This window comes from Apium graveolens, chromosome 10, assembly GCF_009905375.1.
Source record: "Apium graveolens cultivar Ventura chromosome 10, ASM990537v1, whole genome shotgun sequence".
Taxonomy (NCBI): Eukaryota; Viridiplantae; Streptophyta; class Magnoliopsida; order Apiales; family Apiaceae; genus Apium; species Apium graveolens.
The window spans coordinates 13,197,926-13,270,014 of NC_133656.1; the positions used below are offsets into that span (position 1 = coordinate 13,197,926).

Consider the following 72,089-nt stretch of genomic DNA (forward strand, 5'->3'; position numbering starts at 1 on the left):
GGTCATATCACCTGTCATATGTCTTGAGCATCCACTATCTATGATCCATATGACTTTCTTCTTTTTTTCCCTGCACACATTGAGTTTAAGTGTGTTTAGCAACCCAAGCAGTGTTGGGTACTTTCTTCTTGTTAACAGATTTGATAGAGGTGGAGTTTGATGATTCAAAAAGAATAGAGTTCATAGAATGATGTGCATTGTCCTTTTTAGCTGAAGACTCAAAATTGATTTCCTTAAAATCAACTCTTAGCTTGTGGCAACTTGTCATTACTTTCATGTTGCAAGGTATGCAATCAAACTTGTCACATAATGAGTAGGGATCTTCAGTTTTTGCTTCATTGTACTTGCATGCTCCTACTCCTGGCTTACTAACAACCTTTTTGCAAAGGTGAGTCAAATGATTTACAGAGCCACATTTTTGACATTGTTTTCTTGGAGCATCTGCAACATAAGAAAAATTGTTGCTCTTGTTTATCCCAATCTTTCCATTTCTATTCTTCTTCTTCTTTCTTGCATCTTCAGTTTTCTTTTCCTTGATAAGTGTCATGGAATTTTGGTTGACCATAAGCTTCTTTTCAACTTTGGAAATTGGAGTTGTTACTGCATTTTTCTTCTCATTGTCTTCATCATCAATTTCTTGCTTTATGATCAACTCTTCTTCACTGAAATCTACTTCACATGCTTTGAACATAGGTGATCCAACCTTTCTCAGCATAACCGGGACATCTTCATTTTCTGTTGCTTTTTCTTTATCATCTACAGCTTTCTTGTTTCTGTTCAAAGCATCATAATCAAGACCAATGGCTATGTTAGCACATGACTTGTTCTTCTCATGGTACTAACTAACCAACTCAGATGCATTCCTGAATGATTTCAGTTTCACCTCATTCTTCTCAATCTTTTCTCTTAAAATAGTTTTAATCTCATTTTCACACATTATCTTATTTTTTAAATATTTATTTTCTTGCTTGACTGACTCAAGCTCCATAAGAAGTAGATTCATCTTTTGTTTCTCACTCTCAAGCTTCTCATTAGCTTTTGTTAGCCTACTGACTTCCTCAGTAGCTGCCACTAAGCTAGTGTGCATATGAAACATCTCCACGCTCATCTTTTCCACAGTCTCCTTATATTGACTAGCATTTAAATCAATAGTGGTTAGAGTTGGTACCTTTGATTTTGAAGTGGATGCTTCTCCATGCTCAAAAGCCACGAGTGCATAGTTTTTAACCTCTTCATCCTCATCATCAACATCAGTATCATCCCAACTATTTCCTTCTATAATATAAGTCTTTCCAGACTGCTTCTTCAAGAGAGCTTCATACTTTGCTTCCAGTTCAAGATATACCTTATCTTTCTTCACCTTTTTAGGCTTTCTGCATTCAGTAGCAAAGTGACCCAACTCATCACAGTTGAAGCACCTTATCTTTGATCTGTCCATAGATCTTATTTTGTAGCCACCTTTGCTAATTGAATTGTACCGAGTTTTTGGTTTTCAATTGTTGCTGTTGGAAGATTGTCCCTTGCCTTTGAAAAACCTTGGCTTCTTGACCCTTATGTTGGAGAATTTCCTAGCCAAGTAAGCCATGGATTTATCCATTTCATCTAGCTCATCCAAGGTATAATATTCATCTTCCTCTAGCTCCAATACAACTTGTTTCTGTGGTCCTTTGTTCTTTTGTTCCATAGCTTGAATAACTGAAACGTGATCATCTTACTCATCTTCACTTTCTTCTCTGTCATTCACAATCAAAGCACTTGAATTATCAACAACATGATAATGGTGTACTTTCAATGACTTTCTCTGTAGCATTTCAAGTTCATAAGTTTTCAAGATTCCATATAGAACTTCCAAAGTTATTCTGCTTAAATCTCTTCCTTCTCTAATGGCTGATATTTTCTATTCAAGATGATCAGGAAGAGCTAACGGAAACTTTAGGTTAACCTCCTCAGCTTCATAATACTTATCATGTAGCTGCAAGTCATTTATCAATTTATTAAACCTTTCAAACACTTCAGTGATTCCTTCTTTTGGTTTAGCCATAAACCCTTCATACTGAGAAACCATAATCCTCCTTTCTTTTGACCTATACCCCCTCTGTTCATTCACATAAGATCTCTATCTTCTCCCAGATCTATTTGGATGTGTCACAGTTAACAATGTTATTGTACATTACATTATCAAGTGACTCTATTAAGATCAACTGCAAGCCACTATCCAGATAGACTTTCTCTTTTTCAGTTTCATTATATTCTGAAGGATCTTTAGGAGCATAATATTCTGGAATGACCATGTCTTCATCTGTAGATTCCTCAACTCTTACCATGGGGGTGAAAGGCCCATTCTTGAGGATATAAATGTATAAAAAATGTGCCATCTTGATGAACAACAACCTTTTTCCATAGTGTATAGTTAGATTTGTCAAAGGTAGGGATTTTGATACTGCTCAACTTCTATGTATTCATTCTTTCAAGATCATTAATCTGTTTACTTTCAGATTTTTCTTTGATACTACTTGTTAGGTAATGAATAGAACACGGGGGGTGAATGTGTTTTAAACAATTTTAATGGCTTTTTGAACTGTTATGAATGATAAACAAAGTAATTTGTCTTGTAGAGATATTATGCTTTAACAGGATTAATAAAACATGCACATGAACACACTATCTTTCAAAACTCACTTAATTTTATATAAAAATCAAGCTAGTGTTTTTCTACAAATTTCTGGGTTCTTGATATGTTAAGAACTCAGCTTCTCTCTTGAGAGTTACTAGAATTTTTGATCTATTTATTACAACTGAAATAAAGCATCCAATGTTTACTTTATAGAACAATAACCACTGGTTTTACACAGCATGCAATAGCATGTACTAAACCCTATTCTAAGTTAACTAAAACTTTATATTTCTAGCTTAGTGTATCTTTGCTAATCGTGCATGTTTGTGACTTTACTTTGTTAGTTAATCTTGGCCTATGATCTTGTACTCTTCAAGCTGCTTTTGTAGACTTTTCAAATCAGTGATTGATTTGTTTGTTTATTGATAATCTTGGATATTTAACTGGTCTGCACTTTGTACTTTGAGTTGTACCTCGATATCTCCAGTTTGTTATATAGAGAACTCAACATCCCGATAAGTATAATGGCTTATCGAGATCTCTTAGTACTCTATAATTGATTTTGACTTATCGAAGTCTTTGAGTTCTCTATAAGAGAATTTGGCTTATCGAGGTCTCTAAATTTCTGCATATAGAATTGACTTGTCGATATCTCCAATCTTCATGTCTTCATTTTGACTTGTCGATATCTTTAAGTTCTCTAGTACAAAAATGACTTTTAGATATCTCAGAGATCTCTAGTGATACTTTGTCTTATCGATATCTCTGAGATCTCTAGTGATAATTTGACTTATCGATATCTTTGAGATCTCTAGTGATAATTTGACTTGTCGATAAGTCATTCTGGAGTTCTTGAATGACTTCTCTATAACACTCAATCTGTGACTTGTAGATTTCTTGACTTAGAATGTTTTTCCCAAAACAGGATTATTCAACTCTAAGCTTCTTCACACTTTCTCTGAGGCATGATCTTCATGATCTTCTTCTAGAGTTTATTCTTACACTTAAGACTGTTTACAGAAAAATACTCCAGTCTAATCTATTTAATTTTTACAGACTTAAGTGATATAATATAAAATGCAAACTTAGACTATCATACAACTTACTTAGGGCTTCCAATTTGACTTAGTCTTTTTATAGTACAGGCATGTCTTGCACAACAACAAGGAGACAAAATAATAAGTTGGATCGAATAAAAGATGTGAATGACGAGTGGCGAGAAACAAAAGCAGGTGTCCAAAATGTAATTAAGGAGTACTTTACGAATTTATTCAGGGCCTCAAATACGGATGGAGACTTATCAGATGGTGAATCAGTTGATCAAGTTTCGGGGACTGCAAATGACGAACTAATGGCTGACGTTACATATGAAGAAGTTAAGAACGCAGTTTTCTCGTTGCACCAAGACAAGGCCTCAGGCCCAGATGGGTTTAACCCTGCGTTTTATCAAGCGTTCTGGAATATTATTAAAAGAGAAGTAGTTGATTTTTGTCGCTCTTTTATGAATACTGGGACAATACCAGAAGGAGTTAATGATGCGCTGGCCTGTTTAATTTTCAAGGTTAAGAAGCCTAAGGTGATAAGAGATTTGAGACCAATCTCATTGTGTAATGTGTTGGCTTGAATTTTGTCCAAAGTATTATCAAATAGATTGAAGAAGTTTTTGGGATCGATAATTTTTGAAAATCAAAGTGCTTTTATTGAAGGGTGTTTGTTGACGGACAATGCACTTATAGCTTTTGAAATAAATCACTATATGAAGAGAAAAACTCAGGGTAAGGTTGGAGTTGCAGGGCTGAAAATTGACATATCTAAAGCCTATGATAGAGTGGAATGGTCCTTTGTTCGAAATATGATGCAACGATTTGGGTTTATCCAAACATGGATCGATAGGCTGATGCACTACATTAATTCAGTTAATTACAGTTTTATTCATAATCATGTGGTGTTTGGCAATGTTACGCCTGAATGGGGACTAAGACAGGGTGATCCCTTTTCTTCGTATGTGTATATAATGTGTGCAAAAGGATTAAGTTCTATTTTACAAAGAAATGAGGAGGTTGGGTTAATTCATTGGTGTCGAATTGCTAGGGGTTCCCCAACAATTTCACATTTGTTATTCGCGGACGACTGCTACTTATTTTTCAGAGCTAAAAAGACGGAATCTCGGACTATGAAAGGTATATTGAAAAGGTATGCTATTATCTCTGGGCAAATGATTAATTATAGTAAGTCTGCAGTCACGTTTTTAACCAATACAACAGATGAAGCTTGCTCTGAAGTGTGTACTGAATTGGAGGTGCAGCCGAAATCAGACCCGGGTAAATATTTGGGTATGTAAATGAGGATTAGAGCTAATAAAATGGATATGTTTGGGTTCTTGGTGGATAAAGTGGAGCAGAAGCTACAAACGTGGAAGATGCATAAATATCTCGATGGCTGGTAAAGTAACGTTGCTACAAACTGCAGCTCAGTCCATCCCTAATTTTTGGATAAGCTTATTACTGGTACTAGTGGAAATCTGTAACAAGATTGAAACAAAAATGAATGGGTATTGGTGGGGTGGTGCGGGTGAGCATAAAGGAATTAGATGAATAAAGTGGAGTACATTGTGTGATGTCAAGGAGGTAGGGGGTTCGGGTTTTCGTAAGCTGCAAGAGTTTAATGTGGCCCTTTTAGTAAAATAAGCCCGACGTTTGATTAATAATGTTAATCCACTGGTGTCAAATTTCATGAAAGCTCGTTATTATGCGAATACTGATTTTCTTGAGGCTAAATTGGGTGCTAACCCAAACTTTATGTGGCGAAGTATTATGGCATCACAAGATATCGTTAAGCAATATTGTCGAAGGAAGATTGTTGATGGTAAAAGTACTATAGTGTGGCATATTCCCTGGTTACCATGTAGGGAGAATGGCTATCCTACAACTACTCCTCATTACGAATTAAAAGATATTGTGATGCATAATCTGATGAGGGACGACCATAAATCATTGGATGTGAATATTCTAAATGATTTATTCAATGAGCGTGATAGATTATTGATTGAGCAGATTTCTATTCCAAGTCGAAGTAGGCCTGACTCGTGGTACTGGGCATTGGATGACAAAAGTGCTTTTTCTGTCAAGAGCTGCTGTAGAAGCATTAGAGGAGAAAATACGAATACTGAAGGTGGGTTTTGGAAGCAAGTATGGGGACTTAAACTTCCTGGTAAGGTCGTAAACTTACTGTGGATGGCATGTAAAAATGCCTTTCCTACTGCGTCAGAGTTGATTAAAAAGCATGTAAACATATACCTTCTGTGCCCATGGTGCCATTTGTAGCCTGAAACCCCGGTTCATACATTGTTCACGTGTACTTTTGCTAAGGAAATGTGGGAAGAGGTGAGATTGCAAGCTATCATTCCTGTCGATGAGAGTGAAACTGTATTACAAGTGTTGGTTCGGGCATTCAGTAGGTATAATCGGGAGAAACAAGTTATCATTGGTTTATTTTTATGGAGCATCTGGTTCAGACGCAATATGTGGGTGTGGAACAAGCAGACTGTGTCAATTTTTGGAGTGCATTCTATGACCTTGCAACTGTTATAAGAATGGAGAAGAAGTCAAGAACATCAGGATGGTAAAGAGCAAATGAAGCAACATACTAGTATTAGACAATGGCGTAGACCTCAAGAAGGATGGGTCAAAGTGAATGTAGACGCTGCTTGTCGCGATCATTCAGAGTTCATAGGAATCAGATGTGTCGTTAGAGATGACAGTGGTGGTTTTGTGCGTGCTCGGAGTGAGAGGGCCAGATGAGGGATGCCACCGAGAGAGGCTGAGGCATGAAGTTTCAGAGCAGCTCTGTTATGGATGAAGGAATGGAGGACTAGAAATGTATTTTTGAGTTGGATGCAAAGATAGTAGTAGATGCAGTGCATAAAACTAGATGCAATTCAAATTTTCACACTATTATTAAAGAGTGAGGATATTTTAAAACACTTTCAAGAAATGTTAGCTGTGTTCGAGAATAGATCTGCGAATCGAGTGACCCATGTATTAGCACAGGCTGCTTATTTCATGACAGATCCATGTATTAACACATGCTGTTTATTCCATGACAGATCCAGTGGAGTGGGTTGATACTGCTCCTGATTTCCTTCTATGAAAATTTCTCTGATGAATGTTAACGCAAGTTCAATTTTTCAAAAAAAATTAAAATAAAAATAAAAGGGGCTAAATGCTACACAATGTGTAATATTTTGTCCCATTTTCTAAGTCATACACGATAATTTCGTCTTGAAATCACATTTTGGGTCATATTTTTAAAAGCGATATTTTAAACATTTTTATTTTATTGAGACGGTGACATATTGGTACATTTCCCTGCGACAGGTCAGGCACTAGCTAACTAACAACTTGCACTATTTACCTCCGTATTTCTTCTGTGTTTTCCCGTCACAAATTACTGACCGGAATTTTGTCTTCGGGGCGAAGAATATTCTGATATCCGATCACATTCACCAGTAATTACACAACACAGTTATCATGGCCACATATGATAATAGACTAATTAAATGTCATACAATAATAATCTCGTAAAAACAAGAAGCCCTAATTAAGAATTACATAAAAGTTTGAAGGAATTATATATATATATATTTGTTTTGGTAGATCGAAGAATTTGATGGTATTAATATCAGATACATTGGTAATTGGAGTTAGAATCAGCGTTTTGGATCCGATCACAACGCCAGCCAGTCATTATATAATTTATTTATTATGGCGCTGTTTAGACGTTTGTTTTATCGGAAACCTCCTGATAGGCTTCTCGAAATCTCCGACAAGGTCTACGGTACATTTACACTCTCCTCTATTTTTTAGGAGTACTCTACTTCGTTTCTATTTTAATTAATTTAGGTTCACTCACTTGTTTCGTAATTAATGTGATTAGTGTTTGAGCCCATCAAACCAAGCAATTATTTGGTTATTAGGTGAAAATGTATGTGTATCATTTGGTCATTTGCTATTTTAAATTTCCCTGTTAGATTCTCTTTTTCTTCACAAATATTATGCAACTGTTTTCACTTCATACTTTATTCTAGGGTTTAAGATCATGTATTTTGATTAATCTAAGGATTGGTGATGTTAATTCAAGTAACTGATGGAACTAATTATTAGGTGAAATAGGGCACAAAATGTAGGCCTTTAAATACTTTGATCCCATGTTTGTTTTGCTCATAATGAGTAAAAGGAGTCAACATACCAATTCTACTCCGTGGAGCATATAATCCCTAGTAACCTTTTGCAAAACAGACTAATGATTCATATATCCGAAAGGAATATAGGCAATCCCAACTCTAATACCTCGTAACAAACATATATGTGGGTGTGTATATGTGTGTATAGGTTAGTAATTGTATCGGAACTCACTGCTCCTCAGGCACCACAACTTTAAATTGTACTTGTTAATATAATAATTGCTATCAGATTTAGGTTTACTCTTTCGTATATTAATCATATGATTATTTACATAGTTCTTCTGTTATGTGCTTGTAGTGTTTGACTGTTGTTTCTCGAGCAACGTTATGGAAGAAGATGAGTATAAGCTTTACTTGAGCAGCATTGTAGCTGAGCTACAAGACTACTATGAAGATGCTTCTTACATGGTTTTTAATTTTAAACAAGGTGAGAAGAGAAGCCTTGTTTCAGATTTTCTGTCTCAGTATGGTATGACTATCATGGAGTATCCTCAAGAATTTGAGGGAAGTCCGTTGTTACCCTTGGAGAGTATCCATAAAATTTTGCATTTTAGTGAAAGCTGGTTGTCATTGAGGGGTCAACATGTGTTACTGATGCACTGTGAAATGGGTAGTTGGCCTGTGCTTGCTTTTATGCTTGCAGGACTTCTTTTATATCGTAAACAGCACGATAGTGAGCAGAAGACTCTTGAAATGGTTTATAAGCAAGCTCCAATTGAACTTCTTTATCTTTTATCTCCTTTAAATCCACAGCCATCTCAGCTCAGGTATCTTGAGTATATATCGCGTAGAAGATTGGGTCTGGATTGGTCGCCTGTGGATGCACCTCTTGCCCTGGATTGTATCATATTTAGAGTCCTCCCTTTGTTTGATGGTGGAAAAGGTTGCAGACCAGTCGTCCGTGTTTATGGGCAGGTCCCTTTTTCAGCACCATCCAATAAGTCATATAAGCTTTTATTTTCCACTCTGAAGACCGAGGAAGATGCTCGCCTATACAGACAGGAAGAGTGCCAGTTAGTGAAAGTAGATTTTCATATCAGGGTTCAAGGGGATGTTATTCTTGAGTGTGTTCACTTAGGAGAAGATTTAAAACGGGAAGAAATGATGTTCAGAGCCATGTTCCACACTGCATTCATTCGGTTAAATGTACTGATGCTGGAGCGAGATGAAATTGACGTTCTGTGGGATGTCAAGGTCCAGTTCTCAAAAGACTTTTTTGCCAAGGTACAATCTTGTTTTACTTCAATGAAATGTCCCTGTTTTTATAGCTGTATGAGTTAATTGCATACTCATATCTGTATCAGGTACTCTTTTCGGATGCCGATGCTCCTCCATCTAGTATAAACACAGAAGTGCCAGTTACCAGCGGGACTGAGTCAGAGACTTCTTCACCTGATGAGTTCTTTGAGGTAGAAGAGATTTTTAGTAATATAATTGATGCACAAGATATAAAGGGAGACTTGGTAGATAATCATAAATTTGAAGACAGTACAGCAGATGAAGTGGTCTGGAAGGAGGATTTAGAGTCTTATGCATTTCAAGACTGTGCATCAGAAGATGAAAATCACAAGCAGGATGATATAGATGATTCTGATTATTTCCATGAACTGATACCTTTATTTCTAGGAAAACGAGCTGGAGAGATGTGCATTACTGCACATGATAGTGGTATACCCTGTACTACAGACACAGAGACTGAGATTGTTGATGTGTCTGGCATGTCAGAGACAGAAAAAGAACAAGAAAGGAAATCAGATCACATGGAGAGATTAGAAAGGCAAAATTCACAGAAGAGGTTGAATGCTAATGTATATAAACAAATTCAGAAGTCTGTTTTACTCACTACTAACCGACGAGAAACGTTTCAATCAGATGAAGTGGTCTGGAAGGAGGATTTAGAGCCTTGTGCGTTTCAAGAGTGTGCATCAGAAGATGAAAATCATGAGCAGGATGATATAGACGATTCTGATTATTTCCATGAACTGATACCTTTATTTTTGGGCAAAAGAGCTGGAGAGCTGTGCGTTACTGCACATGATAGTGGTATACCCTGTACTACAGACACAGAGACTGAGATTGTTGACGTGTCTGTCATGTCTGAGACAGAAAAAGAACAAGAAAGGAAATTAGATCACATGGAGAGATTAGAAAGGCAAAATTCACAGAAGAGGTTAGATGCTAATGTATATAAACAAATTCAGAAGTCTGTTTCACTCACTACTAACCGACAAGAAACGTTTCGATCCAAATCAGTAACAGATTCATCTAATTCCACTAAAACAAATAGAAAACAAGATTCTCAAGGTGGTTCTTTACAACAGGAAAAAGCTGACAAGTTATCATCAAGGATTCCTTCCAACATAGGTGATTATGCTAATTCATTGCATGTTCCAAATCTCCGATCAAGATATAACAGTGCACCTCCTGTGCTAGGCCATGCAATGGATACTCACTTTAAAGGTGACTCACAAACTCTGTTTTGCACAATTTCCAAACTGACGTGTAAAAACAATATACATAGAAAAAATACATCTTGCCCGCCATTATTAGATTTTTCGCATAATGTGGCTCCACCCCCATCTCCGTCATCAAGAGCCCCCCCTCGACCTCTTCCACCTGCGGATCCTGTGGCTCCACCACCACTTCCCACATATGCTTCTTCCAGTCCATTGACCCGGGATGCATTAAGACCCTCGATTTCACATCCTAGTTCTGCAGCTCATTCTCCCACTCACTCGGTTCCGGTTCCGCCACCACCACCACCACCACCACCACCACCACCACCACCACCTCATCTATCAACCTTCATCTTGCCTTCACAACCTCCAAAACCAACTTCTCCTAGATTTAAGGAGCCCAGATTTCCACCACAGCCTCTTAATCCTGTAGTCAATGTTCCCAAAACCCCTTCACCTCCTGAGCCTGAAAAGCCTGCACCTTCTCCTGGTGTCACCCCTCCTCCACCTGGTGCTGGCCTTGGACCTCCACCTCCTGGACCTGCCCCTCAGCCATCTCCTGGCCCTGCCCCTCCACCACCTCCTAGTGTTGCCCTGAGACCTCCTCCACCTTCAGGATCTCGCTTTCGACGCCTGCATGGAAGAAGACAGTCAGGATACCGAAAGAATAATCTAAAACCATTTCGCTCTCCTACTCGTTCTCCCACTCCTTCTCCCACTCCATCAGTTCCATCCGCGCCACCACCTCCACCTAATCAGTCACAACCTCCACAGCCACATAGTCCTAGTTGTGGTAAGACAAAATCTCCACCACCTCCACTAGCACCACCTGCACCTTCTGGAGTTGTTGGTAATGCGCCTCCTCCAAATAAGACTTCCCCTCCTCAACCTCCACCTCCACCTCCTGCCCCTCCACCTCCTAGTGCCCCTCCTCCACCTCCTGCCCCTGCCCGTCCTCCACCTCCTGCCCCTCCTCCACCTCCTGGCGCTGGCCCTACACCCCCTCCACCTCCTAGCGCTGGCCCTGCACCCCCTCCACCTCCTGGCGCTGGCCCTGCCCCTCCTCCACCTTCTGGCCCTGGCCCTGGACCTGGACCACCAAATAATAATCCAGCCCTTAATAGAGGCCTACAGAGGTGGAAACATTTGGGACCTCGAAAGAGTAACTTAAAGCCGCTTCATTGGAGCAAGGTAACTAGAGCATTGCATGGGAGCTTATGGGAAGAAATACAAAAGCACGAAGACCCTCAAAAGTAATTTCTATTTATCCAGTGTTTATTATCTTCATTTAACTCACATATAGTAAGTGTTTTCATTCTCATTTAATCAGTGTTTAGGTACGTTTAAATTTAAAATTTACGACTCATCTATTTTTATATGATCCAGGGCATTTACTTTAATTAATATACTTCTTGCCCGTGACTTGTATTTTAAGAGAATTTGCGCTAAAATTAATAGTTACCCAATTAGCACAAGTAAAGGTTCGGGCTCAAGATACTACCAACCATAACAGATACTCTACATTTGTATACACTTATTAAGTTGGCAGGTTACTTATTTCAAAGATGTGTGACCTAATAAAGTAGACTACGCTTTCCTACAAATGTTGTTAGAATGCGCAGAGTGCCTAATTGTGGTATTTTGGGCCCTAAAGCATTAGTTTGTGGAATTTAGGTTATCGCCTTTCCTCTAATACTTCAATTACTGATGTATTTTATGGCTTATTCTAGTGAACGAGAATTTGATGTTTCCGAAATTGAGACCCTTTTCTCAGCTGCAGTCCCTAAGCCAAACAAAGATATAAAATCTGATGGACAGAAGTCTGCTCCAAAAGCTGAAACAATTCAGCTGGTAATGGTTGTGTACTTGCTTTGTTTTAATGTGTATGTCAAAACTATGATTTCTTTATCGATATTAAACTGTTATGTTTGATGCTTATACTCTGATAACTTGATGTTTCCTGCTGAATTACATGTGCTCATTCATTAGCATGAGTATTTTTTTTGCTTCTATTTTCTGTGTAACCTTCGTAGGAATCCTTGCATTTATGGTAGAAGTATCATGACTCTCCTTAGTGAAAATTATAAAGGGGAACTAGAAAAATACAATTGAAACCGCTACTAAATACTGTTCTTGCATTAAAAACATTTCTTCAAGTAAATAAGAACGTCAAGGCACAAAATATAAGGGAACACGAACAGCAGGGAACTACCTGGACCAAGAAAACTCCTAGGGATGGTTTTTCATGATAGAAGAGCTAATGTCGCGTGAATATCATTTAAGACCAAGAAATACTCTTTTGGCCTATTAATTTTAAAAATGGTCATACGGATATTGTTACGAAGCAGTTAGTCATTCCCCGCCAAGATTTTTCTTGAAATTCCAAGGTCGTGATGTAACATGAAACGGTAATTATTCTGTAACCAGATGATGTTTGATGTAGCAGCTTGGTCTCTTCACCTTCAGAGTAATGACCTACACTCACTTTTGAGTACATGTATTGTGTTTTTTTGGCATACTCGTCTATGTATAGCCACTCGAAGGTGAAATAACAAACTATTATTTCGTTGTGAACTTTTGATACATACTAATGGTTGTTTAGTCTTAAATATTCAATTTTTGATATTACTAAGCTGCAAATATAATTGTGAAAAATCTTGCAGCTTTTAGTGTCTAGACAAAAACTAGTATTCCGAAATGAGTCAGCAAATTCATATTAGCATGTAGGTTTTATATATGGTTGTGGCTATGGTAGTCAAAGGACCAAAAACTTACATTCAAATTGAGCAATCTTGTATTATTTTAAGATTATATTTGTATGTACTTGCATTACATCCAAAATTATTGTTAAAAAGACTGACATACAAGAAAAGGTAGATTTTTTTTTAATTCTATGGTGTTCTGCTTTCCTAATCCAAGTTCTTGTGTTACACTATAGATTGAGCATAGGAGGGCTTATAACACTGAAATCATGCTCACAAAGATTAAAATGGCACTTCCAGACATGACGGTGAGTTACTCTATGTATACATACTTATGCTTTGCCCAATACCATATGAGCTGTCAACTATTTGCTAGTGATTGTAGGTTGCTGATTTTTTTTGGATGAGAGTAGTAAAAGAAAATCATGGAAAAACAGGGTTAATATGGATATTAAATATGCATTTTTTTATATTATATATAATGCAGGAAACAAGCATATTTATATGAATACACACACACTATGTTCTAAAAGCCAAAAAGTTAAAAGTTTGGTAGTTGGTCGGTACTTGGGCTTTGTTTCTCAACTTTTAGTACTAGGCCCTATAAAAGTAGCAACAACACTTTATATTACACATATTTATAAGAATCTGAACTTCTAGTTCATGCATATCGATATTTACGGCCATCCTATATCCAGGTACTGTGTAGGATTGATAAATATCTTCATTAATATATTTGATAAATATGAAATCTACTCTTTTCTGAATCTATTTTCTTGAATTCCTTCTGCGTAATAAGGTGCCACTTCTTTTGCGATTTGATGAAATATTGAAATGAAACCAAATTTTGACTGTTAAATGCATGCATATCTATTGTGTTGGTTTCTCCTTTCAAGTGAAATTAACTGGTATCAAATATGCCCCACTTTTACAGGATGCAATTCTAGCAATGGATGAAACCATTTTGGATGCTGATCAAGTTGAAATTCTTATAAAATTCTGTCCAACAAAAGAAGAGATTGAACTTCTAAACGTGAAGTCCTTACTTAATTTACCACTTGTGTTTTTTTATTGAACATATATATTTTGTGTAATGTACTTTTTTCAGAAAAAAGTGCTATTGCAAATGAAGGATACAGAATGTTGTGTGATCATCTATTTTTTTCATTGTATTTATTGTTTTTTTGTCACACTGCAGAGTTACAATGGCGACAAGGAAAAGTTGGGAAGGTGTGAACAGGTCGAGTGTAAAGAAAAATATACTTTTACGTTTTTTTACCATGTTCATATATATATATATATCCGGTTATTTTCTGATTGCAACATTAGATGTTGTTTCCTTTATTGGATAAAGGACCCTTACCTATCAGAGACATTAGTTTTTTTTTTTTTGACTAATTTGGCTTATATGCCTTACAATTGAGTATCTGTTCTAACAAATCTCGGGGGTGAGCGAGAATTGAACCTAGAACCTGAAACGACAAGAGATAAGGCCTTAACCACTTGAGCTATCTCATCGCGCTCAGAGACATTAGCTCTTAGTTGATGCAGTAATTAATAATTATGTTGTTATTGAAGATCTGTGAGGCAGTAAAGAACTAATTTAGGTAATCCTTTCCTGTTAGGAAATTGATTACGGTCCGTATGTAATCACTTCCAGATTTAGTACTTATTTGATGCCTAGTTTATCAACTTTTGGGATAGTTGTCTGTCCAGAATATTTCTGAGACCACTTGTACATTATAATCAAGAATATTAAAAATTCAGACGGAGTATCAAGCTATTTTTTTATGCAATTATTTTTCACATGGTATGTTGGAGAGTTCTCGAGGTACTTCCACTCCTATTATTTCTCATAATTTAATTTGGACACTAGGGGAAAATTCCCCCAAAAGAATGGCACCTAATGATCCACTCTACAACTGAAAATTGAGCTTTTAAGTGAGGAAGAATGTTAAGATATAATGAAAGATACTATAATATCCTCCTCCCAACACATGGAGGTTTTATGAAAACCGGTAACTTAACACTTAGTTTGATGAAAACTGGTCTTTATCATTTCTAGTGAAGCAATACTTACAATAATTTGTAATGTTTTTTAGGTACAATTAGTTAAACTTTATTATCTCATTCTTGCAAGTGTTTACCTTGTAATGTTTCTTGCATTTTCCAGTTTTTTATGGAGTTGATGAGGGTCCCGCGGGTGGAGTCTAAATTAAAGGTTTTTCTTTTCGAGATTCAGTTTAATTCCCAGGTATGGTGATACTGATGTCAACTTTGGAAATTCTTTACTTTATTTCTAATTGTGAATAATTGGTCTGATAAATGTTTGTTTTTATTTTCAGATTTCAGATTTCAAGTACAGTTTGAATGTTGTTATTGTTGTATGTGAAGAGGTTAGAATCTGGAAATCAATTAAGCATCTTATTAATGCATATGGGAGCTTAAAATCTATGAGTGATATTAGAGTTTGTCTTTGTAAATTAAGTATTAGTTATGGCTTAGTAATTTTGCTTGATCTTTATATCCACCTGATCAGTTTATATGCACCTGATCAAACTTTTAATATCTGCAGGTTCGGAACTCCCGCAAGCTGAGGGAAATTATGAGTAAAATATTATTTGTAGGAAATACCCTGAACCAAGGAACGGCAAGGGGTAAGAAATCAGTTGTACAATTTCTCTACAGGTCCTAGTTTTCAGCTGTTTTAATCTAAGCTGTTTCATTTCCTATCTCTTATTAAATGTTTTAGTTACCTATTTATTAATTGTTTTTACTGTAACAGACACATGTTATAATTAATCATCCTCTATAAAGTGATTTGCGGTCTAAAGACTTGTCAACAAAATTCAAGTTTGTGAAAGATATAATAATACAATTTCATCTTAAACTTTGATACTACTATACAAAGAACAACTCATACTTGCAACAAATCATAAAAAGAAATGCAGTAATATACACCTTATTTTATTGCTCACAAAATTAACCTTCAATGTTTCTCTCCTTGGTGTGCAAATTGTGTGGATTTATTGGAAATTAAAATGGTATTTACTTAGAACTGGGATGCAGCATTGTTTTCTAGAGTTCTGTTAAATTAGAACACTTTCAGGAGAGTAAATGCACCATGAAGATGACATTAGAGCAAGCTGCATCATAGAGAGCCAAATGGAACTTTTGACAAAAGCTTGATATGTAGCTATACTTGTTTCGTACCATTCAATTTTTGCAGATTATCAATTATCATATTTTGTTTATATCTGAAACTAACAGATGGAGAATTTGGCCAATGCAAATGGTATATTAATAAGATGAGCAGTTCACAATTCACATGTACCTATCCCTTTAATTTTAAAAATATTTCAAACTGCTATTAATGCAATTTGAAACTCTTTTTGGAGGGTTGCTTGGACTTCTAGATTGATTTTAATGCAAGATAATCACATGACTTGAATATTTGAATCAGGTACAAAAATAAATTTAAAAATAAAACTAGGATGCTCGAAACCTTTGATAAATCGCAACCCATGGGGTAAGTGAATAAGCAATCACAATCAATCTGGACAACAATAATAAATCTAAAAGTTTTAAATACGCCAAGTAGAAACATCACATAGGAGTTGCATTCAGTTGAGATAATATTTTTGAAATGTCTTGAAAGATATATTGATCTTTGTTACCAGTGGATGTATGAAGGGTCTTTGGCATATTACTTGGACTAAGGTTTCATGAAATCTCGAATTGCGCAGGTTCTGCAGTTGGATTCAAGTTGGACAGTCTTCTAAAACTCACTGACACACGTTCTACTAACAACAAGATGACATTGATGCATTATCTTTGCAAGGTTCGGAAAGCCTGTATACATTTTCTTGCAATTCAACCAGTATTTATGTTTCAGTGTAACTTGAATCTACTCCACAATTGTTTAGTTGTCACTATTTTATATATATGTATATACATTCTCAAGGGAGACCAACCATTCTGATTAATCCAAATGACAATTTTTTGCTGCAATGCAAGTTCCTTACACCTTGTCTCCGCATAATCGATTACATATTTGTAGGGAGACTATACACCAAACTTCCTTTTAACCTCTTGATAGGGAATAAAATAAGGCCTGAGTATGTAATTAATGTTGCATCAGAATTGGGCTGAAAGTAGGCCCATTTGAGAGGGCTCAAAACCCTGAATATTAATTAATTTCGTAATTAATTAATAATGGATAAGTCAGTTGACAAGATGAGTCCTAGTGGGGAAATAAATCATTGTGGATTGACCTCCAAGGAACCTCGTGGGATAAGGAATCAGCTTCCCACTTCCTAGGACTCCAAAGTCTATTCTAATTCTGAGACTTGCCCACCAAGTCTCCTAACCTAAGTCCAGTTCAAGGACTCCCAACATCTATATAAGGGGTCTTACCCCACATATCAGAATTACGTTTTTGACTTGATCCTTGGCAATCAACAAGTTACGTAGGCATCTTGTTAAGGCAGATTGAGTCACGAAACACAAGAGCAGTCAAATCGAGCCTCGAAACTCCCGTGGGAAGGCACAACAACCACTGTGGCGAGAACACGGAGAGGAAGCAGCGCCCTTGAAGGAGGATCACCAGCGGGGACAACTCAAACGATTTCGTCAACCGTGGAGGTACCTCCGCATTCAACCTATGCCGCCACCCAAGGAGGAGCCCAGGTAGGGACAACTGAACCTGAACCTCAACCTCAACCTCAACCTCAAGGGACGATTCCCTCGGCTCCTCAAGGGACGAATCCCCAACTTCAACAGCTACATACACTTGTGAATTCTCGACCCGTTGGGTATGAGTATTCAACTATTGTGACCACTAACCCCCCTTATGGGATGCCCCTTTACCCCGAGGTTGGAGGAAGTGGACATGCTGGACGAAGTGAAGCACGGGGGCGAACACCCCCCTACATACAAGGTTTGGCTCCTGTCCCGGAGGATCAGGAATTTTCTGGTCCTTACACTGAGAGAGACTCCGAATCTTCAGATGATGAAGTGGCCCCAAGAAGGAGACGTGTTGGCAAAAAGCCGATGGCTGATGGTAACCAACGTCCTAGGAGCACCCGAGGGGTGAATCCCCAAGAAGTGCAGGAGAGAATCAAGGCTCACGAGGCTAAGATTCAAAGGCTGAAGCGCGACTTGGAGGCGCACCAGGCTCCCAGACTCCCACTACCACCTAGGAGGAGAAATCCTCCTCCAATCATAGACCTGGATTTTCCCTCTCAAAGAAGGGCTATAGCCCCAAAAGCTTATCCAAATAATCTTCTTCCCCTTGGAGATCCTGATGATCCTACTCCACCATTCACTGAAGAGATAATGAATGCCCATATCTTAAGGAAGTTCATGATGCCCACTATCAAAGCTTATGATGGCACGGGAGATCCCGCTAATCATGTCAGAACATTTTCTAATGCACTGTTGTTGCAGCCCGTGAATGACGCTATTAAGTGTCGGGCCTTTTCTCAAACCCTATCGGCTATGGCTCAAAGATGGTATAGTCGTTTGCCCCCGAACTCTATTGGGTCCTTCAGAGAATGAAGTTAGGTTTTTATTAAGCAGTTCATTAGCGGGAGAGTGCATGAGAAAAGTTCAGCATCCCTTATGAGCATTGTGCAGAGAGCGAAGGAATCCTTGAGAGACTACCTGAATCGTTTCACAAAGGAAGCTTTAAAAGTCCCGGACCTTGATGACAAGGTAGCCATGATAGCGCTGCAACAGGGAACTAGGGATGAATTCTTCAAGATGTCCTTGGCCAAGCACCCCCTTGAAAGCATGTTACAGTTCCAAGATAGGGCCGGGAAGTACATCAAAGTGGAGGAGAGCATGAGGAAGACAGTAGTAAGTAATGAGCCCATTGGAGGCAAGAAGCGAAAAACTGATCTGGAATATATTGCTAAGGACAAGTATCCCAGAACCGAGCGAAATCCTGATTCAACCCCAAAGAAGGGAGGACCTGGGCAAAAGTTCACTGAATACGCTAAGCTGAATGCTCCTAGAAGCCAGATCTTGATGGAAATCGAGAAAGATCAAGATATTCGTTGGCTTAAACCCTTGAAGGTTGATCCTGCCAAGTTAGACAAGAGCAAATATTGTAGATTTCACAAAGATGTTGGTCATGACACCGATGAGTGTAGGCAACTGAAAGATGAAATAGAATTCCTCATTCGGAAAGGAAGATTGAACAAGTACACTGGGGAAGGAAGATATAGGAATAACAATAGGAGAAAGAACTTTGAAGATCGTAGGAGGGACAAAGACGATTAGGGGCGGAATCCCCAACCTAGGGGACCGGTTATAAATACAATCTTTGGAGGACCGCGACCCCGAGGGCCTGTGAAACACAATATTTGGAGGACCAACTGCTGCCGGGTTATCCAGGAACTCCAGGAAAGCGTATACCAGAGAGGTTATACATATTGTTGGGGAAGCCCCAAAGTGGAGCAGGACAGGAGTAACAATGGCATTTGATGATTCTGACTTAGAGGGAGTGAAATTTCCTCATGACGACCTGCTGGTCATAACACCAATAATAAGGAACAACCCGGTGAAGAGGGTCCTTGTAGATAATGGTGCTTCCGTGGATATCTTGCTCCATGACACATATTTAAGGATGGGTTATAATGATTCCCAATTGACCCCAACCGACATGTCGATATATGGATTTGCGGGAGTAGAGTGCCCCGTGGAAGGGATAATCAAGTTACTAACAATTATAGGTCAGGAACCAAGGCAAGCAACACAGATGTTGGACTTTGTGGTGGTGAAGGCTAGTTCAACTTACAACGCTATCATGAGAAGAACGGGGATACATGCCTTCAAGGCAGTCCCTTCTTCCTACCATTCAGTCATGAAGTTTCCCACCCGAAATGAGATTGGAGAAGAAAAAGGAGATCAAAAAATGGCTAGAAGTTGTTATGTGGCCTCACTGAGGGCAGATGGAGTTGGGGGGCATGTTCTGCCTATTGAAGATCTGGATATCCGAGAGAATGATGAGAAAAGAGGGAAGCCAGCAGAAGACTTGGTTTCGGTTCCTTTAGCCCCCGAGGATCCTGAGAAGGTGACTTTCATTGGAGCCACACTAGAGGAGCCCCTTAGAGGGAAGTTGGTGAAATTTTTACAAAAAAATAGTGATGTGTTTGCATGGTCAGCAGCTGATATGCCAGGCATAGACCCGGAACTGATTACTCACAAGCTGAATGTGGATCCTAATCGGAAGACAGTGAAGCAAAAGAAAAGAAATTTTGCTCCAGAGAGGCAAGAAGTTATAAAACAGGAAGTGGAGAAGCTCTTAGAGCCTGGTTCATCGAGGAGATACAGTTTCCAGAATGGTTAGCAAACCTTGTGATGATAAAGAAGGCCAATGGAAAATGGAGGATTTGTGTGGACTTCACTGATCTGAATGACGCATGCCCTAAGGACTGTTTCCCGTTGCCAAGGATAGATACATTGATAGATGCTACTGTTGGTCATGAGTTGCTGAGCTTCATGGATGGATTCAGTGGATACAATCAGATCAAGATGCACAAGGATGACTTCCCAAAGGTATCATTCATCACTGTTTATTGTTATCTTGTTATGGCATTTGGTCTCAAGAATGCAGGAGCCACCTATCAAAGAATGCAGGAGCCACCTATCAAAGGTTGGTAAATAAGATTTTTAAGGATCTTATTGGCAAGACCATGGAAGTTTATGTCGATGACATGTTAATCAAGAGTCTAGTAAAGACTGATCATATAACCCATTTGAGGGAAGCTTTTGAGGTCATGAGATACCACAAGATGATGTTAAATCCTACAAAGTGTGCTTTCGGAGTAGGATCTGGAAAGTTTTTAGGATTGATGGTCTCCAAGAGAGATATCGAGGCCAATCCCGATAAAATAGAGGCAATCCTGGACACGGGGCCACCAAAAACTATCAAAGATGTTCAAAATCTCACTGGAAGGGTTGCTGCATTGGGGCGATTCATCTCAAAGTCTGGGGACAAGTGCTTGTCGTTCTTCAAGTCCTTAAAGAAGGTTAAGGATTTTGTATGGAGTGAAGAAAGCCAGAAGACATTCGAGGAATTAAAGAAATATATGGCCCAGGCCCCGTTGTTGACAAGCCAGTTCTGAATGAAGTTTTAGACTTGTACTTGGCCGTTTCAGAGAATGCTTTGAGCGCTGTATTGGTTAAGGAGGAACTTAAAATCCAGAAATCCGTATATTATGTTAGCAAAATTCTGCATGGAGCTGAGTTGAATTACTCAACTATTGAGAAGTTTGCTTTAGCCTTGGTAATGACTTCAAGAAAGTTGCGTCCTTACTTTCAGGCTCGTAAGATTGAAGTACTAACAAATCAGCCCTTGAGAAATATTATTCATAGTCCCAAGGCTAGTGGGAGGCTGATTAAGTGGGCAATAGAGCTGAGAGAATTCGACATCAAACATAAGCCACGAACGGCAATAAAAGCCCAGACATTGGCTGACTTCGTGGTGGAATGTACCATACCCAACCAAGAAGTCGGGGGGCAGGAAGATACTATATCTCCAAACACAGAAGGTGATAAAGGAGACAAATAGAAGGAAGTTAAGGAAAAGGAATATTGGGTCCTCTATTTTGATGGAGCATCGAATACAAATTCAAGTGGAGCATGTTTGGTTTTACAAAGCCCCAATGGGTTCTTAATTGAATATGCTATGAAGTTAGACTTTCCAACCACAAACAATGAGGCAGAATATGAAGTTCTGATAGTTGGCCTCGGCCTAGCAGGGACACTGAGAGTCAAGAACTTGAAGGTCTGTGGAGACTCGAAGTTGGTCATATCCCAGGTGAAGGGAGAGTTTGAGGCAAGAGATGATACGATGGCTAAGTATGCCCGCCTAGTAAGAGCTGTGATGACTCAATTCGATGAGTGCCATGTTGAACACATCCCAAGGGAGGAAAATGCTAAGGCAGATGCATTGTCGAAGTTTGCTTCGTCCGAGATAGAGGAAAGTTCAGGAAGCGTATATTTCCGCGTTTTGAAGACACGAAGCATTGATGTCAAGCTCGTAGCTCCTATAGGGCTGGGGACATCATTGATAGATCCCATTAAGGCCCATATTCAAACTAGTTGGCTGTTTGAGCACTGAGATACTCCGTGATAGATGAGATTTTGTATAAAAGATCTTATGTAGTTCCCTATTTAAGATGTCTTAGGCCCGACGAAGCACGCTTGACTCTTGAAGAAGTACATGAAGGTATTTGTGGGCAACACTTGGGGGTAGAGCACTAGCTCATAAGATAACCCGCTTCCATTGGCCAGAGATGATGGCCGATGTCAAAGATTGTGATCGTTGTCAGAAACATGCACCTCTCGTTCGACAACCCCCCGAGATGTTGACTTCTATTAACTCTCCCATCCCCTTTGCCATGTGGGGAATGGATATACTTGGACCTTTCCCTCTGGTCACGGCACAAAGAAAGTTCCTGATTGTAGCCATTGATTATTTTAGTAAGTAGATTGAAGCCAAGCCTTTGGCCAAAATCACAACTAAGCAGGTTGCACAATTCCTGTGGGAAAACATCATGTGCCGTTATGGAATTTCCCGTATCCTGGTTACCGATAATGGAACACAGTTCAACAATGAGGAATTCAAGAAATATTGCGAGGAGAATGAGATTGAGTTACGATTTACCTTCATAGCTCACCCGCAAGCCAATGGGCAAGCGGAGGTGGCAAATCGAATAATCCTGGATGGACGAAAGAAGAGGATCGACAAGTCGAGGAATAACTGGGTGGATGAAATACTCCCAATACTATGGGCCTATAGGACTACCTGTAGAGTTACGACTGGAGCAACTCCCTTTATGTTAGCATATGGGGCAGAAGCGGTTGTTCCTGTAGAGATATCACATTCGTCTCCCAGAATTCAAGCTTTTAATACCGAGGAAAATGAAGAAGGGCAAAGATTAGCCCTGGATCTAATTGATGAAGTACGAGATGAAGCAAATGCGAAGATAGTGGAATATCAGAAAATTGTTTCGTTCTACTACAACCTAAGGGTTAAGGAAAGGTTCTTCAAGCAAGGTGACTTAGTCCTGAGGAAGGTGGAAGCTTCTAGTGTTGGGCAGAAAGGGAAACTTGCCCCAAATTGGGAAGGACCATACAAGGTCAAAAGTGTTCAAGGTAGAGGCACCTACAAGCTGGAGACTATGGATGGTTTTGAAGTCCCGAGGACTTGGCATGCACAAAACCTGAAGATTTACTATGTGTAAAGTAATTGAGCGCGATTCTCACTTGTAAAGATGACAAGTAGGTTGAAAAGCACCTTGAAGCTTTGCTTGCTTAGGATTACATGTTTTAGTTTTATTTTGAGGTTTATTATACTTATGTTTAAGAAATTTAGAAAGTTCTCGAAATATGTTTAAATCTCTGTGGCAAGGCAAGTAAACTAAGTGCACGAGATGAAAGCATAAAGTTCGATAAATAAAAATGGTTCAAATAAATAGTACAAAGTCTGATAAATTAAGTCTCAAAGACAAAGTAAAATAAATAAGCCACGTAGGGCTAGAAAAGCTGTAAGGAGCAGAGGTGCACTCGGCATCCATATCATCATCTTCGCCGCTCTCGCTGGAAGTCTCAGTAGTCCCGGAGGAGGAAGAGCTATCATCTGCAGCGGGCCTAGAAGATGACTCGGGAGGAGGAAGAAGCGGGTCTTGAGGGATACGATCGGAGACAACCACTTGTGTGCGGAACCTCTGTAGTAAAACCTCGTCGTCAAGACAGACATAGTCCGCTGGGTTAATATCAGGGCAAACCTCGTTCACGGTCCCAAGGGCCGTGTCCCAGTCAGTCCTAAAAAACCCAGGGAACACCGAGTCGTCCCTCACCCTCATAGAATGGGTAAACTCCTCCGAGTCCAGGTAGTTGTCAATCGCCTTGTCTTTCTCAGCCCTTAGCACAACCAGCTCAGTGTGGACTCTCCGAGCTCCTCCTCCTTATTCTTCAACTTCCTCTCCAAAGCAGCGTACTTCCTCTGCTGCTTCCTGAGGGCATTATCAGCTTTGTTCGAAGTCCTCTTTCATGATTCACCTTGCCTCACAGCGCCTTGGAAGTAGGTGTTAGACTGAAACGAAACGATAAACAGAGATATAAGACAAGTGAATGCTACAAGTAAAAAGAGAGTAAAATTGTAAGAAAGAGTCATACCGAGTCCAAGGACTGAGCTCCCATGAGCTTTATCCTCTCCAGGTCGGGGGTAGCTACCACATCGGTGAAGTCCTTGGGGGTTACGCCGTGGTAACACCAATCCCAGGCGTGCTTTGTGGATCCAACCACGGTATCCCCTCGGCGGAATCCCAAAGAGGCTGAAAAGCGCCCGTAGCAGCAGAGACAGGAGTAACAACAGAGATAGGGGCATTTTGGGCTTCAATCCCCTCAGCAGGACCTCCACCATGGGCTCCTTATGCTTCCTTAAAAAGCTAGGCTCTGTAGCCTTCCCCCGAATGTTCATCCTCGCGGTCTCCTCGACAACAGACACATTATCCTCATTAATTTCCTTAGCAGCTGCAAAAACGAGAGAAAAACAAAATAAGTGGTGTCAATAATGCATGGAAGAAAATAAAAAACGAGAAGGGAAGAAAAATTCCCTGTTAAGAAACTGAGGATAGCCCCACATGAATCAGGAAAAACTCATCTAAAAGAGTCCAGCTGATAGTGGCACCATCATCCCGAGTGAGCTCATCGTAAATGATAGTTTCCTCGGGGGTTAGGTGAATGGATTTGAGGCTGCCATCGCTAACCTTCCCGAAGGAAGATCTGAAAAGGGTGCCCTAGTCCCGATTCTCCCACCTTAACCCGACAAAACTACCCCTCCAATGTTGGTTATTGTCGGGAATGGAGGCACTATTAAAAATATGCTTACACTTGGGCTTTTGTTTAATGGGCCTTTGTTTAATGTAGACCCAACCGCAGATACTCGAAGAACTGTTATAACACTGGAAGATTTTCCTAAAAATTGCTACTGATAAAGGAAAACCTCCCCTAAGACAACAAACCATGAAACATAAAATGTTCCTCCAGGCGTTTGGAGGAAGCTGATAGGGGTTAATTTGTAAGTCTGCTAAAAGGTGGGGAATGAAAGGATGAAAAGGAAACCTAAGCCTAGCTTTAAGGGCATCTGTGTAAATGAAAAGAGTGTCTGATTTCCAGTGGCAAGTACAATCACCACCGCTAACAGGAACTAACCTAAGGGGAGGACGAACGTTATAAAGTGCGTTCATTTTCTCAAAATCTATATTATTCCAAGTGTTGCAGTAATCAAAAGAGTCAAGATGAGCATTTGAGCATTAGAGGGGTACTCATCCTCTCTAGTGTTAATCATATCTAATAAAAATATGTAAGAAGAACGGATTTCGATGTCGTTACCTCGTTTCGAAGCTGAGGTAATCTTGGCCGCTCTCTCAGCACCCTTGTCTGCCATTAATGGAGGAGGAAGGAAGCTTTGAAACTTGAAAAAGGCCGGAAAAGGCTAGGCAGTTGGCCGGAATACTCTAAGGAGAGGAGTGTTGAGAGTGGGGAGGATAGAAGAGAGTTGGAGTTAAGTGAAAAATGAAATGAGAAGTGTGAGGAAATCTCACTCCCATCTCACCCTTATATAGCCAAAAGGAAGGCAAGTTGGGCCTTAAAAAAGCCCATTTGGGCCAAAAAACATGAAGATTCTGGAATATTCTAGGGAATTCTTGGAAAAATTTAAGTAAAAAACTTAAATTAAATAAATATTTTTGGAAATTCTGGAAGAATCCAGAAAAAACCTTAGAAATTCTAGAAAATTATGGAATTTGGGCTTAAGAATGAAGACCCAACCCAATTCTTGCAGGGCCTGGGAGCAAGGAAGCCAATGAAAAGGCCTAATTTAGAAAATATAATAAGACCAAATCTTATTGGACTTGAGAATGGATCAAGCCCAAGTTCTGGGCCCATGGTCAATACAAAATGCCCAACTTAAGCCCAGATAAGGGCCCAAATGTTTGAAATTAAAAGCCCTGCAAAATTAAGGCCCGTTTGGCTAAGAAAAAGCCCAGTTGAAAAAGAATGGGCCCATGGAAGCCCAAAATCAAGAGAAAAGCCCAGAAAGTGGATGAGCCAAAAAATTATTATTATTATTATGATAAAAATCCTGACCCAATTCGATCATAATTCCTATTGATTTTCTGGTCGAATGATTGAGGTCGAAAAACTCTTTGACCAGAAAAACGTTGGCTGTTTAATTCGGTCTGAAATTGGTTTGTCAAGAAAAATCCTGACCGAAAAGATCAGGATTCTGGTCGAAAATCTTAACCCTGAAGTAAATTCGACAGGAGAAGGCACAGGTTCCTGGTCGAAAGGTTTTCCTCGAAAGACTCTTCGACCAAGGCAAGGAAGAGGCATATTTCGGTCAAAAACGAGGAATCTTGACCGAAAGGTTTAAAATCTTGGATAAAAAAAGGATAAAATCCTGGCCGAAAAGCGACAAGGATTCCTGCTCGAAAACTCCTGCTCGAAGTGGCTGTCGACCTGGGCAATATGGAGCCTAAATAGGATTCCTGGTCGAAATATATATAAAAAAAGAGAGAAAAAAAAGAAAAAGAAAAAAGGAGAAAAATCCTGATTTTTTTTGCGGAAATTAAGGAAATTCCTTAAAGAATTTTCTGAAAAATATGAATATTTTTGGAAAATTAGGATTATTTCCTGAAAATTAAGAAGAAATCCAGAAATCAAGGAAATTCCTTAAAGATTTTTCTGAAAAATATGAATATTTTTGGAAAATTAGGAATATTTCCTGAAAATTAAGAATAAATCCAGAAATCAAGGATAAATTCTGAAAATTGGGAAAAACTCCCAGAATTAAGGGAAAAATTCCCAAAAATTAAGGGAAAAATTCCTGGAAATTAAGGAAAAACCCCAGAATTAAGGGAAAAATTCCTGGAAATTAAGGAAAAATCCCAGAATTAAGGGAAAAATTCCTGGAAATTAAGGAAAAATCCCAGAAATTAAGGGAAAAGTCCCGGAGATTAAGATAACTCCTAAAATAATAGAATAAAAGCAAATCGTTGTATATGTGTAGGTGGCTCCACACTTTACGCAAAAACGATACCCTGTAAGGGAATGAATGAACGTAACTTCTGCGAAACCTTTCCACTATTTCCCAAAAGTTGAGGGGCAAATGATAGGGAATAAAATAAGGCATGAGTATGTAATTAATGTTGCATCAGAATTGGGCTGAAAGTAGGCCCATTTGAGAGGGCCCAAAACCCTGAATATTAATTGATTTCGTAATTAATTAATAACGGATGAGTCAGTTGACAAGATGAGTCCTAGTGGGGAAATAAATCATTGTGGATTGACCTCCAAGGAACCTCGTGGGATAAGGAATCAGCTTCCCACTTCCTAGGACTCTAAAGTCTATTTTAATTCTGAGACTTGCCCACCAAGTCTCCTAACCTAAATTAAGTTCAAGGATTTCCAACATCTATATAAGGGGCCTTACCCCACATATCAGAATTACGTTTTTGACTTGATCCTTGGCAATCAGCAAGGTACGTAGGCATCTTGTTAAGGCAGATTGAGTTACGAAACACAAGAGCAGTCAAATCGAGTCTCGAAGCTCATGTTCCCTAGTAATAGATACAGCAATTATTATACCTTAGTTTTTGATCCATAACACCTCTCTACATGGATGATAATCTATCTCCATGTTCGAGTTGTGCTTGGACTTTGAATAGTCTAGCAACGGCTTTCAATTTTTTGATGATCTTTTGAGTTTCATTTTGAGGAATTTTCCCATATCATTACAATTTCTGCTTGAGCTGTGCTGACTGATTTGGGACCGGATTTATCTCCATTTTATTGTGTTGAAATTTGACTAAAAGTTAATTTGACAAAGTCTGGACTGTTCCTAACTTTCGCGGAGTAGTTTGTTAGCTGCTATTTTCTGGTAGGCCGAACTTTAGGAGTTTCAGTTCTTGTTAAGTGTGCCTTAACTAAATGTCTATTATACAAAATAATAAGATTATTTTTTTCAAATATTCTTCGTTTTTTACCGCTGCTTCTTCTTGTTTCAGTAAGTTTTAGTCGTCTATAATCGTTGTATGCAGACAAAATGGTTTTAAAAAGCTTAAGCAATCTTAGTGAATGTGTTTGGTTTTGATACAAAACATAGCCATAACTTTCAATTGGCACGTCACTTCTTTCTCCAATTTTATGGAAAAAATTATCATTTGGCAATGTCAAAATCAAAGATCATATGAGAAGTTCAGGTTTATCATAGTGAGTTGAAGTTGAATGGAGGTACAACCTCTTTGGAGAAATTTAGCACTAAGGTTCAGCCTGGCGTTGATGTCCCCAACTGGCCATGTGGGAATGCCGCAAAGCACTGGGGGTAGAAATGATAGGTGGAAGTTAAATTTATAAACTAGAAACAAAGGTCAAAGAAGATGAAAGTTATTAGTTTTTTAGTTAACTGATATGATTGTGCAATAAATTAATATCAAACTTGTAAAAAGTTGCGAAAATAGCTTTTGCGCTAAAAGTTGTGACTTCTCTTGAAATTAGATTCTGTAAGGCATAAAACTTGAGGTGTTACTAGTAGCTGCTTTTTGCCAAATCAAAGCTATTAAAACTGTTTTTGGTGTATGAGAAAGCAAGGCCTAATGGCACTAGATCACAGAAGGACTCCTCTAAATTAACAAAAAGCCCCAAAAACTTAATATATGTTGCTGTCTCAAAAATTAACTTCTACAAGAATTATGAATTGTGAAGTTGGAAAAGAGGCTAGAGATTAGTTGATAGAGTCAAGGTAATGAAAGATACAAAATATGCCTTATACTTTTAGCGGGATTCCGGTACTTTAAGCAAGATTAGAAATGCCCGAGATACGAGCATGATGGCAGTTGTAGACCAAACTCAGCTGATGTAAAAATACCTACCTCAAAGCTATTGTTTTTTATCTATCTAGTCTAGGTTTGAGGAAAATTTTTCATAGCTCAAGAACAAAAAACACTGAAAATTAAATGAAGATATCAAAGAGGAGCCTACTTGCCAAAAAACTTAAAGAAAAAGCTAAAGTTTTCTTGAGTGATTATTGCAAGAAAGCATCATTGGCACTGGTGAAAACCTCAATGTTTCAAGGGCAAGAAGTTAAGTAAAAAGGATCTGCCAAAGAACACTGAAAAAAGTGTCAATGCAACTCAGGCTGTTCACACCGTGTTGCTGAAGAATGTTAATAATGTTTTTTGTGGTATAAGATCCTTGGGGTACACCTTAAGATTTTAGAGTAACCGGCTACTTAACATGTTATTAGAACCCGGTTTTGGGAGGGACACGGGTTCGAGTCCTTCCACCGGCTGTATCATACGATTGACAAAGAACAAAAATTACTTTTTTAATATTGGAGAGATGTGTTCTCCAATATTTTAAAGCTTACTTAGTGGTGCAAAAATATATGTTCTCCAACTATAAGGTTGGTTGGAGAAACATCATCTGCCAAACTATTATTGAGCTGCTTGATTATTTTTAATATATGTTTGCTGATGTTTTGTTCTGGTTGTTTATGGATGCTTGGAGATTGTTAATTGATTAAAAAGTAAAGCAGTAGTAATTAACTTACGTTTTCAAGACATTTAGATCCTAATGATTAGAATTTAATTCTGATGCGGATTTGGGTTTTTCTGATATTGCAGCTTTAGTGAACAGCAGGGGTTGCTGCCATGTCATACAAATATCAGTAAAAAGGAAGATAGTTATTGATATGGAAGTTATCAATAGCAATACCAAACCATTATTATCACTGAAATATCACTTTTTTTAAATATTTATTTTGTTGTGATTGAATTACTGTGCTTTCCATTAACCAAAGTAGGCCAGATCAGCATGACATCGGATTTACTCTCTACTAAAACTTTTGGACTCAATGGTCAGATACATTTTGTAACCTAAGTGACAATAGTGATGCCAAATAACTTCCACCAATTCAAGACATATATGACTAACAAGAGAATTAACCATTTTTTACTCATCAATGTTATGTAGTTGCCAAAATAAAAGGCTTTGTCAGTCTTATATTTTTCTCTTTATTTATTAATTTTCAACTACTTGAAATAGTAATTGATCTCTATCATTTATACTTTTGTATTACTACAGCTTGTTTCTGTGTTTGCTAGTCTTCTTTATATGTTTTAAACACTGTTACATTGTCATTTTGGTCAAACCCTTTTGAAATATTTGCTTAACATTATCTCGGCGTAATATTTTAATGATGCACAAAACATTTCAATTACTAAAGGACTATGTTGGGAAATAACTTGCCTTCTTGTCCATAATAAATTGTGATAATATTGGGGGTAAGAGTCGAACTTGAGACCTGCCAACACACACTGAGGTAGGATACCTTTTTAATTTACCAGATCATCTAAAACTTTAAGGTGTTAGAGGAAGGGCTTACCATGATCTTATATGATATATTCTGACAGTGTGTAAATATATATAATATATTGTTTTATTACAATTTTCGTCTTTTCTTTTGTCCTAGTTTATCAGATTTATAGTTGTGTTAATATTTTGTGATTACTTTACTAAGAGTATGACAAGTAGACCAAGAATCTCCGACACATTTTTTTATGCAATCGGTTGATATTATACTGCTTCTCATGATTTAGCATTGTTGATATATGTCACTTTCAGGTTTTCTCAGAAAAGTTGCCACATCTACTAAACTTTTACGAGGACCTTTTCAGTTTGGAAGCTGCATCGAAGGTTTTAATATTTTCCACTACTTACCACCATTAGAAAGTTGCGATTAGACATTTCTTTAAGTGGTCTTTCTTGCAGATTCAACTTAAAGTTCTAGCAGAAGAAATGCAAGCAATTAACAAGGGTCTGGAAAGAGTAAATGCAGAACTGGATGCAAGTAAATCTGATGGCCCTGTATCAGAAACTTTTGTTAAGGTATCCGGACATCTGTTGTAAGTTTTTCATTCTACTATATCTTAGTTCTTTATATTATAAATGAGGACGTCATTTTAAATTCCTGAATGCTTCTCTTGTCCAAATTTGAAAAATATAAGTAAATCTTATTGCACCTCATTCTTGAAATAGGTCTACCTGACTCAAATCTGCTCATGATGTACTATTATATTACGGCTAAAACAAAAATTGTTTATATCGAAGTCACTGGTATTTTTTTATGTTGGTTGTCTAGTACTGGAAGAGGGCTTTCCTGTTTCTGCCTCTCAGTTGTACTATAACAATTTCTGAATCAATTAAGTATAGATAAATACGCTAGAACCGAGAAAAAAGATGGTTGCCAAATACCACTTTAAACATAATGCCATATTATTCAATAAATATAGAAGGATACGAAAGTCCACAATATTTTAAAAGGAAAACTTCACCAACTCTGAGATACACCATTCACACCCCATAAAGAGATCCTGAATATGTACCGAAACTGTATACAAAACCCAAAACAAAGTTTGTCATCCTAATTAGCGGAATAAAGCATGTTTGAAGACAATGAAATACACTATTAAACACTTTCCGATTTTGTATATGGAACTGATGAGTTTTATATATATGATACCATGGTTTTAACCAATGGATCATGTTAGTTTAAAACAGAAAACCAAAAGTTCGTAACATTAATTACACTTGCTAATGCACATGTAAATTTTAGACCAAAGCATGGTAGAGTGCATGATTTTGTAAATATGTAAATAAAAGAAAAGTAGTATTTTTAGGCACATGTTAGTAAACATCCATATCACATTACTACTTCGGAGATCACATGTTTACTATGGGATCCTTGCTCATTAAGTAAAAATTTACTTATAAGTAATCAATTCATTGAAGTCAAGTAACCTGAACCATACTTTTCCCGTGCTTGCATCTGGCATTGTTGTTGTTGAATAGAGCATATGGTAACTAGTTTATTATCGAATTGTAGTTAATAGTATTATTGGGATATTTGCCATTCATCTCAAGTATTTTGAATCAAATTGAGTTGAGTGTACATCGAAGGGGATTTTGAATCCCAAATTATTCATCATTCATGATCTTGGACTAGGGACCTAACCCCTCCTTGAACCTGAATGTATTCTGGACTATTATTTCTTGTAAAATATGTCTCTCTAACTTCCGATATCTTCAATTATAGATTTCATATAGGGTGTATGCCCAAAACCCTGTAGAGTATTAGTTATCCATGGACATTTAAGAGATGTTAGCTGATTATAATTTAATTTGATGTGGAGTTGAGCAGAAGTAGACATAGTTGATGCAGAGTTTAGAAGAATTAGACGCAAATTTTGGAAGAGATTACACAGGTTTGGAAGAGTTGACTTAACGTGTGCTCCAATTTATCTGAATATATGCTAAATTTCTAAAAGTATAAAAAGTTTTAAGAATCCATCAAAATCTGCCATTTAAGAAAAAAAAGTCAACCACTAATAGATCTTGCCTAAGTTTCTTCGACTCTGGTACGGAGTCTCCAACAAGACTCATATCCTGAATTTTACATTTTAAAATTTTGGTGACACTGTCCAAAATTTAATATAATTAATTTCGTATTGACGAAAATATTTTTATCTAATTTACAATTAAATCATATTGAAATGTTATTTACTTGGTTATTACCATTAGAGTGGTTTTAAAACTTGTATAAAATTGGTATAGTTAATATGGATTAAATAAAAATTATATGATGAAACAACATTCTACTTAATTCTATTTTAAGAACAATTTTCATAAAAGTTAATGTACAATACAAAATGTAACCTATATTTACGTTTTTTAACGTATCTCCTTCGTCTTAAAACTCGTAGCCCTACTCCACATTTTCCTCTGTCTCTCTTCCGTTCCTTTTGGGTCCACAAATTTTCTGGAAAGAAAGGTCATTTCGGACCAGATTAGGAGTCGAATAAGCCGACACACATATCGTGCACTGTGCCTGGTAATACCGAACGGCGGTCCTAATAGGAGGGTTATAGTAACATGGAGTCTCGGACGATCTAATATTTTGAACTAAGACAATGTCTTACCTTAGAAAATGACACTAATCTAACCTATTCGTGTTAAATTAAATGACCCTAACCTAACACCGAACGACAGTCGGAATAGGAAAGTGCAAAAGAACTGTATTCGTGTAGGACATGGTGAAGGGAAGGGCTTAAAGAGGCAATAAAGGATTATTTTCGTAGAAAATCAGCAAAACACACAAGAAATCCTCATATTTAATTCATAGTATCCACCTCTATTTAGTAGTGAAGATTACAATTGTTAATATTTTTCTTATAAAATGGTGAATGATATTAGTTTTTCTTAACAAGTGTAAATATATGTATAAAGTTAAATCGAAAGAGAGAAGAAGCATATTATGAACTGTAGTGTATGTATAATACAAACGCAAGTATTATTGAATTATTATAGGAGAGCGTAAGCTCTTATATAGAAAGTAAAACTTGGAGGTAACTTCTATCACGCTGACTTGGAGGTAACTTCTATCATGCTGATGTCAGTTCCTTATTATGTTATTCTTCATCTTAACACTCCCGCTCAAGTTGATGCAAATATACCATCCATGCCCAACTTGCTAATAAGGGGAGGAAGCTTTTTCGAACACAAACCCTTAGTCAACACATAAGCTGCTTGATCTTCTGAACTCACGAAATGAATACTAAATGTATCATTATTGATTTTTTCTTTGATAAAGTGTCGATCAATCTCAATATGTTTTGTTCAATCATGTTGAACTGGATCATGTGCAATAAAAATAGCAATAGTAATAGCAATAACTGCTTTGATATCACAATGCAATTTCATCGGAGTGGCTGATGCAAGGCCTAATTCTTTTAGAAACAATCTGATCCATAGTAATTCACGTACACCTCGAGCCATAGCTCTGTATTCTACTTTAGCACTAGATAAAGCAACCACCGGTTGCTTCTTGCTTCAACAAGTGACAAGGTTGGCTCCAACAAATGTTTAATATTCTGAAGTGGAGCGCCTATCGTCAAAGAAACGAGCCCAATCTCCATCTATATAGCTCTGAACTCCGAGATGATTGTTATTAGTAAACATAACACCCTTTCCATGAGGAGCTTTATGATAGTTTTAAGATACCTGAATGTCATGTTAACTGCATCCAAATGAGGTTGCCGATGATCATGTATGTATCTGCTTACGACTCCCACCCCATATGCTATATAGCCTTGTGTATGAGAGATAAATTAGTCTTCCGACTTAACTTTGATATTGAGTTCTATCAACAATGTCACTTGAATCTGTGCAAAGTTTATGATTTGCTTCCATAGGAGAATTTGCAGGTCTACCTGTGTCATTTAAAAGGTCAAGTGTATACTTCCGTTGTGAAAGGAAGATACCACCCGGACTCCTAGAGGCTTCAATGCCAAGGAAATACCGTAGTTTTCCTAAGTCCTTGAATTCTAAGGCAAGTCTTCGTCTAACATCCGCGATTTCACATGTGTCATTACTAGTGATGACAATGTCATCGACATAAACAATCAACACTGTGATCTTTTCACTCCTTTTCACAAACATGGTGTTATTCGAATTGCGTTGTTTTTAACCAAATTTAACCATTGCCCTCTAAAATTTGCCAAACCATACCCTTGGAGACTCTTTCATCCTATAGATAGTCTTTCTTAGTTTACATACTTTCCCAGCAGTTGGAGTTGTGGAAAAGACTGGTGGGATGTCCATGTAAACCTCTTCTTTAGGAGCTCCGTGTATGAATGCATTTTTTTTAATCGTAGGTAACCCGTTTCACATCCAATTGTTGAAGTTCCCATCCAAGGTTTGCTGGATATGATATGAAGACTCGAATATAGCCATCTTGGCTATCGGAGCAAAATTTTCCTGATTATCAATCCCGTAAGTTTAAGTATACCCTTTTGCCACAAGTCTTATTTTATACCTCTCAATCAACCCATTAGGTTTCTGTTTGACAGTAAAGATCCATCTGCATCCAACTACCTTCCTTCCTGCTGGAAGAAGAGTTAACTCTCAAGTATCATTAAATTTAAATGCATTTGTCTCCTCTATCATGACATTTTTCCATTTAGGATCACATAAAGCATCTTGCTAAGTACGTGGAACAAAAATACTAGACAAAGTGCCACAAAAGTGAAGAAGGAGATAATGCATTATAGGAAACAAAATTTAAAATATGATGGTTAGTACAAGAGCGTACACGCTTTGTTATAGCAATTGGAAGATCTAAAGAGGGATCAAGAGTGTTACCATTATAATTATAGGGGTTGTAGGATCTGTCTCGAGGTCGGAAGTCTCTGAATGTTGTAAGTGGTGATATCATCATTTTTCCTTCTAGAATATGTAATCAAATCTGGCCCGTCAAACCTATTTAGATCATCTGACTCATTACTCATACGTGGAGGGGTAGATGATGTGTTTAGGCTAGTGTTTGGACTATGCATATTAATGAATGGAAGTGATTCCTCTGTCGCTTCACTATCAAGACTTTTTCTAATAATCTCCCCATGAAGCAAATAGGAGGAGCCATGAGAGAAATAGGAAATAGACTCCCAAAAAAGTAACATCATGGCTAACATATATGCGATGTGAGGGAGGATGATAACACTTATACCACTTTTGGGTTGGTGAATAACCAATGAAAACACAGCGGAGAGCACGCGAGTCTAGTTTATCTCGATAAGGAGAATGATTATGCATAAAACATACACTCCCAAATATACGAAGAGACAACGAATGAGAGGAAGGTGCGGGAACAAATGACAAGGGTGTTCAGAATTGTAGAACATTTGAAGAAAGACGGTTGATTAGTTATGCACAAGTCATGACTGCTTCACCCCAAAGGTATTTGGTGACATGCATCGTTAACATAAGGCACCGTGCTACCTGTTGTAAGTGACCAATTTTCCTTTTGATGTTTTAACACATGTGGTTTTATATGAATAATACCACATGTGTTCATATAAGATGTAAATGGCCCGTCATACTCGGTACCATTATCGCTCCGAAGAATTTAACGAAGGAATTTAATTGGGTTTGTATCACGTGGTGAAAGGATTTAAAACAACCAAATACTTCATTTTTGCGTATACCCAAGTAAGTCGAGAATGACAATCAACAAAGACAACAAACCATCTATACCCGTCATGTGTAGGATGTCTAAATAGACCCCAAACATCAGTATGAACAGTGGAAAAGATAGAAGAATTTCTTTTTAATTCTAGATAGATAAGGTGACCTTTTATGTTTGGCTAGTTCACGTGGTTCAAAAAAAACTCTTCCCTACTAAATTGTTTGGTCAAAGTAGGAAAGAGATGTGTTAAAATACGAAAAGATGGATGACCTAACCGGCTATGCCACTGAAACAAGGACTCTAAAACATGATTAGATTTAAATGACACCTGATGACTTGTCGAAGGAGAAATATAATTCCCTTCCACAGCGTAAAGTCCACTCACCTCTTTACCACTGTCAAGGACCTTGCATGTCGCCAGGTCTTGAAAGACACAGTGAGAAGGGAAAATTGTTACTGAGCAATTAAGATTTTCAGAAATACGAGAAATGGATACTAAATTCGCTAATAAAGAAGGAACATGTAAAACATCGGATAGTGGTAATGATGGGAGACAAAGAGAAGTGCAATATCTGTGAATACGTGCAAAAGCTCCATCAGCAACTCGTATATTGCTAGTTTTACCATGATACGACTCTAGGAAACTTGAACTTTTAGTCATGTGATGAAGCTCCAGAATCAATGATGCATGGGCATTAATCCGAGATAAAATGACAAGATATATCTGCATGAGCAGAATTGGTTGTGGGAGTTGGAGTGGCATTCAGTTGAGACATTAAATGACGGAAAGTGTTAAGTTCTGCGATAATCATCATCCTTGATGAACAGTCTCTATCTGATACTGCATGATGAACATTAAAAGGAATCCCTCTTCCCGAGCCTCTGCCTGAGCTTCTTCCAGATGTGGCCCCTCGGTAGACACCTCAACTACGTCCTCCTCGTCCATGAATTTTGAGGTGAGGGTGCAACACAAAGCACGTTCCGCGAGTGTGATATAGCTTGTTGCAATAATCTGGTATGAATTCAGATACAATAGGACTATTTATCAGTTAGACAACGTAGCAAGTACTGAATTACTACTTCCTGCAATACTTTAATAAGAGTAATTAGGGTTACAATAGCCCCAATTCGAGGAGAGGTCGCCTCCAAACACTTTACTTTACTGAACAATATTTTTCTCCCCCTCCCAAACCCTATCTCTTTCTAATTTATACCCCCCTCACCTAATTCAATAATTACTTATTTTTCCTCTGCTATCTTTGCTTTTCCAGTTTTGCCCTTCCGTTAAAAAGTCAAAAGCCCACTTGAATTCCTTGCATTACCCCGGGCCCAAACATTAACCTTGTCCTCAAGGTGAAAACCAGGGAACATTCCTTGAATTTGTTGAAAATCCTCCCAGGTGGCCTCCCATGCCAGCAACCATTTCCATTTAATCAGAACTTCAGTTCTCACACGGTCGTCTTGCTAGTGATTGTTGGCGATAGGGCTGTAGTTTCAAATACACCCGTTCTCCAACTTCATAAATCACATCCCTTCGTCCCGCATCTGCATACTTTTGCATTCTCTGCTGAGCCTTGAAAAGAGAAGCTTTGATTTCATCTAAAATTGCATCACGCTCTACTAACATGTCTTCCAGAGTTGCGATAGAAGTGCTACCCTTTACATAGCGCAATAGTGTTGGAGGTTCACGCCCATAAACCACTTTGAAAGGTGAACAATTGATAGACACGTGGAACGACGTGTTATACAAATACTCCAGCCAAGGAAGCCACTGAGCCCATGAATTTGGCTTCCCAGTAATAAAGCAGCGTAAAAATGTCTCCATCACTTTATTTACTACCTCGGTTTGCCCGTCGGATTGTGGGTGATACGCTGTGCTTTTGTGCAGAGCAGAACCTTGACTTTTGAATAATTCACGCCAGAAAATACTTAAGAAGTCCCTATCTCTGTCAGACACGATGGTCGTAGGAAATCCATGATGACGAACTACTTCCCTCACAAAAATCTGGGCCCGTGATTGTGCTGTGTAGGGGTGTTTGATGCCAATAAAGTGAGCATACTTGGACAAACGATCTACCATGACCAACACCGTATCCACCCCATTCGAACGTGGCAGTCCGTCAACAAAATCCATCGATATATCTTCCCAGATTTGATTGGGAATGAGTAATGGCTGCAGAAGTCCCGCTGGGCTCAAGGAAGAAGCTTTGTTCTGTTGACAAACCGAACAAGCACGAACATATTGTTGAACCATTTTTCTCATTCCAGGCCAAAACCACTCTTGTGCCACTCTTTGATAGGTTTTGAAATCACCCGAGTGTCCCCCAAGAGGTGTATCATGATACTCATGTAGCAATTTTTGAACCAGGTTGGATTTTGGTGGAATCACCATTCGCCCTTTGTATGTTAAGTTTCCTTGGTTCACACAATAACCTTTTGGTACCTGATCTTTCTCAACTGCCGGAATCATTTGCTGGATAAACGGGTCTTTGCGAATGTGAGGCAATCAATCATCCCAAATAATGCCACCGGCAGTGACCAAACTTGACATCTCACATGAGCTGCTGTACTCCCTGGACATGGCGTCTGCAATTTTATTTAGGGCTCCCGGCTTATATTTAATTTTCGAAATGGAAGCCCCTTAACTTCCTTACCCACCTTTGATACTCCATCCCAATTTCACGTTGCTCGAACAAGAATCTCAAGCTTTGTTGGTCTGTACGAACAATGAATTTTCTGCCCATAAGATAGTGTCTCCATTTTTGTACGGCGAAAACAATTGCCATGAGCTCCTTCTCGTAGATTGATTTAAGACGATTACGAGGTCCTAGCAATTTACTGTAATTAGCAATTGGTGATTTTCTTGGAGAGGAACAGCCCCCACCCAAAACCGGAGGCATCAGTTTCAATCACGAACTGTTTCTCGAAATCCGGTAGAGCCAAAATAGGTGCTTGCACCATAGCTTGCTTAAGTGTGTTGAATGCCTGTGTAGCTTGTTCAGACCACAAGTATTTATCCTTCTTCAATTGGTCAGTGAGTGGACTTGCTATTTTTGCATAGCCTTGAATGAACTTCCGGTAATAACCGGTTAGGCCAAGGAACCCCCTTAATTCTTTCACGTTACTAGGAACCGGCCAATCCATCATAGACTGCACCTTAGAGAGATCCACTGCCTCCCCTGATTTCGAAATAATGTGACCTAAATACGCCACTTGAGTTGTCCCAAATTCACATTTGTTTTGGTTCACATATAATTGGTTTTGTTTTAGCAGTTGCAGTACCAGTTTAACATGCTCAACATGTTTTGCTACACTACGGCTATAAATCAAAATATCGTCGAAAAATACCAAGACAAACTTGCGAAGATATGGGCGAAATACCTCGTTCATGATAGCTTGAAACGTAGCCGGACCATTGGTTAAACCGAAAGGAAGCACCAAAAACTCATAATGACCTTCGTGGGTGCAAAAAGCTGTTTTGGGGATGTCTTCCTCTCTCATTCTTATTTGGTGATATCCCGACTTCAAGTCGAGTTTTGTAAAACACACCGCCCCATTTAATTCGTCAAGCAACTCGTCGATTATCGGGATTGGATATTTGTCCGGAATAGTAAACTTGTTAAGTGCCCGATAATCGACACAAAATCGCCAAGAGCCATCACTTTTCTTTACTAACAAGACTGGGTTGGAAATAGGACTTCTTGAGGGTTGTATGATACCTGCTTTTAACATATCCCTGACTAGTGTTTCAATTTCTTTCTTCTGCACTTGAGGGTATCGATACGGTCTCACATTTACCGGATTAGTCCCTTCTTGCAACACCACCGCATAGTCATGGCTTCTTTTGGGAGGCAGTCCTACAGGCATGTTGAATACCATCTCATATTCTTCCAATAGCCCCATTAAAAATTCTGGTACACCATTGTTGTTCTTTAGCTCACATGCCCATTGTTCTTGCGGGGCCTGTAGAAGATTAAACTCCACCAAGAACCCGTTGCCTTCTTTTCTAAGACTTTGAAGCATAGCCTTCAACGAGATCCCACTACGACCCAAAGAGGCATCCCCTTTTAATGTCACGGTATCACTCCCCATCTGAAATCGCATAGTTTGCGTCTTCCAATTTGTAGTCATAGTCCCTAATTTCTCCAACCATTGTATGCCTAAGATCACATCTGAGTTTCCCAATTCGAGTGGCAAATTTTTTTCTACAATTACGATTCCTTGCATTTCCAATACCACCGATTTGCAAATACCATTACCAACCACCGAGTCCCCCGTGCCTAAGGATACTCCAAACTCCTGCGATGGCAGTATAGGCACCCCCAATTTCTCCACCGCCTCCCGAGAAATAAAATTATGGGACGCGCCCGGGTCCACCATTACCACAACTTCTTGACCACCAATACTCCCCAATAATTTCATGGTTCTAGGGCTTGTCAAACCCATGACAGAATTCAAAGAAATTTTTGGTTGTGGTGAGTTAGAAATTACTACAGTCATCTCCTCCGAGTGCGAGCTATAAGGACTGGACAATGTTTCCACTTCTTCTCCTTCACATGTCAACAAAACACTAAGCTCCTTTTTCTTGCATCTATGGCCAATTGACCACTTGTCATTGCAATGATAGCACAATCCTTTTGCCCTTTTCATCTGCATTTCCGCATCACTGAGTCTGCGTATCTCACCCCCTGTTTTGCCTGAACCCTTATTCCCTCCCGGGGAAGAAATTGCACTGCTGGTTTGAGAATAACTACTAGGTGAGACTGATTCTGTGGGGTAGTTAGAGAAACTCCCTCTGTTGAGCACTGTGACACTTGCTGGTGTATATCTTCCTCGACTAAATGAGGACTGTCCTCTCTGTTCCACTCTTCGGCTAGCTCCCACTCGTAGCTTGTCCTCAACCATTAATGCCAAATCCATAGCATTGTCCAAATTTTTAGGTCCCAACAGCCTTACTTCTACTTTAACCTCCTCTTTTAGGCCATTCAGGAATTGACCCTTAGCAATTTCTTCAGGTACTCGTTCTAATGGAGCCAGTAATTCAATGAATTTACAACGATAGTCCCCCACTGAACCCACCTGCTTATGGCCTAGCCATTGTTCGTGCAACGTTCCTGTGGCTGTAGATCGAAATTGCCTACGCACCATGGTTTCATCTCGTCCCAGCTCTGAATCGGTCTCCACCTGTTCTCCCATTGAAACCACAGTAAGGCATCCCCCTCAAGGGCCACTATGGCTGCTTCTAATTTATCCTCCTCCGTTAGACGATAAAATTGGTGATATCGTTCCGCACGCAAAATCCACCCATCCAGGTTTACTCCATCAAACAAAGGCATATCTAACTTCTTGAACCTCCAATTAGCTCCACCTCCCCCTGCTACCGGCAACCCCATACTCAGATTACCTCCCGGGCCACCCCCGGACCCCTGACCAATGTGACTATTTTCCCCAAATTGCATCCCTCTCCCATACTGGTCTCCTTCTCCTTCTTTTGGTTCACTCACTCTACTGCCCCCAGAATTGAGAATTACTTCCGACTGTGTTATTGCTTCCTTACCCTTCCCCAACAATTCCTTTATCGCTGCTCGTAACTCCGCCTGTAACATCATCTGGTCATTCTTCACCATAGACAACATTGACTCCTGATGTTCCCTGAACCTATTTATCCGACCCTCCAATCGTATACTTATATCCTCCATATGATGCTCTTGCTTCTGGACTGTTTCCTCCACCACTGTGGCGAATCGATTCGATAAGGCAGTTTCCATCGCTGTCATTGCTCCCTTGATAGCAGCTGATACTTCTTCAATTACCGTTGCTCTTATCGTCGTTTGAATACTTCCGATCTGCTCTTCTACTACATCTATTCACTGTGTTGTTGATGGAGGTCCCATGGCTCAACAGCTCTGATACCACTTGGTATGAATTCAGATACAATAGGACTATTAATCAGTTAGACAACGTAGCAAGTACTGAATTACTACTTCCTGCAATACTTTAATAAGAGGAATTAGGGTTACAATAGCCCCAATTCGAGAGGTCGCCTCCAAACACTTTACTTTACTGAACAATATTTTTCTCCCCCTCCCAAACCCTATCTCTTTCTAATTTATACCCCCTCGCCTAATTCGATAATTACTTATTTTTCCTCTGCTATCTTTGCTTTTCCAGTTTTGCCCTTCCGTTGAAAAGTCAAAAGCCCACTTGAATTCCTTGCATAATCACACTGAAGGACATGTTTTTCACCTATTAGAGCCAGTGGCACATGTTCTGGTTTTTCTGCCTCATGTTGCTGAACATTTTCGGTTAAGAATGCAAATCGATCTGAATGGGCTGTTGGAACCATACTTTGTCTTCGACTTTCTTCTAATCAAACGCAATCATATGCATCCTCAACAGTTCGAAAGGGAATCTGCCCGATAAGTTGATTTTTGATTGAATCAAAATTACACATACAATCAAGAATTTTCATCAGCCTTTCTTCAGTCATCTGTTTTTGAAATTTTTATTGATTTTCAGCATTCCTACACTCAAATATTGTGTAATATCGCAATTCAGTCCATAGTGATGTAAAGTAATACTGAGTAAGTGTTCGACCTACTTGAAATAGTGCCCATACCTTCTGGTTGACCTTGAATCGCTTCGCCACATTTCCGGAGAAGGAATAAGTCTGTGTGAGAGAATTCCACACCTCATTTGTATCAATAAAAATATAGCTTTTGCGAATATGAACCTTCATGTAATTAAACAGCCATGAACGAATCATCGCATTTTCAGAGTCCCAATCATCAAAATTTGGATCGCTTTCCAAAGGTTGTTTAGCCTTTCCATTGATATATTTCACCAATTTATAGGATTTGAACACCCTAGTACAAGCTTTTGTTCATTCGAGAAAAAAATTCCATCAAATTTAGGGCTCACATATGGAGTACAATGAAAGCCGGACTTACTGCAAATTACAACAGTATTGCCACTATTAGCTAACACATTGACTACTTCTGCCATATTAATAATATAGATAACACACCCAATATATAAAGTCGAGCCTTAACCGGCGATATTTATAGGAGAAGATAATCTGCTAACTGAAAATAGGACTGAGCTTTCTCACAACTCAATTAATCAGTTCAGCACACTATCACTGAACATTGAAGCAGATTTAAAAATATGGCAGATTCAAAAGGAGATAAAAAGAAAATTCTCATATTCGAAAGAGGGGTACCACGTATGGATTTGAAATGGTCCGAGTTCCTGAAGAAGTCATGCCAAAAAGTGACCAGAAATAAGCCCACGCACCGGCGTGGGAGATGGGGGGTCGTCGTCACATAGATCAGTGCGTGGATGAGCTTTTGAATGCTAGAATAACACAGAAAGAAAGGTCGCCTGGTATTTTTCTTCAATTGGTATAAATCTGGACTGGTCTAATCGAGATTTAAAAAACTGGAATTTTAAAAAAAGGAGATGGCCTGACTTCGTTCTTCCTAAATAACCGAAGCAGGTGTAAGGATTTGATATAATCTAGCCATAATGCTTAGTTACCATGCTCTGATACCATCTTAACAGATGTAAATATATGTATAAAGATAAATAGAAAGAGAGAAGAAGCAGGGTACGAACTGCAGTGTATGTATATTACAAAAGCAAGTAGTATTTTTCTTATTGAATTATTACAGGAAAGCATAAGCTCTTATATAGAAAGTAAAACTTGGAGGTCAAGTATTCTACAGTAACTTCTGTCATGCTGATGTCACGATGCTGATGTCACGATGCTGATGTCAGTTCCTTATTATGTTATGCTTCATTTTAACATTTTTTTGAATATAAATGGATCAATGGATATCCGAAATCCGATCCTTTTTTCCATTAGTTGAATGCATCGAATATGGATTGATCTCTTAAATATCCGATGTGTGACCCAATCTGATCCGAAATAATTGAATGGATTTGGATATCGATTTAGGCAAATACGATCCGAATCCGACCCTTTGACAGGATTATTCTGATGTACTTTGAAAATATATAAATATATATATATATATATATATAATACTGAAATTAGGGTTTTTGCCTTTATGCCGAAGCTGCTTTTGGTGGCTGCTGAGGCAATGTATGTTACCTGGTTGTGATTGCTTATCGCTGGATACGACTGAGGGATGTGGTTTTTTGGCTGATGGTGGTTTATTGTTTTTGGGTGGAGGAAGCTGGCTCTGATACCACTTGATGTAGGATTGGAGTGAAGGGAATGGTAAGAAGAGGGAATAAAGACATGTCTCTGCAAAGAATTAGCATAACACACAATAAATTTTCAGTTTTAATTCATAATATTCAACTCCATTCAATAATGAAGATTACAATTGTTTATATAATAAAGTCCTAAAACCTAGCGATCAAGTTAGAATCTTCTTAATAACAGAAACTAAATAAAAAGTTCCTACCTTGACCAGTAAAAAGAAATAAATGGTTGTTACTAATTATATTAATAGAATATCTTACAGTGTCTAAATTGAAAGTTCCTTGATTATTTTAGACTACATGATGAGAATGTTGCTAATAAAAATTAGTTACCACACTTTTTTAGTGACACGAAGCATTTTCCATGTTGACAATTGACAATCATCCGTAATTTATACATGTCTACGTTTCTTTATGACAAAGATAGGTCTGACGTAATTTGAAGCTTAATGTGTAATCTGAAATAAATTTATTAGAAATATAGTTAATAGAACCAAAACAGTCAAATCTCACATGCTCCTACTGCAGTAAGTGAAGAACTTTTAGGCATTGTGATTTGAACTCTTTTATTAACTATCTATGAAAAATTAACAGTTACCTCTAATCTAAACCTAATTATAAATTAAATTTTTTGATGATTTTTGTACTAAAAATGTTCTCCAATTTTTTACTACATAAGCTGCCCTTATACTAGCGACTCTTTGTCATCTATAGACACTGAAGGAGTTTCTTGAGGTTGCTGCAAAGGAAGTTGCTTCTGTACAGAATCTCTATACTGTGGCGGTAATGTTCCCTGCTAAGAGTCTCCTAATCACACAAATTGATGACCTCATGTTATAAACTTCCGTAATTTTGTGTGTGAAACAGGGCAGCAATGCAGATGCATTGGCACTGTATTTTAATGAGGATCCTGTCCGGTGCCCGTTTGAGCAAGGTAATGTTTTATAATCGATAATGATATAATTTTCACTGCTTCTTTAATTAAATGTACAAAAAAAATAGGTTCCCTTCATTTTACTTCAGACTTTATTTCTAATTCCCTACAAGGCACATCAGTAGGACCTACATAAATCATACTAGATTGAATTGTAGTTACTATTGTTCTGGACACTTGCAGAAAGATTTCAAAACTCTTTTGGATGGATTGATATGGTCAAGGTAAATTGCTAAAATTTTGTTGGACCGTACAAAAGGATCTAAATTATTTACAATGGTATATCTGAAGGTCTGGTAATACTAACATAAATTTAAAGGTCTAATAGTATAAAGATTTTCCTTGGGTTACTTGTAAACAATATCTATATATAGGCTTGTTTGGTATGATACCAGAATGGTGTATTGCATGCACTCATTCGTTCACTCGGTAACCATGAATATGATGATGTCTCTGTCAGAACAGAAAATAAAGAATTAGTACTGTTTGGTCTGTGTAAATCATCATTTCCACTGGGCTCAAAAGCAATTGTAATGTTTATGATCGTACATGATGCAAAACAACATAGAGTTGAAATTAGGCATGTAGCTATGGCAGGACAACAGAATCCACGAGATTTTGAGTTTCAGTTATGGCAATTTTTATCACTTCTGATGCTCTAATTGCACAAAGAATTAAAACTTTCTAATTGAGATGATGAAGGATTATAATGGTTACACATTGCGGTTTCATTTGTGGGTATTTCTTTTAAAATACGAAATTTTATGATGATTTAGTTTTTGACCATAGACAGAAACGGACATGTTTTTTAATGAATATAATAGTCATTTGGAATGTTGAACATGAATTGCCAGTTGTTTTTTATAATCTATACATATTCTTTAAGTTACTGGTTGGTTGCAAAACAGATTTCGTAAAAGTATTATATAACCTTGGCCCTTTGTTTATATTTTTAGTTCCTTAATAATGTTACATGTAGAATGTTATATAAAGACATGAGCTTGATTTATTTTTTCTATCACAGTGTGGACTGTATCATATAATATGAAGTATAAACTACATGATTTAAATTTACACAGACACACAAAAGAGAAAATCAGGTCAGCCGTAATCTCCTCTTTTTTCAGAGGTTCCCCCCTCTTTCTATTAAACTTGCCTTCTTTTTTTGGGTTATTAATATATTGGCCATCAAAGTATGCCTTTGTGTACACACAAATCCTGAAAGTAAAGAATGTATGGTTCCACCTTTTCGTATTATTCTTCCAAATTCACCATCTGCTTGATTTTGGAAATAATCAATTATCGCCAGATTCCAGGATGTTCCTTAGTTGGAACCTCGAGAAGATGACACAAACACCACCATTGACTACTGATTAACACGTATGTATGTATATGTCTTTTTTTGTGCGATGTTTAGACTTTGCAACAAAATTGATGAGCATGGATGGAGAAGAGAAGGTGTGGTAATATAAAATAGAGAATAGGGAATCTAAAATGTTTCTTAGGTATCTTTTCTATGATACTAAAAAAACCACTTTTTTTTTTATTATCGCTCTTTTATTTTGTTAGCTTCTCTCTTCTCGACACTCATGCTCATAGTGCGCATGCACAGACACAAACACACACACACACATCAAATTAACATTAAAGCACTTTGTCATCCGATACACATATAATACTTAAGTCATTCGTATAACTAAAGATATCTCATCCTATGCACAGATAGTAGTTAAGTCATTTGTATAACTAATGATATCCTGTCCTAACTACTTGATTGCAAAACTTTCTTACTTTCATGGTCACATTTCGTCTATAATATATAACACAAGTTAAAACACAATGTTCTACTTCAGCATAAGTATGCTTCTGCAGAAACAATTTTTTTTGGATAAGCAGTACATTCAATTTTCAACATGAATTTAAAGTGATTAAGTAGTGCAGGTTCTGTAGTAGAACCAAATTTTTTACTTGATTAAAAAGTATGATTATGAAGATACCTGAAATGTAAAACACAATTTAAAATGCGATATTCTGCTGCAGAACCCATTTCCTCTTTATTGATTAATAGATGATTTGATATGTACATCCATTTAAGCAATGATTATTTCTATGACAACTAATTACTAGTCTATTGTGGTAAGAAAGTATATATACTGAAAAGAATAAAGGTGGTTGTCTATCTTGGTAAGGTGTAATACACAAGTATCTAAATATTGGTGTTAAGTACTCTGCACAATCTAACATTGATTATGCATCCTTGGTTTGATCTCTTTAATAGATTGAAAGTTCCAAGTTCCATTTGCCTTAACTGCATAAGGATTGCTTCATGTCAACAGGAAGAAAGCATGGGGTACAGGATTCAGTTTTAGGGTTTGTTTGTTTAAGAGCGGGGTGTTATATGTACGCATATAGATGTATCATCTTTAAGTATCGTGGAGTGGAGAGAGAGAGGAAGTAATACTGAAAAAGGGATTAAATCCCAAAAGTACTTAGTTTTGTTTTTAAATATCAGGAAAGATACCTAAGATACATCTTAACTTCCTTTTTTTCTATGAAATATTGGTATTGAAATCAAATTTACTTGTTAAATTCTAATTTGCTAATCTGCCCGTGTATATATAATTAAATAAATTGAAAAGGTGAAGGGGTTTAGAAGATAAATGTATAAGAAGATAAATGCACGTGTATACATATAAATAAATGTGTTTCTGCCTGTCTGTCTAAATTGAAGAACGAAAAGATGAACGATGACAGTACTGATGCCGTTAGTAATAATTAACCGGTAGGTGACCTTTTGCAAGAAACAGAGTTAGTGTTTAGTTAAATTTGTGCGCATCGGGCTCAGGGTATCTTCGAAAGAAAATAAATAGAAAGTGTTGAACCATACAAATACCAAACTTCAACAGTACCTGCAGTTGTTATCTGTACAAACCAATATATTTTGATGGCATATATGTTAATATTGCCTTTTTAAAACAAAATGTTGGTAAATCATATTTTTTTCAACTCAAGTACTTTCAGATCTTGGTATTGTTAGAAGCTAAATCCTACTTGCTCTTTCTGGTTTCTATCTTTTCAATTTTCCATGTATGCAAGAAAGTCAAGAGCTAACTGTGCTTCATGCCCTAAACAATTTGTCATGCAGTTACTACAACGCTGTTAAACTTCGTGAGAATGTTCAGGAAAGCTCAAGATGAGAATCGTAAACAGGATGAGCTAGATAAAAAAAGAAAACAGAAGGAGGATGAACAAAGGCAAAGGAGAGACGTATGAATAGCTAATCTTTGTGTATTACTGTTCCATACATGGGGTTTTGAAACTTCATGATATCCCCACGTGGTTTATGGAGTAGAACTAGATATTTCCATTGACAGACCAAAAGCCTCCCTCATTGGTGTCCACATAACATGGGAAATGGAAAAATGAATCACAGAAGCCAGTTGTTTGAACTTGCAGATGTAAATCCTCTAGCCAGTTTTTTAAAAGCAGGGAGTGTTTGATGCGAACTGAGATTGGGTTTTACACAACTTTATTTAAGGAATCCTTTCTGATGAGTCTTACAAGATTCCTAATGAGAACTTTGATATCCAAGCCTGGAATATGATTTACGTGTATCGGGTATTTCATATTCTTTGGATTTGTTGAAAAGGGATGGCTATTGGAATGACAAATGACAAGGGAATGCTGTAACATAACCATGTACAGACTTTCAACCTGAATTTGGATTGTAGAATACCTGGTCTGAAGGTTACCTGTGTATCATAGTAGTTAGGTCTTGGATAACCAACAGAACCAATACATATAGTTAGTAACCCAGCAGGAGTGTTGTTGTATATATATAGTTATATAGTGAAGATTCAGGATTAGCACTGGAAATTAGATCAATAGATCCTACTGTATCTGTAGCAGTGTACAATGCATAGGAGTAGATAATACTCTGCTGCAATGCATTATAGTAGAACATATTTGTACAGCTCATGTGAACAATGCTAAGATTTGGGAAGCTCAAGCTCCTTCTGGCATCTGACCAGGAATAATCGATATGGCCAATTTTATACATTTATATTTTCCAGCCCTTCTGGGAAAATGTCTGTCGGATTATATTTTTCCTACATCTAAAATTTTGTTTCAAGTTGCAATCCTAAAATTGTTGAAGAAATTATCAGAAAATATTGGCAGTACCATCACCAGAATCTCTGGCCACCGTCTGATTATATAGTACTATTACTTTTCGGTTTGTGATGACGACACTAAATATGATGATAAAATCTTAGCATTACACTTTGCCTACAAACTAATGTAGAAACTGAATAGAATAACATCTCCTTCTCCTTTACAATGTATACAATTCTCTAATTTCTACAATCAAGGAAGTCAATGTATGAAAAGAATCAAGGACCGCCTAGTGGTAAGGCCTGTTTTCTTCTCCCAACGGACAGGACAAGGTTGTGGGTTCTGCAATTTGAATCCGATAAGAGTAGCTCCCTTCCTGACATCCAACCTCAAGAGCTGTTTTACAGCTTTTGTAGAACAAACAACTTACTATTGTATCAACAACAATGAAGATGCAGTATAGATATGCTATAAGCGTCCACTTACTATTGAACAAGTAGGATTTTCAGTTTTATAATATGCTCCAACAACTCGGTATTGAAACAAAGCCTCAATCGCAGCCAAAGCCATGTTTAAAGGCAGAGCTAATGATAGAGCTGCTGAGTTTCTTCCTCTGATCAATACACATGCTTTCAGAATTGACATATACCCTCCAGTCTTTTCCATGCCCGATAAAACTAATGCTAGATTACATATGATGAGAGTATTAGCAAGAATTATGGAATAAAAAACAGCTGCAGTAGCCGACACAAACAGACTCGCTGATAGTAGGTTGGACCCTTGAAGACAGTTGAAGGCAATAAACAGCATTGAGAAACAAGTTGCGTTGGCGGAGATAATAACTATGGAGTTGCATATCTGAGTGTGAAGAAGGGAAGTGTAAAGGGAAATTAAAGAAGAAGATCTGAGTTATGAAGATTGTTTATGGTGATGATTGAGAAGCTTGGATAATAAAGGCTTTCGCGACAAGGAGGAAAGAAAGGGTAAAGGGCAGAAGAAGAATCGAGGAAGTAATGGCTTGAGAGAGTTTGAAGCTGAGATTCTGATGATGGAGGAAAAGCTGCAGCATAAAATAGAGCCTGCAGTCTATTAGGTAATATAGAAGATGCATAAGGTACAAGTGGTTGTGATAAGAGAAGTGAAGCTGAATAGGGGACGAGGAGAAGAGCTATGCTCGTAAAATATATGTAATATGAAAGAAAAGTGTGTATTGATCTTCTCAAAATTTTGCATGTTTTCATCGATGGAAGAGATGGAACTCTCTCTCTCGTAAAATATTGGTAATATGAAAGAAAAGTGTGTATTCATCTTCTCAAAATTTTGCATGTTTTCATCGATGGAAGAGATGGAACCCCCTCCCCCCTCGCTCCCGCTATAAAAGCACTAATAGCCTCATGAGAGGGGGAGGGAGAGAGTTTTCATGGCAGTTAAGTATTATAATATTATTGTTTTTAAATATAATAAAAATATAATTTATAATTAATTAACCCATATTTTTTCTTATCCCCTCAATCAGAGTCACAATCATCTATCAAATAATCAAAGATGAAAACCTTAAATAGTCATATTTTAATAAACATTATCCAAAGTACCCACCGGAATTTTAATATGCGTAAATACCCGCCAGATATTTCATTTTTAGTGAAATAACAACTGTGGCATAATAGTGTCATCTAAAATATATAATATACGAGGAATTGTTGAATCCTAAAATATTAAAAATTATAAAATATGGTACATGCTTAAATGATAAAATTATTATATAATATTTAAAATTTCAAACAAAACAAAAAAAAATATAATGCTCGGGGATCTAGTAAGTGGAGTGTCCCCCCTCATATTAAAAAATAATTATGGATGTTCTCGTAAAAATCATAAGTTTAGGGATGTTGTAATAATATTTTTTAAATATAAGATAGTGATTTGTAAACTATTATCAGTCATATATTTATAAAACTAAACAAATAAAGCAGACATGACATGTGTTGGCTATCGGACATAATCATACGAAATACATACATCTTTCTAGGTTATATGTGATCTGGAGGGTGAAACTTTTCCATCGACTTCTCTGCCTCCCTGTGCTTAAATATTAGGTAATTGAGTTTCTCCGACCTTTATTTTGATTTGTATATCTTTAATTCTTGGATCAATATATGATTGAGTTATTAATTTATTGACACTTTCTTACAACGAAGAAGGTAAAGAAAGGGAAAAGAAGCATCTCATATTCTCCTTATTTTGCTACATTTTATTTATAAAAAGGTATATTTTTAGTTTCATTATTTCAGTGACTATTTATAAAAGATTATTGCCAATAATTGAAACATCAAACATGGAATCATAGTTTCTTTTATTGAACCGCTATTAATCGACATTTCAAAAATTTGTTGTATCCCCTCCATCTACAACATCTCAGCCAATAATAAACGATCCTGAACTAATTGAAGTAATCCCTCAATCTTCTACGGTAAATTTAAATGCTGAAAGTGAAGTAGATGAAATGGAAGTTGATGAACTTGAAGCTAATCCTGCTGTGCGAAAAAGCATTAATATTGTTGCTCTTAACGAGAAAGAACGAGATAGAATTCGAAGAACATTCTTGTTGAAAGGGCCGTTTCAACAAAAAAACCACACTGTTTGGTAAGAAAAATAAGAAATTTAATGTTTCGAAGACCATCCTACTTGGTTGGAGTATAGTATTAAAAAGAATGATATTTTTTGTTTGTATTGTAATCTGTTTAAAAATAAGTGTGGTTTAGGAAATAATTACTCATTATGGATGTGAAAGGCCATCTGGAATTTTCTGAAATGAAAGGCATTAGCGATCTTGCTCAAAGAACGGTTGAGACGAGGAAAGATGTTGTATACCCTTTGGTATATTGTTTATAAAAATTATCCTTGGTTCTTCTTGTTGCAACCGTTATTTTTACTCTACTCTTACACTCAAGTTTTTGTCACTCAGTCTCACAGTGTGTCACTCACTCAGAGCTCCAAACATCCAACTGTACATGCAATAAAATCCTTTTTATAGAAAAGTTGCCTTCCACCTTCAGGGATGGAAACTCTCAGTCAAGAGATTCAGAAATATTCCTTCTGAGAGGGGAAATTAAAATTCTTTTAAGTGGCAGAATTCTTGATATCCCTCAACTTCCATGAAGAAGTATACTTCATAAACTCGTTAGATAATATCTGAGTCCTTAGTTACAAGTTTTAATTTTGATGAAGGTCAAAATCATTTCCAGATTTGATTCTTGGAAAGATAATCAATGATCAATGGTATGCCATTAGGGATCAAAGATTTTTTATGAAGTCTTTGAAGACTTATCAGAGTTATGATCCAAGAACAAAATCCAATTTTAAAATCAGAGTGTTCCTGAATCTTGACCGCAATCCATAGATCAGAGCATATAAATGTGTAACACAAATCTAGGATTATCACCTTAATCCAAGGATCAGAGTATAAGGCTCTTAAGCCCAGGGTCTTAGGATTAAGATCCGATTATTGTTAGTAATCTTGATACGGTTTAACAATAATTGCTTCATCAATACCTTCCTTGTTTGTGAATCACACGTGTGCATAAGAAATATTTAGATCAAGGGGTAGTAACTCTTATTCGGATGCCTTGGACGACCAGAGATTTTCAATATATTACATTATGTTGGGAGAATACACTCAGTATAAGTTTGCGTGCCTATTCAACTCTAAATTCTTTTGAGAAAATATAGATGGGCTTACAGATGTCTCGAGATTTTGAAACTCCACTACTTTGTGTGAGACAGAGCTGTAGGTTTGACCAACTTCCCTATGTGGTGCTGCTTGACACTATCTCCCTCATTCTCAACACAACTCTACCAAGTGGTAGTTTGTATAACACCAAGTTGTTATCTCAAGAAAATCAGGTGTATCATAGCAAAATATGATGAATATATCAAAGCAAGGTAATCAGTGCTGTTTGAGAAGTGTCTGGTTCTACGATTCGTGTCAAAACCTATGAGGTTTGATAGGCTCATAGTCAGTTCTTAAAACCACTAAGGGTTAATGATCACAAACTTTCAAAGTACAATATCAGAGAATTTCGAGATCGATATTAGAGTGATTTAGGAGCTTATAATCTTATAATTAAAGATGTTTACCTTTACTTACCATCACAAGAATTCATGAAGCATGTCTCAGATGAATATTCCATCTAATTCTTTTGAAAATTCTATCTATTTAAATCTCATTAGCTTAAAATAGTTCATTAGTCCAATATAGAGGGGACAAGAACTATTTTAAAATAACAAGATTGACATAAAACAATTAGAGTTAAAATCACAGAATTGAATATTCATGTCAAGAGTGTATTTCGTAATATCCGGGATATCGCGTGTAATTATTTTATCAATAAAAGATTATTATATAATTATTATGTGATTTCTGGTGAATTATCTATTGATTGATATTGATATTTAGATGTTTATATGCGATTAAAAGGTGAATATGTTAATTTTAATATGTCCAGAATAAAATATAGATAATTGTGATATTTTTTCGGTCATTTTTGGATCGTTATATGATTTTATAATGATTTATAGATTTATTAACTATTTTATGAATAATTACAAAACTATTTTATAAAACCAGGAATCGTCCAACCTCAACCGTTTTTACGTTTTTACAACACGAAACTCTTCAGAAAACTCCTTCTTAATCTAATCTGGTAATTTCGAACATTTTCCGTGTTTTGAATTTTTCGATCCAGATTATGGTTTGACCCGTGCGCGTCCCGACGCAAAATTTTCGATACGATAATCTTTTCGATAAACCAAAAAAACCCGTATTCTCAAAAGATGGGATATTAGTACATTATTTTCGTATAAAATATTTTTATAAGAAGTCCGGTTCGGATAATTATCCTATACGGGTATCAAAACGGATCGTTTTTACGGTTACTTAGCGGCTAAGTAACTAATTTATCGATCCAATACGATCCAACACGAACCAATATTCTATAAATATATATAGCCCTTTTCGTATCTTATTTTATTCGTATAATTACAATCAATCAGTAAAAATATATAATTTACAAAGAAAACCCTAATTATTCGTTACGTTATTGAGAATCAAACGCACAAACGAAGGCGTTATCGAACTCCGATTCAAGCGTCCCAAATATCAAATCGAAGCTTTCGAAAAGCTCTTTCACAATCAATTAACTATTTTGGTGCAGATTTCAAGGTAATTTTCTTATTTAATTATTTTATTTCGAATTAATTAAAGTTTAAATTAGGAATTTTTGTTCTTGATGTTATTGATATGATTTGATGCTAGAATCATGTAGATCTTTTCTTCCTGGTCATTTTGGTATATTATATGAGTGATCTTTTCTTCCTGTTCAAATTGCTGTTTGATTCTCGAAATTAAAAATTAAGGTTTATATTTTTGAATGTTCTTAATTGAAAATTAGGCGTTTCTTTGTTAGGGGTTATTTGATGAAATTTGTTATGGATCAAAAACTAAAGTATAATAATTGTTGTATTTATTACTAGGGAACGTGAGCTTCGAGGTTCGATTTGACTGCTCTTGTGTTTCGTGACTCGATCTGCCTTAACAAGATGCCTACGTACCTTGCTGATTGCCAATGATCAAGTCAAAAACGTAGTTCTGATTGGTGGGAGTGAGACCCCTTATATAGATATTGGGAGTCCTTGAATTGGACTAGGGTTAAGAGACTTGGTGAACAAGTCTCTGAATTAGAATGGACTTTGGAGTCCTAGGAAGTAGGAAACTGATTCCTTATCCTATTAGGTCCATTGGGGGCTAATCTACAATAATTTATATCCTCATTGGTACTTATCTTGACGGCTGATTTATCCCTTATTAATTAATTATGAAATTAATTAATAATCAGGATTTTGGGCCGCTTCGTTATTGGACTGTATCTGGTCTTAATTAATTATAACATAAATTATATTCCCAGGCTATTTTTGGGCCCTTATCAAGGACCCTGGGCCTCTTCTAATGGGCTTAACTGCCAGCCCAATATCAATATAATTAATGAGATATGAATTACACAGTCCGGGTTTATTTTATTCCCTATCATTTGCCCCCCAACTTCTGAGAAATCGTAAAAGATTTCTTAGAAGTTAAGTTCATTCTTCCCTTTACAGGGTATCGTTTTGGCGTAAAGTGTGGGGCGACCTACACATTTACAACGATTTGCCTTGTACGCGGCTTCAGGGTTGTTTCTAGAACTACCCTATTATTTTCTTACCTTTTTCCCTCTTTATAGGATTTTTCTGGTATTTCTCAAAATTTTCCCTTTAATTTCTGGGAATTCTTTCTAATTCTCAAGAATGTTCTGATAATCATTAATATTTCAAGAATATCTTATCAAAAATAATTCTTCCTTTCAAATATTCCCAAATTTTTATGGGATTTCTCAGAATTTTTTCAAAATTTTTCAGCCTTTCTTCGACTAGGATCCTAGTCAAAAATTCGACCTGGATCCTAGTCGTACTTTGGGCCAGCTCCTGGGTCCTGGTCGAAGAATTTCGACTAGGATTCACGACCAGGATTTCGACCTGGATCCTAGTCGAATTCACGACCTGGATCCTGGTCGATATTTTGGCCGTTTTTCAATTCCTGCTCGTGGAACGTCGACTAGGATCCACGACCAGGATTTTGACCTGGATCCTAGTCGAGTTTACGACATGGGTCTTGGTCAAATTTAATGCCACCTTCTGACTCCTGCTCGTGAAACTTCGACTAGGATTCACGACCAGGATTTTGACCTGGATCCTAGTCGAGTTTAGGACCTGGGTCTTGGTCGAATTTTATGCCACCTTTTGACTCCTGCTCGTGAAACTTCAACTAGGATTCACGACCAGGATTTCGACCTGGATCCTAGTCGAGTTTACGACCTGGGTCTTGGTCGAATTTTATGCCACCTTTTGACTCCTGCTCGTGAAACTTCGACTAGGATTCACGATCAGGATTTTGACCTGGATCCTAGTCGAGTTTACGACCTGAGTCTTGGTCGATATTTATGACCATTTTCTGCCCCTTTTCGAAAGATTTCGAGCTTGATCCACGACCAGGATTTCGACCTGAATCCTGGTCTTTTTGATGGGTGTTGTTCTGGCTCCTGTCTGAAAGAATTCGAACATGATTAACGACCTCAAACTCGACCTCAATCGTGGTCTTTTTGATGGGTGTTTTTCTGGCTCCTGTTCGAAAGAATTCGAACAGGATTCATGAACTCAATCTCGACCTCAATCTTGGTCTTTTTGATTTATTGGGCTTCTCCTAATCCAACTTGGATTTGGGAATAAAATTGGGCCTCTATTTTTCCAAATCCTATTTGGATTCGGGCCAAAGCTTGGGCCTTTAATTTTTCCAAGTCATATTTTGGATTTGGGCCTAAGCTCGGGTCTTTAATTTTTCCAAGTCATATTTGGATTTGGGCCTAAAATTGGGCCTCTATTTTTCCAAATACCATTTGGATTTGGGCCAAAGCTTGGGCCTTTAAGAATTATTGAGGATATTCTGGAAGGTTCCGGAACTTAATAATTTTCAAAGATATTTTGGAAAGTTCCAGAATTTGGGCTTTTTTTTGTGCCTTCAGCTTAATGGGCTTTTTTGCCCTTTCATCTTCCCTTTTCCGCCTATATAAAGGAGTGAGTAGAGTCACTCACTTCTCACTTCTCATTTTCAAAAAAAATTCTTTTCTCTCTTCTTCTCTTAAAAGTCTTGGAGGTCATAATATAATCGGAGGTCGGAGTTTGCGAGCCTTTCAGCCTTTTCCAAACCAGTCTTCGGCATTATTTCAGGTAAATATCCTCTTTTGTATTTTTGTTTTCAGGTACGCCTTTGTATAAAGTTTGTTCCTAAAATTATTTTCTTTTCCCCCCTTTTTAGATGGCAGATAAGAAAATGACCCGTTTGGCCAAAATGACTGTTGCCAGGAAATCCAACGAATTTCCCCATTCACTCAAGGTACACCTCTCTGATTGATATGATCAATACACGAGGGGATGAGTACCCGTCCGACGCACACCTGGATGTGCATGATCACGTCAGTATTTTCCGGGATACAAAGGAGTTGGATATGATGAAAACTTATTTCAAGATCAAGGAGCCCTTCAAGTTGGTTCTTGCGTGTCCGGTCGACAGGGCCTGTAGAAGAAAGATGCTCTATGCGTCTTTAGGAATACTTTAAGGGCATGTATCAGACTCCCCTTTCATCCTTTTATCCCTGTTTTACTAGCTGATGTGGGCATCAAACCTTGCCAACTCCCTCCAAACTCTTGGAGGCTGATTTTTTGCTACCTGTCGCAATGCGCCAAGCAAAACGTCCCCACTTCGGTCGCTGTGTTCAGAAAATTTTTTCAGTTCAAGAACAGTCCCGACAAGAATCCGGGGTGGGTTTCTCTAAACCAACGCCCCACTGTCTCCCACATAGTGAATGTTAAGTCCATCCCTGACAATAACTTGGGGTGGAAGAAGTAGTTTCTGTACGTCCTTTGGGAGGGTGGAGACTGGGGGACCCTCTTTCGTTCGTCTTTTGGGCAAGCTGTGGATGGGAGCCCAAATGACATAGTTTTGACCGAGGAGGAGACCAGGGCCTTCAACCTCCTTACCCAGGATAATGGGACATCCCACTCTTGGGATCTCATTAGGGAGACCGTTCTTGTGGAACGTGGCCTTTCTCCCGTTCCTAAAAAAGGTACGTTTTCTTCCTTTTCCTAGTTGTCTTTATTTCTCCCACTTTTTACTTCAATATTTTTTCAACCCACTTTACTAATTCGTTGCAGTTGCTGAGAAGATCGAAGAGTCTGCCAAGCCTAAAGACCTGGAAACGACCAGGATGAAACGTGCCGGGAAGGTCTTCAAGGACCCGCACCTTGGGGATCGCTTCCCAGAGTTCCTTCTCCAGGCAAAGGAAGGATACGAGGAAGGCCCCAGCCAACCCTTACGCACAAAACAAAAACCAGGGGCCTTCTTCCACTCTGCCTGGGGGATCTGGGGAAGGACTCGATCATAGGTAATATAAAACTTGCCAAGGAGTGGTCCATCCAGTCTATTTCCCCCGTAGACTATCATGATCTTGTCCTCCAACAACACTTGGAGGCTAACGAGCTCTTCGGAGCTCAGGCCCTAGCGACGGTACATTCTTTTCCTTTTGTTATCCACAGTTTCTTATCATGATTTTTCTTGTTTTTCACTTTTTCTTCATCTCTTGTAGGCGAACGTCCATTTTCAAAAGGCACTTTTGTAACACCCCCAAATCCGGGGTCGGGGATTCGGGTTGTCGCGAGTTCCATTTCCCTTATCAATACTTAATATTAACAGTCAACCAACTAATGAGTATTGTGACCCCACAATATATACACACACACACCACAAGTTATAGTCTCAGAGATGAATGCCAAATAATAACACAAGTCATTTTATTCCACAATTATAAACCGTTACACCTTAAAAGGGTTTCTGAATAATTTACATATTCCTTGCCATTATTACAATTCATAAATATACATAAGTCTGGTACATCAAAAGTTGAAAGCCTAGCATATTGGTAGATCCTACCTCGGCTACAACGACATTAACGCCTACAGGAAACTGCGGAACGTTTCCTAACCGCTTGTGAATCGGGAGCTTGGTCCTGTTCATCTTTTCTATCTGTTGTTGTGTGATGAAAGAAGAAAGCAAGGGTGAGCAACAAGCCCACCAAAATAATATGTATAATAATTAACAATATATGAGCATTCTTATAGTACTCATGAAAGTCTTGGTCAAGAAGAAATGAACCAAGTTTGATATTTTAACGCGACCAAGTCGCAACATATTCAGTATATATATATATATATATATATATATACTTTTCAAAATCTTGGAAGTCCTCTCCCATGCATAATATACACAGAGTTCCAGTTTATAACTGTATAAAAATATCGTTGCAAGGTGATCTCATATATCTAACCTTGTCTCAATATTTTTCTGAAAATCTTTGATATGCATAAGATAATCATTTACTAGATAAAAGTTTAAAAGATGAAGTTACAAGAAACTCCAATGTACTTATATCTTTTCCGAATACTACTTGAACTACCACCGTTCAAGGTATAATCTGTTTCAAAAGTTCATCACATAGATGAGACTTCAAGATAAGATTTGAATAGATTAAATCTTCGAAATATTTTAGAATGAAATGAAGTTATGAGATACTTCATTAAGTCCCGATATATATATATCCACATATATATCTCTTATACATTTCCTGAAAACCTCTGTCATGTAAAGTATGAACAGAGTTTGTAACATCCAATGAATTTTTGGAAAGGAAAAGAATTGTGTCTTAAACCCGACATCTTGCTGATCAGGCAAAGATACAAATAAATAACCTTTTCTACTAGTAGATGGACGAATTCCCCACTGGTCATCACCCTGGCCGCAATAGGACCTTATGCTGGACTGCCACTCAGCCACTTACGCATTTGATGGACTCCCACTGAGCCACTTACACTTTCATGGACGCCCACTGAGCCCATGTTGCTTATGCCGACTCCATAGATGGACTTACTTCCCGAACGTTGGGTAAGTAATCAATTCATTTATCAAAACAGCAACCTCGTTGCGAATATAAAATACACCACAGAGCCGGATCCCTCAAGTTTTGAGCGAATATTTAAATCCCCTTCGAAAGGAAGATCTTAAATATAAAAATGAGTTTTGGGATCCGCTCTAACTTTTAGAAAATCATTTTGAAGACTCGAAAATATTTTTAAGAATGTTTGGAGTAATGCTGATTTAATAAAATAAATCAGTCCCAATATATTTAGAAAATATCTGAATATTATTATTTAAATAATATTCCCATAAAGAATAATCTTTATAAAAATAATTGAAGTAGAAGTTTTAAAACTCATACTTGGAATGAATATTAATAACCAAAGATATACTTATACGAAAGTATGATCTTTATTTGAATAATCGAAAATAAGTTTGATTATCGAAACATTATTCTTTAATAAAATAAAGAATATTATTTAATAAATAAGCGGAGTCATAAGTCCACGAATGAATATTCAAAATAATATTCATAAAATAAACTGAGTCATAAGTCCTCGAATGAATATTCAACTAATAATATTCATTAATTAAAATAAACAGAGTCATAAGTCTTCGAATGAATATTCAACTAATATTCATTATTTAAAATAAAGTTATCGAATAAAACTTATTCGATTAATAGTTTTGAAAACTATATCAATATATATATAATATACTCGGGAACATCGACTCCCGATTTTAGAAAATGTTCACCTTTGGGTCCCTTATACTAAGGGTATACGCAACTACTGCTTATCTCTAGCATAGGTATTATGAAACTATAAGCATTTGAATCAACAATTAGATATCAAGATTACGAAACAAGCATGCATATATACCATATCAACATGCTCCAATATATCGCAAGATTTGCTAATAACAATCATGCACTTATCACAAGATAATGCATATACATATATACATTACAACAACAGTATAACGGGTAGAAAACTTGCCTGAGTGTCCCGGGGTAGACTTAAGCTTAGAGTGGGTCCGGTAACCTATGAACAACAACATAAGCCGGAATTAAACCACGGTCGCTTAAGAAACTAGACTTTAACCATTTAGAGCCCTAACGTTCGCTTTCGCGCTTAACGATTCACTTAAGTCGCTCGAGTACCCTCGACTCCACTATTTTTAATAAATTAACCATTAAGAGTTTTAAGGCGATTCTTTCGCGAGTACCTTACCAACTGCCTAATACACTTAACATAATTGTTTCATACCAAAATTAGTCATTTAGAGTCCTTAACCAAGGTTTCAAAGTAAGGCGAGGGGTAATGGTTCGGTCGCGAAACGCCGTTACTTAAAATGGTCGTTTCTCCTAAACCGTACATCGGATTCATACGAACCACATATCAAAACGAAGCTCGTAACATGAACTATTTAATCATGGCAATGGTTAAAACCTAACAGTGAGTTCTCGGGTCCTGATGTTAGGAACAAAACAGTCTAAAGTTAATTGGACATTACGACGGCTATGTTTACGCGATTACCAAAGTTTATACCACTCCAATCAATCCACAATTCAACCCACAATCAACATAACAACCAAAATCCCTCCAAACCTCACCACATCAGTCCATTACTTCATGTTTTATCCAACTTATTCAATCACAACAAAAGCTACTAACCATACTAAGGTTCATTACTATTAACCAAGATTCAACCATCAAAATCTCTACAAACTCAACCAAACTTTAAACAAACAAGCATCATGCTTCTCATATACTATATCAATCATAACCATTCCTAATTACTCAAAACTAAAGATAGGGTTTGGATTTTATACCTTCTTGAAGCTTCTTAACACAACACAAGAGCTTTGAATGCCTAAAAGAACCTTGATCCTTGCTTGTATAACCTTAAACTTTCATAAAAATTCAAGAAAACTAAAGTTATTTTTTGAAAGTTACTATTCACCATCTTCTTCCTTGAATTATTGGAAGAGATTGTGAAGGAAATTGAAGCTGAGATTCATGGGATAGCTATATCTATGTATAAGGAACCTTGGATAATTAGCTCATGATTTGACAATGCTTGGATCTTGGATTTTGATTTTTTTCTCCTTGAAAATGAAGAAAAGCCGAGAGCTTCTTGTTGGATAATGATGGTCAACTTTGTGTTTTGTGTTTTTGATTTATTTTGCTTGGTTGACATCCTTTTGTTTGTTTAATTAACTTTTTACCATGGTAAAGAATGAATGGTTCACAATCAACCAACTAATCCCTCTTTTTTTGTCATGCTTAAGTCATCCCCTTATGTCATCATCCCACACTTGTCCTCTTCTTGTTGGTGAGATGACATCACCCTTCACTAACTCTTTGATTAACTCATAATCACTTGGCTAATGACCGCTGATCTGTTATACGGTTCGCTTAACTTTCATTCTCGTTTATTGTTTGAGGGATCATACCCGGGATCTTATTACTTGGGTTCCCTTAACCTTTCTCAATACATTAAATTCCTTTTTATGATCCTCTCTTATAATCCTTGAATTCAAATCCTTTTTATCCTGTTACCTTATACTCAATTCTTTCTGTATCTGGTGGATTTTCGGGAAAAATCAAAGTGTTCGAATTTGGATTCTGACGATCTTTACATAAACTTATATCCCATATAAAGTACTAATGAGATCTCAGAATAACAATAGAAGAACCCCTACATAGTGTTGCATGAAAAGTTTTCTTATTCAACATAATCAACAAAATCACTATTCATAAGGGTTTCAAAAAAATTCCAAAAATTGGGGTTATTACAGTCTCCCCTCCTTAAAAGGATTCCGTCCCAGAATCAGATAGAAAATGAATAGGGATACTTTCTTAGCATTGCACTTTCTAACTCTCAAGTAAATTTTCCCACATTGTGGTTCTTTCATCAAACTCTGAATAGTTTGATAACCCTTCTCCTAAGCACTTGTTCCTTTTTCAATCTATAACCCTTCCTGGTTGATCCATATAGGTTACGTCTGGTTGCATGTCTATGCGCTCATATGCCCCTATTTATCTGGCATCCGAATTACACTTCCTTAACATTGATACGTGAAATACGTTATGACTTGCTACATGTTCGGGGGTAGGGCTAGCTCGTATGCTAACTTCCCAATACGTCTTAATATATCCAAGGGTCCAACAAATTGTAGACTTAGCTTTCCTTTCTTTCCGAACCTCATCAATCCTTTCCAAGGGATACCTATAACATTACTAGGTCCCTTATTTCATACTCTTTGTCCTTTCGAGTCAAATCAACATACCTCTTATGTCCATCTTGGGTTACTACCAGCCGTCCTCTGATTAGATCTATTATATCCCTGGTCCTTTGGACTACTGCGGGTCCGAGCATCTTGCGCTCTACAACTTCATCCTAACATAAGGGAGATCGACATTTTCTTCCCTCAAGGATCTCATAAGGCGACATCTCGATAATGACATATGATCTATTGTCGTAAGAAAACTCAATCCGTGTTAAGTGATCATTCCAAATTCTTTCAAGTCTATTGCACAGACTCTCATTATAGCTTTTAGCATTAGAGCTTTTGCTTCTCAATACCCATTCTTTTCGAGTTCGTAATTGCTACTACCTTCCGTTCCTAATATTATACTGGTTATACTTTTGCTTGTTAGTGTTCTATAACCTTTTAATAACCACGTCAACCTTAGTATCACGAATGTGTTTCCATTCCGAATACCACCATAACTTTACTACTCCTTTTTCAGCTGTTTCTATTTTCCAAAATTTGATCAATCATATAGAAGTAAAGGAATTTGTTGAGAGATCACTATTATCATGAACACTTTTTCTATTGCATAGTTAGTACAGAATGTGGTCAGCCTTTAGTACTTGACAAGCAATTTAACAACATGTGGTATCCTACTAGGCTTCTATCACACAGATAGATAGTCATTCGGCAATACCTCCCCTTCTGGAAGGGTTGTTCTTCTCAGCTTACATGAAATGAAAAGAAGAGAAAAGAACGAACTGAAGAGAATTATATATATGTAAAAAAAATTTTTATTGCCATAAAATATCTGGCTTGGAATCTACCTCTGAACTATAGAGGTTTGTCATAGGAGAACAAAACATATATGTATTTATATCAACATCAAGTATTATAGCATCGTATTTCACATGCCTAAATATTTTTGCTATTCCGTCCATCATTCTATGGACCCATGCTCTTCCTCGAGCTTATACACAATCACCTTTGAAACTCCCTTGATATCGAAAATCGAATCTGGGATCTCATTCTAGACATCATCGTTACTAGAATTCTATGCTTGCACCGCAACCTTCCTCATATAGTAATACGACTCTCTTTTCTAAGAGGGAATAAATATTCAATAGGTAGATACTCTACTTAATTAGTCTATCAATGATAACTTATACACTACCACGACCCGATTAGTGGTACTCAATCTCAACATCCATTCCAATACAACTCTCACGGTTGTAATCAACTCATTACTCGCAGAATCATTGCTGCATTACTATGGTCCACCACTGACCTACTGTCGTCATTCACTTTCCATGAAATCTTAATATCTAACCATACGGAGTCCATACATGTCGTATAGAATCCTTCTAAGGAGTTAACATAATCACCATTCATAATTCATGAAGAACACTCCAAATTCTAACGTACTTTCATGACATGAAGCAGATAAAATTGCAGAAGAGTTTCAATCAAAGCAACGATAGCAGGTTAATACCATTCTTAATCATATGCCTTAAATAGAAGACTTAACTCAAAGGTTCGTCTAGTCCTTTTTGAAACATGGTCCTGGCTTATCTCAAGATAGTACCTTCTGAGATAGATAGCCCGCTCATGGCGATTACACGAATTAAACCTTTACCAACTACTATTACGGTTGGGTATTGCACAGTCATCAGAAGGAATGTCAATCTTCCAATCCATAATACAACCTTCATAGCTTTAACCATCATCACTGTATTTCTTTGGCACAAGCGCCTATAATTATCCTCTTACCTTTAAGGTATCGGCCACCTCTTTGGCCTTTCCTGATAGTAAAATTTCCTTACAGTCAATGTCATTTTAACCACCTCCAAATAAATTTTCTACCTCATTTCAATCACTGCTTATGTGAAGATGTTTTCCTTAAAATCTGATGAGTAAAAAAAAATATCACCATTTTTCCATAAGTTATTGCCTCAGTCTTTAGAGGTTACTCACTGTCACGACTGACTCTCAATCATACTTAGAACATCTTTTATCTTAGGTCCTAATTGCCCTGAACCATTTCGAACTTTACTGGTTCGATCCATACTTTCTCGTGGTTTAACACGTGCCCCACTTGGCATCATTATAATTACGTCACATTTCCTTTATCAAAATTTCTATTCTTGAGAACTTTGAATATTACCTTTCTCCTTGTAAAACCTTGAAGGTTATCCTTAAATCCTTCATCATGTACACCCTAGGTACATGGCATATCAAAATACCATTTACTAATACTAGAACCCTTGTCTATGTACTTCTGAAAAATTTCTTTACTGATATTTAAAGGTTGTTGCTACCTTGATCATTTCCAATTCATACTGTCAAAACTCATGTTGTCCCTATTAAGGGTGAAATGCCAACCTTTATGCATTCCCCCAGGATTCGCTCAAGTTATCGAAGTTATATCCGTAATCCCACCTTTAAAAATATACTTGCATCCTTCCATGGATAAATCAAGTCATATATCCTTGATAGATTATCTTATTCATCATTCCCACCTCGATAGTCTATACCTAATTTCATAATAGCATCCTTATTCAAATTGAGGACAATCCATATGGCCTCCAAAAGATAACAATGGTCATCTGCTTTTGGTTACTGATTTGGTAATGATAACATGGATTTTCTAGAAGATATTGGTCGTGTTCAACGTGAACATCTTCTTAATAAATCCTCATTTTCTTTTGTTATTTATCTCAACAGTCATCTCAATGTTGGGATATCTTTCATACCTGGCGTCTCCCTTTCTGGGTATCATGCCACTGGTCTTACACTTCATATTCTTGAAGGTCACTTCCTTCATCCAATTTTCCTAATTTCTTACTTTCTTGTCTCCTCAGTATATCCGCGTCTCATTATTTATCCTTCGAACTATCTCAAGGTTTCCTCGAATCCTCCCAACTTACAGGGGATAAAATATATGTATCTCTTATTCCTTCAATCATCAACTTTAACTCATGGTGTATCACCCTCATCCTGACGATTACATACTTTTCTATTTCTATTGCTACGAGTCTTTAGGGTTTCCTCATACCCAACTCCCTTATCATTCTTCCAACTCTATTGCCTTTATATTCCTTTCCACTTTAGTTTCTTTTTATTTTCCTTTCTCTTATCATTATTTCATGAAGCCACTAACCATTGACTTCAAACATCACATCGTTCTGGGATTCTTGTCATCAGAACGAATCTTGACAACTTTTACAACTTAGCTTCATATTTCATCATACTCGTCCACCTTTGTTCTGGCTCTTAAAGCTTTTACACTATCTCCATAACCTTGGGATTTACTTTCTCGAAAAAATTTTGACTGAACTTTAATCAGTTTATCATAACCTCTTGCCCCGTGCCTTTCTTGGTCTTTCACCAGTGGGTGGTCTCTCTTAGGAGGGTAAGTGACAAAAACAGTTTTTTGTGATTCGTCAATCATTTGGAATCTCAATTGATTCCTGTATTTCCTTTAGCCAGACTCTTGCCTCGGCTGGGTCAGCTATTTCCCTGGAACTCTGAGAGCTTAGCGACTTAAAGGTCCTGAAAGAATTTCACACCATATTGTTTCCTCAAGGTGGTGGTTAGGGGTAAAAGTATAAGTTTTGTTTTAGGCAGGTCCATGGATTGCCCAATAGGAGTACCATCCTGGTTCTTCCTATCTTGCTCGACTTCTGTTTTCTTAGTCTAAATATTTCTTCCTACTCCCCATAATTGGGGTCATCTTTTAATTTAAAATCCTCATTTTCCACTTTATTATATTCTGGGTTCCTTATATCTTAATTGCGACCTCCCTGATTATCACATTCAAGGTTTGCCCCTAATTTTATTCCTCGTGGAGGCATGATGCTTGGAAATTTTTTGAGAATCTCTGCATATTTGTCTTACTTACTTTGCTTAAATCTTTCCCTCATTTAGTCCTTGCATGATTGCAAATTATGAATTCTCAAGTTCTATAAAATTCATGACACTCTCTTAAGTGTTAACAGCGCAATTAACAATATGAACTTATCACAAACAAACTGATCTGAACTGAAATTAACGAATATATACTTAACCATTTGTTCGAGGGTACAACAACTAAACACATTAAAGAGAATTACATCATTTGATCTGATCGCTTCTATCCCAAAAGTACTACCATAGATAATCATCTAGTCATCAAAACTAATCATTCATAACTTAGGCTAATCCTCCAAAAGCGGTGCTACATGAAACCCTTGTCTGATCGCTCTGGCTCTGCACACTACCATGGATCAAGAAATGCGGGCACGCACGACATCTCTAACCTGCTCCATCACAGAGGTGATGAGGTCTAAGATAATGGCAAGTAGAGCTGGATCAATCTGACCCTCAAGATGGCCTCTAGCTGTAACACGGATGGTAGCCTCAATCCTTTCCATGCTATACGCTAATCCTGCCGGAAGTACCCCGCCCTCAATCCTCGGTGCAGTAAGTCGACCCAACAGATCACTCCTAATATTGCGGGCCTCAGACAGGCCACCCAAAGTCATATAATAATCGGCGATAAGAGAAGCCTGAGTGGTTGCATCTAGCAGTCCATGGGGTGCAGGTGGTGCAGACCCAGGAGATCCAAATGGATAACCTAGCACGGTATCAGGTGACAATGGTGCAGGAGATAAATGTGGCATTTCCTCAGTAGGTGCTGGGCACTGTACAGGGGAGGGAACAGGAATTGGTGGAACCTCATGGATGTATTCAGGAACCTCTGGAAGAGGGGCTGATACTGGTATAATTGATGCTGTGGAAGGTCCCACCCCTTCTGCCCTCATTATCCTCGGTGCCCTTGGTAACTCTTCATCCTCTAGTGCCACCCTCGAGGCCATTCTAGCTCTGGTAGTCGCCCTGACTAAGATCATTAATTCCTCAGCGGTCCTCTCTTCATTCCCGTCAGGATCCTCCACGAGATCCTCCTCAGCAACAATCCCTTCTGGGACAACATCCTCAACCGCAACATTCTCAATATGAATCTCATCCGGTCCCTCATTAGGGTACTCTATCGGATTCACAATTTGATCTCCAACATGTAATAAAACATCCTCATGCTGATGCTCCCGAACCTCAGGGTTTGGTGCCCCGCTGCCCAATACGAGAACGAACTATGTTACTATCACGATATTTATAAGGGTTCCCGTAAGGGTTTTAACTGTCAGTACTACGTTAGGTAGCCCGACTATGAAGGCAAGAGTTCTTATTATCTTAGTGAACTTATTATCTTAACGTCACATCATCTCTGAGGTTTATAACGCTCAGCTCTGATACCATTTCTGTAACACCCCCAAATCCGGGGTCGGGGATTCGGGTTGTCGCGAGTTCCATTTCCCTTATCAATACTTAATATTAACAGTCAACCAACTACTGAGTACTGTGACCCCACAATACACACACACACACACCGCAAGTTATAGTCTCAGAGATGAATGCCAAAAAATAACACAAGTCATTTTATTCCACAATTATAAACCGTTACACCTTAAAAGGGTTTCTGAATAATTTATATATTCCTTGCCATTATTAAAATTCATAAATATACATAAGTCTGGTACATCAAAAGTTGAAAGCCTAGCCTATTGGTAGATCCTACCTCGGCTACAACGGCATCAACGCCTACAGGAAACTGCGGAACGTTTCCTAACCGCTTGTGAATCGAGAGCTTGGTCCCGTTCATCTTTTCTATCTGTTGTTGTATGATGAAAGAAGAAAGCAAGGGTGAGCAACAAGCCCACCAAAATAATATGTATAATAATTAACAATATATGAGCATTCTTATAGTACTCATGAAAGTCTTGTTCAAGAAGAAATGAACCAAGTTTGATATCTTAACGAGACCAAGTCGTTACATATTCAGTATATATGTATATATATACTTTTCAAAATCTTGGAAGTCCTCTCCCATGCATAATATACACAGAGTTCTAGTTTATAACTGTATAAAAATATCGTTGCAAGGTGATCTCATATATCTAACCTTGTCTCAATATTTTTCTGAAAATCTTTGATATGCATAAGATAATCATTTACTAGATATAAGTTTAAAAGATGAAGTTACAAGAAACTCCAATGTACTTATATCTTTTCCGAATACTACTTGAACTACCACCGTTCAAGGTATAATCCGTTTCAAAATTTCATCACATAGATGAGACTTCAAGATAAGATTTGAATAGATTAAATCTTTGAAATATTTTAGAATGAAATGAAGTTATGAGATACTTCATTAAGTCCCAATATATATATCCACATATATATCTCTTATACATTTCCTGAAAACCTCTGTCATGTAAAGTATGAACAGAGTTTGTAATATCCAATGAATTTTTGGAAAGGAAAAGAATTGTGGCATAAACCCGATATCTTGCTGATCAGGCAAAGATACAAATAAGTAACCTTTTCTACTAGTAGATGGACGAATTCCCCACTGGTCATCACCCTGGCCGCAATAGGACCTTATGCTGGACTGCCACTCAGCCACTTACGCATTTGATGGACACTCACTGAGCCACTTACACTTTCATGGACGCCCACTGAGCCCATGTTGCTTATGCCGACTCCATAGATGGACTTACTTCCCGAACGTTGGGTAAGTAATCAATTCATTTATCAAAACAACAACCTCGTTGCGAATATAAAATACACCACAGAGCCGGATCCCTCAGGTTTTGAGCGAATATTTAAATCCCCTTCGAAAGGAAGATCTTAAATATAAAAATGAGGTTTGGGATCCGCTCTAACTTTTAGAAAATCATTTTGAAGACTCGAAAACATTTTTAAGAATGTTTGGAGTAATGCTGATTTAATAAAATAAATTAGTCCCAATATATTTAGAAAAAATCTGAATATTATTATTTAAATAATATTCCCATAAAGAATAATCTTTAAAAAAATAATTGAAGTAGAAGTTTTAAAACTCATACTTGGAATGAATATTAATAACCAAAGATATACTTATACGAAAGTATGATCTTTATTTGAATAATCGAAAATAAGTTTGATTATCGAAACATTATTCTTTAATAAAATAAAGAATATTATTTAATAAATAAGCGGAGTCATAAGTCCACGAATGAATATTCAAAATAATATTCATAAAATAAACGGAGTCATAAGTCCTCGAATGAATATTCAACTAATAATATTCATTAATTAAAATAAACAGAGTCATAAGTCCTCGAATGAATATTCAACTAATATTCATTATTTAAAATAAAGTTATTGAATAAAACTTATTCGATTAATAGTTTTGAAAACTATATAAATATATATATATATAATATACTCGGGATCAGCGACTCCCGATTTTAGAAAATGTTCACCTTTGGGTCCCCTATACTAAGGGTATACGCAACTACTGCTTATCTCTATCATAGGTATTATGAAACTATAAGCATTTGAATCAACAATTAGATATCAAGATTACGAAACAAGCATGCATATATACCATATCAACATGCTCCAATATATCGCAAGATTTGCTAATAACAATAATGCATTTATCACAAGATAATGCATATACATATATACATCACAACAACAGTATAACGGGTAGAAAACTTGCCTGAGTGTCCCGGGGTAGACTTAAGCTTAGAGTGGGTCCGGTAACCTATGAACAACAACATAAGCCAGAATTAAACCACGGTCGCTTAAGAAACTAGACTTTAACCATTTAGAGCCCTAACATTCGCTTTCGCGCTTAACGATTCACTTAAGTCGCTCGAGTACCCTCGGCTCCACTATTTTTAATAAATTAACCATTAAGAGTTTTAAGGCGATTCTTTCACAAGTACCTTACCAACTGCCTAATCCACTTAACATAATGGTTTCATACCCAAATTAGTCATTTAGAGTCCTTAACCAAGGTTTCAAAGTAAGGCGAGGGGTAATGGTTCGGTCGCGAAACGCCGTTACTTAAAACGGTCATTTCTCCTAAACCGTACATCGGATTCATACGAACCACATATCAAAACGAAGCTCGTAACATGAACTATCTAATTATGGCAATGGTAAAAACCTAACAGTGAGTTCTCGGGTCCTGATGTTAAGAACAAAACAGTCCAAAGTAAATTGGACATTACGACAGCTATGTTTACGCGATTACCAAAGTTTATACCACTCCAATCAATCCACAATTAAACCCACAATCAACATTACAACCAAAATCCTTCCAAACCTCACCACATCAGTCCATTACTTCATGTTTTATCCAATTTATTCAATCACAACAAAAGCTACTAACCATACTAAGGTTCATTACTAATAACCAAGATTCAACCATCAAAATCTCTACAAACTCAACCAAACTTTAAACAAACAAGCATCATGCTTCTCATATACTATATCAATCATAACCATTCCTAATTACTCAAAACTAAAGCTAGGGTTTGGATTTTATACCTTCTTGAAGCTTCTTAACACAACACAAGAGCTTTGAATGCCTAAAAGAACCTTGATCCTTGCTTGTATAACCTTAAACTTTCATAAAAATTCAAGAAAACTAAAGTTATTTTTTGAAAGTTACTATTCACCATCTTCTTCCTTGAATTATTGGAAGAGATTATGAAGGAAATTGAAGCTTAGATTCATGGGATAACTATATCTATGTATAAGGAACCTTGGATAATTAGCTCATGATTTAACAATGCTTGGATCTTGGATTTTGATTTTTTTCTCCTTGAAAATGAAGAAAAGCCGAGAGCTTCTTGTTGGATAATGATGGTCAACTTTGTGTTTTGTGTTTTTGATTTGTTTTGCTTGGTTGACATCCTTTTGTTTGTTTAATTAACTTTTTACCATGGTAAAAAATGAATGGTTCACAATCAACCAACTAATCCCTCTTTTTTTGTCATGCTTAAGTCAT

General features: G+C 37.4%; 2 protein-coding genes across 6 annotated transcripts; both read left to right on the plus strand.

The window, feature by feature from the left end:
• Positions 1-5,049: 5,049 nt before the first annotated feature.
• Positions 5,050-6,414, plus strand: LOC141690414 (uncharacterized). Its single transcript, XM_074495219.1, has 4 exons — positions 5,050-5,185; positions 5,354-5,829; positions 5,938-6,067; positions 6,206-6,414. The coding sequence occupies exons 1-4, from the start codon at positions 5,050-5,052 to the stop codon at positions 6,412-6,414; spliced, it is 951 nt and encodes a 316-aa protein (XP_074351320.1).
• Positions 6,415-7,001: 587 nt separating this feature from the next.
• LOC141689404 (formin-like protein 18) lies at positions 7,002-49,350 on the plus strand. 5 transcript variants are annotated; one of them, XM_074493684.1, is made up of 16 exons: positions 7,002-7,450; positions 8,155-9,080; positions 9,161-11,565; positions 12,043-12,163; positions 13,251-13,322; positions 13,949-14,047; positions 14,213-14,254; positions 15,188-15,268; positions 15,360-15,410; positions 15,590-15,671; positions 16,761-16,855; positions 30,715-30,786; positions 30,862-30,978; positions 45,059-45,127; positions 45,212-45,278; positions 48,424-49,350. In XM_074493684.1, exons 1-16 carry the CDS (start codon positions 7,378-7,380, stop codon positions 48,549-48,551), a joined length of 4,500 nt encoding a protein of 1,499 aa, XP_074349785.1. In that variant the 5' UTR covers positions 7,002-7,377; the 3' UTR covers positions 48,552-49,350. The 5 variants fall into 5 exon arrangements, 2 of the variants coding, with proteins under 2 accessions (XP_074349785.1, XP_074349786.1); XR_012562370.1 differs by lacking the exon at positions 48,424-49,350 and having other exon boundaries at positions 30,862-30,995; positions 45,212-45,281; XM_074493685.1 differs by lacking the exons at positions 45,059-45,127; positions 45,212-45,278; positions 48,424-49,350 and adding an exon at positions 44,194-45,032.
• Positions 49,351-72,089: the final 22,739 nt, after the last annotated feature.

Bases quoted from the DNA above. Each gene is read 5' to 3' on its own strand.
- LOC141689404 (XM_074493684.1), top strand. From the start codon at position 7,378: ATGGCGCTGTTTAGACGTTTGTTTTATCGGAAACCTCCTGATAGGCTT. The intron at 9,081-9,160 runs GTACAATCTTGT...TATCTGTATCAG, and splicing joins CAAAAGACTTTTTTGCCAAG to GTACTCTTTTCGGATGCCGA. The intron at 45,128-45,211 runs GTAATGTTCCCT...TGTGTGAAACAG, and splicing joins AGAATCTCTATACTGTGGCG to GGCAGCAATGCAGATGCATT.
- LOC141690414 (XM_074495219.1), top strand. From the start codon at position 5,050: ATGGCTGGTAAAGTAACGTTGCTACAAACTGCAGCTCAGTCCATCCCT. The intron at 5,186-5,353 runs GTGAGCATAAAG...ATTTCATGAAAG, and splicing joins GTATTGGTGGGGTGGTGCGG to CTCGTTATTATGCGAATACT. The intron at 5,830-5,937 runs GTCGTAAACTTA...TGCCATTTGTAG, and splicing joins GACTTAAACTTCCTGGTAAG to CCTGAAACCCCGGTTCATAC.